Here is a 68411-nt window from a genome sequence, read left to right on the forward strand (position 1 = left end):
AAGACTTCCGGGGGGCTGTCTGAAGTGTCTGATTGTCATGTTTGACTACATGCAATATAAAACAATTAGCTTCCTCAAACAACAACTTCCTTAAATTAGTGAAAAGGCAACACATTTAGCACTCATTGTCTCCAAACAATGGATACAGCTTTAATTTATTGTCAGCCTGCCCGGTCCACCGCACGGAACCCAAAACCCATTAGACCAAAAAAACTTGACAACAAAGGAAAAAAACATTATCGATACATATATTTATATGTATAAAATTTCCCCTATATTTTTGCAAGCACTTCAATTGATCTGAAATGTGAAGAAAAGGTTATTGTCACAGCAATAATCTATATATATTTAAAAGAAGTTTCAAAATGTAAATGTGCTATACTACCATGCTTTTATGCTATCCTGCCTGCAATGACAAGGATCCAGAACTCATTGTTTGTGCTCAGTTTTATACTTACAGACCCGCTCATATATAATTTGGCAGAGTGGGTCATTACCTGAGAAAACAGAAGCGAACTCATTGAGGAAACCGCTTTAGCTGGGTGTGTCCCATTAGATTGTCCCGCTTAAAAGGCCGCATGCAGTTTTACAGGGATCAAATGACCATCCGTCCTGCCGCCAAAAGGCCTTGTGGTGTTGCCCGCAGCCTTTCGACATCAAAAGGCAAAGTTGTTTCAGGTCAGTCGTGGATGTGCGCGTGTGTGTGTGTGTGTGTGTTGGTGGGGAGGGGGGTTGTGGAAGCAACCATTTAGAAACAACACACACTACACAGCTGGAAAAAAAAGAAAAAAGAGGTGAAAATGCATCTTTAAGGTGTTCCGACAACAAACGTGAAAAAACATCTGCTTCCAGTTGTTCCTTTTGTGCGTCGTGCAGACGGAGGATGGTGGGGGGCCCGGGACATAATACGTCCAAATGGACTTTTTGGGGTGTTTATTTGAGACCTTAGCTTCAAAGTCCTATAATTAGTGCTTTGACCTTTAGCGTATGTTAGTGTTAAATTGAAAGCACATGCAGGGGCGTGCTAACGGGCTGGTGGTGGGGGGCAACGGCCAAGGGGACATCTGACTGATCTATGAATGACCGAAACGACCGATGGATGGATGGATTCTCAGTTCAATTAGCTGTATTCATTTTGACAGACACCTGAGCCATGACTAATGATTATTTTAATAATCTATTATTTAGTCGATTGATTCATCAATCGACAAAATAATTGAAAAAAAATAATCGAAAAAAAACCTGTTTTGATTTCCATTCCTTTACTCCAAAATGGGACATTATTTCAAGTTGACATTATCGGAAATGCACAAAGATAAATGAATTAGGATTCAGCAAATGGTTCGGTCCATAACATGTCAGGAAATAGGCAAAAACGATGACCATTGTTTTCCAAAGTAAAAGCAAATGATTAGTTTTGATTCAAAACAAAAACTCAGAGGATTCAGACAATTTTAAATTAAAAAAACGATCCAAACGATTGTATCAAATTGTATCAATATTCTTCCATAAAGTCTCACCAAATCGCTGTTTCTGTGCCATGCCAAAGCAATGAAATATTGCTATACCTTTTGGCATCTCAGTGTCATGAAAGGGAAGCTTAATGCATTGTTGTTTTTTTTTAAAATAAAAATTAAAATAATTAACTTTCAGTAACCAGTATATGTTATTCTAAAGTAATTCATATATATTTAATGTGTTAGCATGTAATGTGTTAATTAGCAGTTGTGCTACATTCCATTTTAGTCGATAAATGATTAAAGGAGAACATGAAAAATCTGGTGTCATAAAGTTTTCTTGTTTTCATTAGGCAGTCCCCATCCGAAGCATTTTTTTAAAAGTAGTTTTCATTCAATGAGCTGGAAGAAGTGCAATTTTGTTTTGTTGCTCCACTTGGCCACTAGGCGTCGCCATGGCAGCACACATGAGTCTACTGTCGTACCATCTCTTTTGCGTTGCGGTGTGGCAACCATAACCATCTGCTTAAATTACCTTGATTTTGATTCTTGTCAACGTAAAGAAAATTGAATAAATGAGAGGAGAGGGTTTTTTTTTGCCGTTGTTGATTCCAATCACAGTCAATCCATTGTGTAATAATGAAAATCCATCCTTATCTAGTTTGGATTGTTTCAGTACACCATGAATGTCTTTATTTAGAATAGCATCACCTACACGAGTTCAATTCTGAGACAATAACCTGTTAGCACACCAAATGCAAAATATGCCATTTTAGCAAATTACACGCGATATTGCATTAAATACACACGAGCGATACGTCCACCAAAGTTGTTTCTTAAGTTGTTTTCCTGAAGTTGCACTTATTTATTCACCTCTGGGTGGCGCTGTGTGTCCATCATCCAAAAGGAAGGCGTTGGCCGTCACTTTTCCTTTTTTTTTTTCCCTTCTTAGCACGAAAGCACCTGAAGTCAGCACAGTGAAGAATCTGCATCTATCAAATGAAATGCGTGTTTACGAAAACTTGGTTTGGACTCAGTTGAAGATGCATAAACTTGTGTTTTCATTCTATTAAATCCCACCCATGCATATCTGTGTGGGACTTGAGTCTGTTCCCACAAACATGCGGTACATATTTGGTGTGTTTACAACGCAACTCTACTACTGGATTGCGAGGTCGTTTTTTTTTTTTTTCCTTTCTGTCTTTCTTTAAGTAGCTGCAATAAATCACTTTAAAGCAGGTAGAAGGTGTGACGAGAAGCCTCATTACAGTACAGCTATATGTAGGTGCAACTTCAGCCTGTTGTTTTTACGTGAATGTTGCGTGTGCGTAAGGAAGAAAAAAAAAATGAAAAGAGGTCTGACGTTGCAGGAGTGGAGTGAAGCCTGGAGGCTGTGCAGTGTTGTTCTGGTGTGGGGAAATGCTTAGTCATTAAAAAAATGACACTTTAAAAAAAACAAATCAATTCGGATTATTCATCAGCTGATACAATAAGAATCTCTCGAGTAAATAATGAGGTTGGAGCACTCTGCTGACAGTGGTGGGAAGTAAAGAAGTACGAATACTTTGTTACTGTGCCGGTACTTAAATACATTTTTCTGGTAACTGCACTTTACTTGAGTATTGTTTTTTTCTGATGACTTTTTACTTTTATGGTATAGTACAATCAGTTTTTGTTTTTTTTGGTAAATCTGTGAAATCTGCTCCCCGCATTTACTTGATTGATTGATCAATCGATTGATTGAGCTCTGGGAGTCATATAGGGTGGAAAAACAGGGAGAGCAACGAGATGGAGGAACGAGCGAAAGATAACTACAACAGATTTGGAGAAACAAGATATTCCCCATTTATGGCCTTATTTAAGAGAATTGTTTGATGTTTTCAGCTCCAAAAACGATTTGTGGCGAATGCATTGTGTCTTGTGCCAGCCTAAAAACTACAAGCTTTCTGTTTTCAAGAATTATCTGTCTAATTTGAAAAGCTGGCAAGGTGTATTTTCTTTTGTCACGCACCAGAGCTGAAACAAATTGTTGTAGTTTTACCCCTCTTTTCTTTTATTACTTTCAAATAAAAAAAAAGCCTCTTCTCTCAAGCTTCTCTTTGCATTTTTGTGAAACCTATCAGGAAATCATTTTCATATTCAATGAAATCTGGTTATTTTAGTTGGGAATTATGCTCAAATATGTTGTCACGAGTGATATTTATATTCCCTCCAGTTTTGAAAATTCCTTGTTTATTGCTGTTAATTCCCATGGAAAATTTCCAAGCGGCAAATTCCCGGAATTTTACAACCCTATAAAATATATTTGGTCATCTATTAATATCGGCAACGGAGAGTGGCCAGCAAAACAATGAAATGCTTTTCCAACATGATGGCAATTTGCCTGTCTGCTTTTTGGAGACATCTTTGTTCGGTTGCGTGCAGTGAAATCAATGTCTTTTTAATGTCTTTAAATGTGCGCCTCGGCTCGGTGAAGATTGGGAAACACTGCGCGTAAACAGCGCGTAAAGACGCGGGCAGCTCAAGAGTGGGGGTTGCGTTTACGTGTGCGCGTGCATGTGCGAGTAGCGTACGTGTGTGTTTTGGAGGCAAGAGGGGGTTGGACTTGAAGCAGCCAATCACGACGTCGTCCGAGGTGTCTGCTCTGACTGACGGCTTGACTCGAGGTTATATGCGCTGACTTTTACTAGCACGGTACATTTAAAACACAAGTGCGCGGCGTGGAACACACACACACACACACACGCACACACGCGAGGAATCCGCGTTGGGAATCTTGTTCTCACTTTGTTGTTGTTTTTCCAAATCGGTTGTGTTTTTGTGCCTTATGGGGGACATGTCTCACGCCCAGTTATCGAGCATTGCCATGGAGAGGCTGGTGGCCCGGAGGACCTTCCCCTTCCACAAGCGCACCGGCGTGTGTCGGAACCTCTTCGGACCGGTGGACCACGACGAGCTGAGCCGGGAGATGAGCGTGAAACTGAGGGAGATTTCCGAGCGCGACCGGCAGCGGTGGAACTTTAATTTTGAGGCTAACACCCCGCTGGATGGAGACTACGAGTGGGTGGAGGTCTCCTCGGACAGCACCCCGGCGTTCTACCAGGGCTCGTCCCAGCTCAGCGTGCCCGCGACGCCCGTCAAGCTGCACCCGGACGCGCTGGAACGTCTGTCCGCGCCCGAGGGGAGCGACGGCGCGCCGGCGGAGCTCAACCAGGAGAACCGCGCGGACAAGCTCAACTCCCGGAGGCTGCTGGCCCACAGGAGGGCCCCTTGTGGCGGTCGGAAGAGGCCGGCGGCCCCCGCGGACGACAACACGCACATCACAGGTAAGTCGAGCCAGCATCCAGGCTGAATGGGACGAGGCGAGATTTCGTGTCTCGTGAGACTTGCGTGCCAACTCCAATTGCGTTGTGCTTTGTTGCGTTTAGATTTCTTCGCCAAGCGAAAGAGGGCCGCGGAGAGAAAGTGTGTGGAGCTGAGCCATCACTCCAAGTCTCCCATTCCCATGGAGCAAACCCCCAGGAAGAGGATCCGTTGAAGGTACACTTATAAATCATTTCAATGCCGATTGTTTACTGGTTTAGTACTTGTATTGAATGAAATATGGTGGACTACATTGATGTATTATCATAAGCTACGTAAAGGCTGTTCGATCTGGTCTTTTCCCTTTAACTTACCAGCCTGGAATCTTGTGATTATTTTGAACGGTCATTTTGGTTGTTAAAAAATCATGTTCGGGCTTTTTAATTTGAGTCCTTTACGTTTTATTTTGGAGATCATCGCTGATTGCCCAGAAATAAAAGTTTTAAATGATATTTACTATGTTATTATTAGTCGTCTTAAGGCTGTTTAATGGACCTTTGTCTGTTTTGTCTTGAAAATCATCTAGAATTACACATTTGGGAACATGTTAGCGATTTCAGTTGGTAACCATTCTGTTGTACTTTATAAATAATTGCTATTTATACCAGCTGTCTTATCAAAATATGCTTTATTTTGAAAATCATTATCACATAATCGGTTTTATTGGGGTGATTCTATCCGGCTATTTCAACGGGTTTGTTCCAAAACTTGCTATGTACTATTATGGGTAGTGTTATGGTTATCTGTTGAAGCTTTTAATGGCCTAATTTTCTATTTTATGATTGTGTGTAGTTTTGTGTGTGTTTATTTGTTTTCTTCGCCGTATTTTGAAAGGATTTAACGCGTCAAAAAAAAAGTGAAGTGTGTGGGGGAGGGGTGTGCGTGAAAGGGAGGGGAGGAGGGTGGAGTGATAGTAAGACGAGGTGGGGGAGGGGAAAGACGTCACGCGCTGTGGCGGGAAAAAAAGGTGCCGCCCCCTTTGGTGATGTTGCATCCCGGCGAGGAAGACGCTCGGCTCGCTTGTTTATCTCCATTTTGTTCTTGGAGGATAACTCACATTTTCTCAATTTTTCTCCTCCTCCTTAGGTGGATTTTTGCACTACTGCTTGCGTTGGCATGTTTGACGGAGGAAGTAAAGAAAAGGATGGAGGAAGGTAGTGAATGGACTATCGCCGGCTGACCCCCGGGTCCGGTGGAACAGCGCTGGCCGGACACCGGACACCCACCGCCGGCCTCTCAGGATTGAACCGGCCGCGCTCTCGGGATGGGGACGGTGGGGCGTGATTTTTATTTTTATTTTATTTTTTATTGTCTATCCAGTACAAATGTAGCATTCATTGTTGCTGCCACTCGACAGTGTTAACAGTGTTTTAACATCTGTGCAATCCGTAAGGAAAAAAAAAAAAAAAAGACTTTAAATTGTCTACACTGGCCAAAAGTGTACAGCTTTATAGAGACATCATCCTATAAATGAATAATGTGTCGTTGGGTTTAATCTTCTCCTGTAAATGTATATTTTTAAGACTATTTTAACTTATAATTTATTTATGTTTCTTTTGTACGTTTTAAGTGAATTCTCGATTCAGCCTTATGGTGTATGTTTATGTTATTTTATTTACATATTTTTCTATTGGTGGTGTATTTGCAATCATGTAGCTTGTAGCGTACACTAGTTGTCTTTATGTCTCTGAGCCATTTTGTTGTTTGTTTTTTTTTTTGGTTAAAAAATGTTTGTTCTCCATGCAAAGGCTCTCACGGGCAAAAAAGATGAGAATAAAATGGTTTTTTTTTAAGTCAACTTTTGCATTTGTTGTCACTGTTCTTTCTTATCACACTCCATTTACTGAGTGGCTCAGGTGCAGCCTTGATATACCTTGCGAGAGTGGGGGTGGGTGCATGTTTTCTTCTTTTTTTTTTTGTTGTTGTAATGGGGGGCTGTATTGAGACTTGAGCAGCATGGCAGCTGTGGGATATAGGCTGGGATTTAAAGGCCCTTTGGCCCTCTATAGAAGCAGCAGCTGCCTTTGGATCCCCGCATTGTCCGCAAACCGAGACACCCCCACACGCAGCCGCACTCAACGAGCCCCCCAAAAGACACGCTCACACACTTAACGCGCACGCACAGACACAATGTTTACTCCACTGTGGATACACCGGGCGTGGAGGCCACCTGCCAGAGCTGGAGAGAGAAAAACTTCACGTCTTTGTAATTGGGCCCTTCTATTGACACATAGCATTCAGCAGGTCATACTTGTAAGTTTACACTAACATGAAAGAAGCCAAATGCACAGTGATGAACAATCAGCACTAAGCGTGGTGTCGCAGCTTCAATTTGGCAGTTTATACATAATGTCGGAGGCCACTTTTCAACCTACTGGTTAGCATGTCGATTCTGTATCCAAACTGTATGATATATACTGTATACAGCCTACATAGCATTGTGTCAAATAGTAAATAAATCACAATTAGTCACCAGCATCCGCTTAAGGCAAAAATAAATGCCTCTCTGTTTCGCAGAGAAAGAAAGATATTAAACTTCCAAGCCCATTTGAACTCAGCTGCTAACCAAAACAGCAGCACTCATACATACGCGCCGGCACTTTTTCCTACTGCATTATTCCCAGCGCCGTATTACGAATGGGCTTTTATTTCGCAAAGCTGGCATTTTTAATGGACTGCACCTAATCACTGAACTCCGAAAGTATGTCTATGTCTCATTAAAGAATGAGTAGTTCAATTTTATTTCATGTTGTCTTACCACACAGAGATGAACATCTCGTTACACTTGTAGAGAGAACCAACGTTTTTATTATGTGAACATCATCAACGGTGGTTAACATCGATTTTTTTTGGCATGTTCAAGAAAGTTAAGAATGTTAAAAAGTAACTGAAATCATTGCCCGGAAATTAAAGAATGGGCGACGGTTTGCTGGAAGGCATTATTTTCATTCTTTAAGGGATTTAAAAAACAATTTTTTTTTTTGTAAAATATGACCCATCTCAGGAAGGATTGCGCTGGCTCTTAAGAGTTGACACGCCATTTCCTCTTACGTGGCGTTTATTGACATTTTTCCGTCCACGCATGCCCGGTCACATTATGGTAATTCTCCATCGCACGGTGCGATTGCTCGAATGGCTTTGACTGTGTGACATGATAAAAATGGAGACTTTTGATGGCAAGAGTGACTTTGTCGGCTCTATGCAGCCATAAGCCGCCAGGGCTTGTTCTGATTTCCAACACAAAGCGCTCTCGGGCTCCTTTCTTTGCTTTTTGTTGCCATATGGCAAATCCATGTAGACATAGCCAAGACCCATTCAGTCAGCCACAGAATGTCCTGCATCACAGAACAAAAGACACTTTGTCTGGCTGCTCCATTGATACCAATGGCCGAAAAAAATATTATAATTAATCTATGGGCTATATCCAGCTAATTAACGCCCATATGCCCGCGGGGAGCCGCGGGGGTCATTGAGTGGACTTTTAAAAACTCAATAGTTTACATGTTAAAGACAACAGCTGTTCATGTGTTACTTTAATGAAGTCCCCTCCGCGCCGGAGACGGCACACATTCGGGGGGCTCGGGTACCTCCCCTTTGGCGTTAAAAGGGGGTCACCTTGCAGTTTTTCCCTCTCTTCGGCTGTGCGGCCGCATCAAATATAACAAGCGCAATGTGATCGCTCCGGCTAAAGGTGTGGTTTGTCTGTCTGTCCATCCATCCAATTTTTTTTCGTGCGTCTTAATAGGAGCCGTGTACAGGAAGTGGCGGTTATGACTCAATTTGGGCTACTTTGATGGCCACAAAGGGAGAAGATGGCAGTTGTTGTGCGGGCCTCACTAACAAGCCTTCAATGGAATATAATGACAAAAGCAGCTGCCGACGACGTGGGGTTTGGGGGGGGTGGGGGGTCGCTCTCGTGAGGCCCTCGCGCACCGTGTCCCGTACCACCTTTGAACGCGACGCCGAAGTCTCGTGTTGACGTGTTTGGATTGGATATGTTAGCTCGTCGCGACATTCCTGCGATGGGAGCGTTTAAGTCGCACAAGCAAAAACTCATCCGTCCATCCATCCATCCATCCATTTTAGTGCCTCTGATTAACTCCAAATAAAGTTTAGAGGTTCTAGTATACCTTTTCTGACATTTTTCTAGCTTCTTAAAGAGGAAATCAACCAAAACACTTTTTTTTTTCCAAGAATATGTTTCCAGCAGGCCCACTAGTTGAAACACGGCATTCTGAGTCATATTGCGTTTGTGGAATATGAGTTAAGCAGCAAAATCCACCCATTTTAAGCCATCTCAGGGGGCGGCCATTTTGTCACTTCTGTCGACTGAAAATGACATCGCAACTGCTCAGGTAACGACCAATCATGGCTTCAGAAAGCAGGTCAGCCGTGATTGGTCGTTGAGCCCTGAGCCCTGAGCAACTGCGATGTCATTTTCAGTCCTAAATAACTGTCAGTGTTCGCACCTCTGCTAGAAAGCAAAGAAAAAAAAAAGGCAGAAAAGCCTACTAGAACCGCTGAAATGTATTTCGGGTTAATCAGATGCACTTTAAATGGTGGTAGGTGTGTGTGAATGTGATGGATGAATTCTGAAGACAACCATATCACAGTTAAGAGATTGTGCTCACTTGTGCACCCACCACATCTGTCATTTATTTTGTCATTTGTTCTTGTTTTTTTTTTCAGCTAAGTTGTACAAGTTATAGGTCACATTCACGTTGGAGCCGGGTTTTTTTTGCATTAATTTATGTTGCTCTTTTTTTCTTTAAATCACCCAAAACTGGCATTTCAACAGGGGTGTGTAGACCTTTTATATTTACTATCCAAAAACGTACATATATTTTACATACATCCCCCACATAAATGTACATATACACACTAATTCACCCTTTCATGCACAGTTATTGAAAAGTTGCTTTCACCTATATTAATTAATATAAATGATTAAACACATTTTAACCCTTTCATGCATTAATTATGATTTGACGTAATTATTTAAAATATAAATATATTTATTAGATGAATTAATATAGGCGAAAAAGCAACTATCAAATGATACCCATGTTATGGGTATTCAAGCATTCTGCACGTTTTACTGTCAGAAAAAAAATATCATACTAAAAAAACAATTAAGAGAGCATAAATGGACACACAATGCACTCCCTCTAATTGGTTCGCATTCTAGCAGGATTCTGAGGCCTGCGTCATTAAAAAGTCAGAAGCAACCTGCTCTATTCCCTCCATGAAGAAGGTTTGCAAGTCATTTCAACCCAACACCAAAAATAACAACAACAACAACAACAACAACAACAACAAAAAAACCCAACTGTCATTTTAGAGCAGAAAAACCCTTTCAAATCACATCCTCCTCCACCCGACGGCAGCGCACAATTAGCGAGGCCGTGTGCAATTAAATGCAAAAAGGAGGCAAATCGGGCCGGGAATTAGCATTTTCCATGACCATCTGGCATGGGCGCAGTCGGGCGGGAACAAAGGCGAGCTGCACGGAGACGAGAGGCGAGTGTGCCATCGCATTGACCTGCAAATGAGGCTTTGTCACAGAGTTAAAGCTCCCTGACCCCCCTTTTACACCCACACCTTTTTTTTTTTCTTTTTTTTTTTTGTTAAACCCTACAGCGTGATGAATGGGATGCTAAATTTAGCCTGGTGTTTGTTTTGAAAGCGCAGACTAGACACCATTGGACACTTTAAGTCGATCCAAGATGAATCTGTCGTTTTGCATCCGTCTAGTTAGCCACACCCTTTTTTTTTTTTTGGTTTGTTTTTTTTTTTTGTCTGTGATCTTCTTTCAAAAATAAATACACTTTGATGACATTCGAATTTAATCCAAAGTAAAACAGCGATGTTCAAAACTGCATTTACAAGAGTCATAAAGTTGAAATGTTTCATTTAATTTGGGAGCTGTTTCAGCCTATTTTGGTTCCCTTTTACTGCAACGCGAGATGGAAAAAAATATTAGAAATATACTTATATAATATAACATTACTTGATCTCATCGAAACACACACACGCACACACACACAATATCTGCCGGTCTCTCATTTACACATGCACACACTCCCACACCTCATTCTCGCTCTCTCTCGCTCTCTCTCTCACACACTCTCTCTCTCTTGTTCTCTTTCTATCTCATACTCACAGAGACACAAAGAAACACACGCACACCCATGACCACCCCAACACATGCAAACACACACACCACGTGATTGAACGATCGAACAAAGGAGAGAAGTGTGTCTTTCCTGGATAAATAAACAGTCAAAGTTTTGAGAAAGGCCCCGGGAAAAAAAAAAAAAAAAAAAAAAAAAGCTTCAGTAAGACTTGGGCCGTTTATTTTGTATCCAATTGAATTCAACAGTCGTATTCTTCTTATGAAGAATAAATGATGAAATAAAGTTAATAGAAAAATGCTTTAATATCATTTGGTGTACTGTATTTTCAATTGCATACAATATACGTATTCTTTTTAAGGAAAATTGAAGTTGTGAGTGTGAGGGTGTAGTGATTTTGGGGGGGGGGGGTTAATGTTACGAGGACTGTGCATTGCCAAAATGTGTATGTCTCCTGTATGTTCCGAACAATGTATTGGATTTGGTTCATATTTTTATAGGAGACCCTCTTTGTTTCGTTTATTGATTTGGGTATGTGTGCATATGTGCTTACATTTATGTAGATATTGTTTTTTTTTTCTTTTTGTAAAATAAAAACAGGGAGAAAAAAAGAGTGGAAGTTCAGTTCTATATATGTGTAAGTTTACATTTTGAAGTATTTTTTCATTTGGGATACACTACATGAGTGACCTGTTATTGTACCAATTTGTTGAAATAAGTCAACGTATACAAAGAACAAGTGGTAGGGACGGGATGTTTTTTTTTTTTTTTACTTCTTCCAACTACTTTTTGAATCTTTTTTTTTTTTTTTTTACGTTCTGTTATTTGTTCAATAAACAGCACACTACGTGTATTGTAATCAATCATACAGTATGTTAAATGCAGTCATTTTATTACTATACTTTGTTTTCCCGTCAAATATTCTGAAAAATAATAATAAAAGGTTACCTAAGAATAAAATAAACCAAAAGCCCCCCACACACACACGCACGCACACAATTTTCCTTCTCTCCCCATTTACAGAGCGGCCACAACAATGCCGATTTTCCCTTTTCTCCCCCTTACAACCACTTTGTATTCATGCCAGCGTGGGACAAAAGGGGCCTGCAGGCGGCTTCTTCCACGCAGGAGGCGGCATGACAGGGAACTTGTGGCTGCTTTACAAAATATCTCTTTTCTGTCTCCTTTATTTTTTGCATCTCTACTTTGGTGTGTGTGCGCGCGCGCATGTGTGTGTTTGTGGTGGAGGAGGGAGGAGAAAGGGAGGTGGTTGTTAATCAGCCTCCCACCTTCTCCTACTTCTCATCTAATTCAAGAATGGCCCTTTGTCTTTTTTTTTTTTTAAATTACTGGATGTTAAAAACTATTTCGGGTAAAACAAAAAAAAAAGGGGAATTTTTATATTTAGTGGTCGGATTTAGGTGGCGTGTGCACTGAGATTACGCACTTATAATAGCAAGGTTGTTGACGAACCGACCACAATATTAGGTACACCTGGCCATAATAAAAGACTATAGAAATCGTGATGATGCTCGCTTTTGATTGACACTCTTTGTCATTCTGGGTGCAGTTTGTCATGTTTTGCATTCCCAGAGATCATACGGCGCAAATGTTTGATTTAACCACATGCTTACTAGTGTAGTTGTCGTTTGCAGTTGTTTGGAATGCACTCCTTCGTACCAAGAGCTGTTTCCAATTTTGGTGGGCTTTTTGAGCTCCGTCAGAAATGTCACTCCAAACTTCAACCCCCGGCATTTGTGAACTGAACGAAGACGTTCATGTGCTTGTTCAACCGCAAACTCTAATGAGAGCAAATACAAATAAGATAACAAGGCGCAGTTTGACATTGTCACATTTAACCAAATGTTTATCTTTATGGCGCAATTTCTCATAGGGTGGTTATTAACGCCCAAGATTTTGCCCCCCCCCAAAAAAAATAATTAGGAACAGCCCTCAGTGGAAAAACAACCCGTATAAATAATGAACATAATAAACACCAAACTCATTTTAAGGCAGAATCTCCACGCGCTAAAATGTCACATCCAGGTGTACCTAATGAAGTGTCCAGCGAGTGAAGCCGAACTTGATTTAATTGGAATTTTTGCAAGTTCAACAAAGCTAACCCGAACAGAAGGTTTGCGAGGCGCTTCAAGTAAGTTAGTAGCTCAAGTAAGATGAACATTTTGTGCCAATTAGCCGCGCGTGAAGCGAGGGGCGTCCCCTCAATGGAACGCTTTGTCTCTCCCCTTGAGAAGGTTTAAAGGTCACGTTGGTGATTTGGTGGCCAAAGTTAAGGCACATGATATTCCTGAAGGAATCTCAGAGACAGCAAAGAAGGTGCAGTTCTACCGTGACTTAAACGCCTAAAAAAAGATTTTAAAAAAGCGCTTTTAATTTTGAATTTTGTTACTGTATGAACACATAATAAAATAAATAAAATAAAATATAATGAGTCTAATTACTCTTGTATTTGTCTTGGATGTGGTCTAGTGAGTCGGTTGACCCGTTAGTCTGCATGTGAGCTTCTGGGTGTGAGTTGTGACCTACAGCAGCTCCTCTGCATTTTGTATTTGGTGTGTTTGACTGTTGTGTTCAATAAACGGCTCAAAGCGGAACGGCCATGACGGCTCATTTCAGTGAAAAGTGACATGAGATCTGTCGTAAGATCTGCCCCTAAATTTGGCAAAAAGCTGCTTTCGCCACTTCAACAACATGCCAGCTGTCTCAGATTCCTCTTTTGTTTTCCTTTGCAGCTGAACACCCCCCCCCCCCCCCCCCAAAACCTCACTCATGCACAAAATGGCCGCCAATATGCCAGCGTCAACATATGGCGTGCCGGAGACACAATGAGGATTTGAATTCCCACAGATGAGACAGGGATGCCGTGAGATGGTCGAACGCCTTCACAGCATCCGAAGTCAGGGGAGGGGGGGGGGTTGGAATGGGGCGGGGGGGCACAACAACTTACTCGGACACACATCAAAATCAATATATGGAATCTGGGAATAACCAATCATGGCTCGGTTTCGGAAAACAGGTGAGCCGTGATTGCCGAGAAACTGTGATGTCATCTTCAGTTGACAGGGAGCGACAAAATGGCCGCCCCCTGAGCTGGATTCAAAACATGCATTTTGCTTCTTAACTCAAATTGTAATCAGAATGCCGTGTTTAGACTGGTGGGGGCGCATACAACATATTGTTGCAAAGAAAATGTTTGGGTTGACTTGCTCTTGAATAAAAACATTGATCGTAAAAATCAGAAATATCCCCAAATATACGCTTATCTACTTTTTGAGAGTAGGATAAATCGTACTCGCGTATGATGAGTTTCGTTCGTCTCTGTTGTCTGATTTCGCGGCGCACTTTTGACCATTGACTCGCTGTCCTTCGCTTCTCCCAGTTCGGAAAGTAAGCAGCGCAAAACACCAACCGCATCGCGGTTGATTTGAGTTTTTAGGCCGCAAACGGCCCCCAGGCAGAAATGCGACCGACGTGGTCGCCCTCAAGCTGCGACATTCGTCAGCCCGACAAACGAGCTCCTGGGGCCCCTTTGAGCCAGGCGCGTACCATCGAAATCTCATCGTCCGACTGGACCGAGAGCGTTGCAAGCGGACCGGCATATGCGGCCCGGCGGGAAAGTGGGGGCCTGTCTCATTGTGGCGGTAATTGGGGCGAGAGGAGAGAGGAGGAGACAGATAGTGCGATGACACTTGAGAAATGAGATCTAACTCCGGCCCAGTGCCAGTCCTGACCGCCTCCATTCTTCCCCTGGCGCCTTTTGTCCGGAGCCCTTTCAGCCCCTCGGAGGCAAACCTGTTCCCCTTCACTTCCCGCCTTGCGCGGCGATGCGATGCTTCTGTCGGGCGTCTGCTGCCTGCGTTTTTATCTTGTCCGTCCATCCGTCGTGACGCGCCTCCTTCCTCGCCTCCCACCGTCCCTTCCTCTATTGGCAGGCCGGGTTTCTTCTTCCCTCAATCATTTCGCCGTATAAAAGTTGGGGCGGAGGCCTCGCAGGCGGCGTTTCAGGCCCGGCCACACAGCTATGGGTGCACTGACTTGCACTAATGCTATTCACGCCTCACTTTTGCCGGCCGGGTCTTATGAAAAGGGGCGGCACGGCAGCCTTTATGAGGTACGCAACAAAGGGTCATCATTCATCGGACTGCACAAAACCCAACAGCTTCGTCCTGCTGCCGGAGTACACCGGCGGCTTCTTTTTAACCTTGTTGAGGAAAGCTATGGAAGTCCAACGACCCTTTTAAAGGGGGAAATCAACCCAAACATATTTTTTTTCAACAATATCTTCCTAGCAGGCTCACTATGCTGAAACATTCGGATAAATATCGTGTTTGTGGGGTAAGAGTTAATTCACCCGTTTTTAGCCATCTCCAGAGGCGGCCATTTTGTCACTTCCGTCGATTGAAAATGACATCACAACTGCTCAGGGCCCAGGTAACGACCAATCGCGGCTCAGCTTCGGAAAACAGGTCAGCCGTGATTGTTCCTCACCTGAGCCCTGAGTAGTTGTGATGTCATTTTCAGTCGACGGAAGTGACAAAATGGCCGTCCCCCTGAGATGGCCTGGATTAACTCTCATACCACAAACGCAATATTTATCCTAATTCCTTGTTTCAACTAGTGGGCCTGCATAGAACATATTCAGAAAAAAACATGTTATGGTTGACTTCCACTTTAAATATTTCATAAATACATGAAAAGGACTAATACAGAACAAACACTGTTTTAGCTCTTGATTCAAATATCTCGGAATAGAATGAGCCATGGTTCTGTAAGTGGACTTACTATCCATGAAAATGTGGACAGTTATGTCTCGATAAAAAGTTAACATTGTCATAAAGTGCATGTGGACAATTCTGTTTGACCGAAACACACTCAAGGGACTTTATGTTAAATTTGTCTTTAGATAGTCATCACTTGGCTTTGGGACGTGTAGTCAAGGTTGAGGAAGGGCCTAGTGCTTCAAGAATAGCCTTTGGGCCCTATTTTCATGTCCAGCGCAAAGTGCAGTCTGACTGTGAGCATGAGTGGAGTTTTCTTTTGGTATTTTGGTGGACGGACGCAGGTAGAAAGGGGCGTTTGCGCCGTTGTGGGAGAGAGAACAGCCGACTTGTTAGCCGCCCAACGGACGCGGCTCCCCTCGTTCCCTTTCAATTCAGCGCACAGGAGGGCGAGAGGAGCTCCGTTTGCCGATGATGTAAAATTGGTCACTATGGGGTGGGGCAATTGGAGACAACTTTCTATCACCAATCGTGCGTCCGGCAACCTCAACTGATTTCTACAATGATTGTTCGATGCACGCTGAAGTCAATACTGATGTGCGTGAAGTCACGCATCGGCGGAGCGCGGAATCTCCACCTGCGCCGCAACTTAGACCTGCTTTTATCTGGTGTAAAATCTAGTTGACTTTGTGCTTTCCGTTACCAAATCGTCCGCTGTGCCGGCGCACGTCAAAGAAAACGCCTTCTGTCCGCCGGAACGCCCGTCATGGCGCAGCGCGTTCTGCCAAATTCCTAAACTAACCTAGCCCCGGCACGAAAATGAAGACGCGCCAGCTTTTACGCCTGTTTACGAAAATAGCTCCCTTAGCGGTTAGCGTCCTAGCGCTGGTACAAATTTATCAGGGAGCTCGCAGCTTCACTGGGCTGCCATCAATCTCCTCTTCTCCCCCGGCTGCTCCTCCTGACGGGGGCCACGGCTCTTTTGAGAGCGGTTGGCAGCTCACAACAATACCCAGAATGCTGCGGGGTCTCGTCGGCCTGTCCTAATTTGTGGCTGCCGTCCCGGAGTTGAATTCAACCGCCGCTGGCTGCTTGACCCGCGGCTTTATGCCGGGGGATTAGCAACATCTTTTAGTCGCCACGCAGCGCAGAGCCAATGGGCTGATGGGCAGCCCGCAATTACACAGCGGGAAAGGGCCCATTTAGACACATGTGCGCACACACACGCGCCCCCCCTCCCCCCCCCCCCCCCCCCACACACAAAATTGTACATAGATGGATAGGATAGGGAGAAAGAGGCGCTAAAGGCAGCTTTGATGAGGACTTAAAGCGTAAAGGGAAAGCGTCCGTGTGTGTTTTGGGGAGGCTTTTGTGCGTCCACACCGCGCATTCAGCCGCATTGTGCACGGGGCCGTCAACGCAGCGGCTTTCGGTCCCAGAAATGCCACTGTACCCCAAGCGGCGCGACGCACTGTGTACACAACGCCGGCAGACATGAAACGGCCACATGTCTACCAGGCAAATGGCATCGCGGGGAGGGGGTCATTCAAAGTGACCGGCGTCCCACCGTGTGTGTGGGCTTTGCGGGGATCAAAACACTCTTTGGCAACACTGGGGAGTGGCAACACTCAGACTGTCCACGATTCATCATCTTTTCATTGTTTTTCAAAGGGGTATGAAAGACGACTCTGATATTAAGTCATACAAAATGTATTTATAAAGACCTTAATCACAAAAGAGTCTTAAAGGGGGGAAGTCTACGCCAAGATTTTTTTTTTTTTCAAGAATATGTTCTCTGCTAGCCCAATAGTTGAAAACACGGCATTCTGATAAATATTGCGTTTGTGGAATATAAGTTAAGCAGCAAAATGCACTCGCTTTTAGCCATCTCTGGGGGCGGCCATTTTGTCTTCTGTCGACTGAAAATGACATCACAAGCTGCTCACAAAGACCAATCACGGCTCAGATTCAGAAAACAGGTTAGCCGTGATTGGTCGTTGAGCGCAGTTGTAAATGTCATTTTCAGTCGACAGAAGACAAAATGGCTAAATAACAGTGCATTTAACTGCTTAAAAAAACGCAAAATTAATCAGAATGCCGTGTTTCAACTAGTGGGCCTACTGGGAGCATATTCTTGAAAAAAATATGTTCCATGCAGGCCCATTAGTCTAAACACGGCATTCTGATTAATATTGCGTTTGTGGTATATGAGAAATTCACCAATTTTTAGCTAGCTCATGGGGCGGCCATTTTGTCACTTCTGTCGACTGAAAATGACATCACAACTACTCAGGTCTCAGACAACGACCAATCATGGCTCAGCTTCAGAAAACAGGTGAGCCATGATTGGTCATTATCTGAGCCCTGAGCAAACTTCGATGTCATCTTCAGGCGATAGAAGTGACAAAATGGCCGCCCCATGAGCTAGCTAAAAATTGGTGGATTTCTCACATACCGCAAACGCAATATCAATCAGAATGCCGTATTTGAACTAGTGAGCCTGCTTGGAACATATTCTGGGAAAAAATGTTTGGGTTGACTTCCTCTTTTTAATGGGCTTCACATGCCCAGATTTTACGAATATTAACGACATCCCATGATCGAAACCCCTCAGGTGGAAAAAAAAAACAAAAAGTGGGGAAAAATCTAAAAATCAATCTATTCCGATTACGAGATTACGATATGAGTGCTTTGTCTTACAAGCCTGTTCACGGAACGAATTAAACTCGTAAGTCAAGGCGCCGATGCATTACGAAATAATGACGAGCTTATCCCATTTTAATGACAAATCGACTTACTTTGTGTGAAAGGTTGGCCTGTTTCGTTAAACGCAAAGCTGATGAATAATAATTTTCAGCTCACCGATGTGAAATTGGATCATTTCCCACAAGCACACCCGTTGTTCTTTCACAGCACACTTTGTTGGGAATCAAGTTCCTAATGGCATTGGGAATGCCGCGCACCGTGCGCACACCGCGCGCCACTGCAACAATTACACTCGGGCAGATGTACGGCTGCGCCTGCGTGAATGGGATGCGGGGCTCTCTAAAACTGTACACACACGTGTGGCACAATGGCTGAATGGCCGCGCGTAAAGCTGGATAACAACAAGCAGATATGCGGCAAGTCAAGCGCGGATCAGAATTGGCAGGGTCAATGGACGGCGCACAAAGCCCCCCAGCGATGGGAAAAGGGGAAATTGGCAACGGGAACATGGTCCCCTGCCATCATCCTTTGCTGCCTCCCCATTGTTTCACAACAGATGCTATGTTCCATTAAGACGCCGTCAGCTGCGCAAGAATGGCACCAAATTTGTCCACAATGGGAGCCAAAAAAAAAAAAAAAAAAAAAAAAAAAAGATGCTCTCAAAAGTCAGCACCAGACCTCGCTACGGGACTAGTTGCATTTTAAAATTGCAGCAGTGCCCTGAGATGCGAGTGTCATTCGTTCCGTCAAAATTCATTTCGTGAATGGAAATAATGCCATTAACACGTTCCAAGAAAAATGACTTTAATAAATAAACTAGCACTCTAAAAAAATGTGCTTTCAAATATAGCAATGACATAATTTAATATAATGCAAAGTATTATGATTAATTGGCTGAGACCATTTGTGGTGTGGAGGCAGAATAATATCGTCATGAAGCCAAAAACGAAGAAGACTTTCACAACTACAGTAAGTGAAACTACAGCAATATAAGTTTTTTGGGGTTTTTTTACAGAGAAAATAAGACTTTTAATAAGTAAACCAGCACTCTAAAAATGTACTTTCGAATATAGCAATAACAAAATTAAATATAATGTAAAGTGTTATGATTAATTGGTTGAGACGAATTGTGGTGTGGAATGTGGCCACGCGGAGGCAGAATAAAATCGTCATGAAGCCAAAAACGAAGAAGACTTTCACAACTACTGTAAGGGAAACTACAGCAATATTAGTTTTTTATTATTAGTTTTTTTCTTTTTACAGAGAAAATAAGACTGAGTTTTGTTGTCTGTCTACATGTGTTGATGCAGTATTTGTGTTCACATACCGTCTGGTTGATTTAGATACCACGTGGAATATGTATTTCCAACATATAATTCTCTATATGTTATGTATGTGAGTTACGTCTTATATTAAGTTTGACAGTTAACTTCAGCCCGTTTTTTTTTTTTTTTTTTTTTTTTCCAGAGTTGTTTACTCTCTGTCAAACTGCTGCTTGTTGTGCAAACAAGAACTATTCGCCCTAAAACAAACATATTCAACAGCCTAGTCGGCCGTGAGTCAAGTCAAATGTGAGGAGACATCCGGTACAATTCCCTAACAATGTAGAGAAATGAATCTATGATTTATGTATACATTTTCCATCCCTCTATCACTCTGGAAACACCTCCCTGCAACACTATGACAACAGTCAGCTGCAGGCCAGGCCCAGATGGCGGCCAACTGCATAACTCACTTATCTGCCCGTGGCCTCTATAGGAATGCTTAAAGGCCGCTCCAATTCCCAGTGGATGTCACCAAAAAGAGATGAGAGGCAGAAGCACGCCATCTGCTTCCAAACAGCCAGTCCGTATCCCACCAAATATTTTGCGAGCCCCTCGGGACGCGATGGCCGGTGAAGGCGGGCGAGGGTCGCTGAGGTGAGAGTTTGAATGGAAAGTACAGCCGCGGCACCGCAAGAGACAAAAGGATGCTTTGGAGAACCAGCACGCATTGATTTGTGAAGGATGGAGGAATCTGCGTTTCATTTGTTATTTGCATTTTTAACTTGCGAGCAAAAATGGGAAAAAGTGACAGCTTTTGGAATTGTGAACATGGAAAATGGGCCACAGGGCTGAGTTTGATTTTAACATTTCACTGGTCATGTTTTTATAGCCCGAAGTTTTATGACGGGCAATAATAAAGATATGTTGACTTCTCGTTGCCAAAATGGGTCAACCACGATATACAGTGCAGACAAAAAGTCTACACACCCTTTGTTCAAAAAAAAAAAAAAAAAAAAGAGAACAAAACTTTTTCTGACCACCTGTCAAGTCAAATGAAGTTTTACAATATCTTTTAGAGAAAGGAAGTTAAATAAACAAGAAATAATGTGGTTGCACGTGTGCACCTTGCAACAGAGAAGTGTCTGCATTCACAACTGAACAAAGGACACATTTTCAAAAGAATCCCACCGACACACTCTTGTACGAAGTCTTCCCGGCAGAGCTTCGAATCAATATTTTCTTCCATTTCACTTCATTATGACCTGGTGTCCTAATACTTTTGTCTGTATGTAATGCGGCAGCGCATACGGCCAGGGTGGCCCTTTTTGGAAGCGTGTCTGAGCAAGTGTCGCATCGTGAACGTGTGTGTGTGTGTGTGTTCAAGCAGATTTGTATGTTTTGCAGAGTGAAAGGCAGTGGTGGATTTTCAAAAGGAGGGGCTGCTGGTGGCCCTTGGTGAGAAGAAGCGTGCGAAAGTGCATTTATGTCAGCGTGTGCGCGTCTATCTTGGCGTGTCGCAAGAGGCCAGCATGAGCGAGGAACACTCTGACTGCCGGTTCAAGTATGCCCCCATGTGACCATTGTGAGAAATCGTCGCCAGGGACAACGCACTTGTTTCACACATGAACTACACTTAAAGCGGAAGTCAACGCAAAAATGTTCTTCACACGGATCTAAAATTGGCATTCTATATAATATTGTGTTAGTGGAATATGAGTTAAGCTGCAAAATCCAACTGGTTTTCGCCATCTCAGGGGGTGGCCAAAGTCTCACTTTCTGTTGACAAAAAATGACATCACAGATGCTCAGGCCTGAGGAAAAAACTTCTCAAGGTTGGCATGGCTTCACTTTACTAGCCAGGAAATGAACACATTACCACTCCTCCTAGTAGCCTTCGATAGCTCAGTTGGTAGAGCGGAGGACTGTAGTGGCACATACAGAAATCCTTAGGTCGCTGGTTCAAATCCGGCTCGAAGGATTCACTTTTGACACTGTGAGGGCTTCAAAAGTCGCAGTGGACACAATTCCAGCTATGCATTGCTTGGCTTCACTTTACCAGCCGTTTCAACGACATCAACACATTACCATTTGGTTTTGTAGCCTTCGATAGCTCAGTTGGCAGAGCGGAGGACTGTAGTGGCACATACAGAGATCCTTAGGTCGTTGGTTCAAATCCGGCTCGAAGGATCCACTTTTGACACTGTGAGGGCTTCAAAAGTCGCAGTGGACACAATTCCAGCTATGCTTTGCTTGGCTTCACTTTACCAGCCGTTTCAACGACATCAACACATTACCATTTGGTTTTGTAGCCTTCGATAGCTCAGTTGGCAGAGCGGAGGACTGTAGTGGCACATACAGAGATCCTTAGGTCGTTGGTTCAAATCCGGCTCGAAGGATCCACTTTTGACACTGTGAGGGCTTCAAAAGTCGCAGTGGACACAATTCCAGCTATGCTTTGCTTGGCTTCACTTTACCAGCCGTTTCAACGACATCAACACATTACCATTTGGTTTTGTAGCCTTCGATAGCTCAGTTGGTAGAGCGGAGGACTGTAGTGGCACATACAGAGATCCTTAGGTCGTTGGTTCAAATCCGGCTCGAAGGATTCACTTTTGACACTGTGAGGGCTTCACGCTCCAAAAGTTGCTGTGAACATGATTCCGGTTAGCTTCAAAAGTCACTGTGGACACGGTTCCAGTTATGCTTTGCTAGGCTTCACTTTACCAGCCGTTTCAACGACATCAACACATTACCAGTCGTAGTTGTATCCTTCGATAGCTCAGTTGGCAGAGCGGAGGACTGTAGTGGCACATACAGAGATCCTTAGGTCGCTGGTTCAAATCCGGCTCGAAGGATTGAAATTTAACACTGTGAATGCTTCAAAAGTTGCTGTGAACTTGATTCCGGTTAGCTTCAAAAGTCGCTGGGGACAAGGTTCCAGTTATGCTTTTCTCTGCTTCACTTTACCAGCCGTTTCAACGACATCAACACATTACCAGTCACAATTGTATCCTTCGATAGCTCAGTTGGCAGAGCGGAGGACTGTAGTTGCATATACAGAGATCCTTAGGTTGCTGGTTCAAATCCGGCTCGAAGGATTGAAATTTGACACTGTGAATGCTTCAAACGTCGCTAACTTGATTCCAGTTAGCTTCAGAAGTCGCTGTGGACACGGTTCCAGTTATGCTTTTCTTGGCTTCACTTTACCAGCCGTTTCAACGACATCAACACATTACCAGTCGTACTTGTAGCCTTCGATAGCTCAGTTGGCAGAGCGGAGGACTGTAGTGGCACATGCAGAGATCCTTAGGTCGTTGGTTCAAATCCGGCTCGAAGGATACACTGTGAGGGCTTCACGCTTCAAAAGTCGCTGTGAACATGATTCCAGTTAGCTTCAAAAGTCGCTGTGGACATGGTTCCTGTTATGCTTTCCTTGGCTTCACTTTACCTTTCCTTGGCTTCACTTTACCAGCCGTTTCAACGACATCAACACATTACCAGACATAGTTGTAGCCTTCGATAGCTCAGTTGGCAGAGCGGAGGACTGTAGTGGCACATGCAGAGATCCTTAGGTCGTTGGTTCAAATCCGACTCGAAGGATACACTGTGAGGGCTTCACTCTTCAAAAGTCGCTGTGAACATGATTCCAGTTAGCTTCAAAAGTCACTGTGGACACGGTTCCAGTTGTGCTTTGCTAGGCTTCACTTTACCAGCCGTTTCAACGACATCAACACATTACCATTTGGTTTTGTAGCCTTCGATAGCTCAGTTGGTAGAGCGGAGGACTGTAGTGGCACATACAGAGATCCTTAGGTCGTTGGTTCAAATCCGGCTCGAAGGATTCACTTTTGACACTGTGAGGGCTTCACGCTCCAAAAGTTGCTGTGAACATGATTCCGGTTAGCTTCAAAAGTCACTGTGGACACGGTTCCAGTTATGCTTTGCTAGGCTTCACTTTACCAGCCGTTTCAACGACATCAACACATTACCATTTATATTTGTAGCCTTCGATAGCTCAGTTGGCAGAGCGGAGGACTGTAGTGGCACATACAGAGATCCTTAGGTCGCTGGTTCAAATCCGGCTCGAAGGATTGAAATTTAACACTGTGAATGCTTCAAAAGTTGCTGTGAACTTGATTCCGGTTAGCTTCAAAAGTCGCTGGGGACAAGGTTCCAGTTATGCTTTTCTCTGCTTCACTTTACCAGCCGTTTCAACGACATCAACACATTACCAGTCACAATTGTATCCTTCGATAGCTCAGTTGGCAGAGCGGAGGACTGTAGTTGCATATACAGAGATCCTTAGGTTGCTGGTTCAAATCCGGCTCGAAGGATTGAAATTTGACACTGTGAATGCTTCAAACGTCGCTAACTTGATTCCAGTTAGCTTCAGAAGTCGCTGTGGACACGGTTCCAGTTATGCTTTGCTAGGCTTCACTTTACCAGCCGTTTCAACGACATCAACACATTACCAGCCGTAGTTATAGCTCAGTTGGCAGAGCGGAGGACTGTAGTGGCACATGCAGAGATCCTTAGGTCGTTGGTTCAAATCCGGCTCGAAGGATACACTGTGAGGGCTTCATGCTTCAAAAGTCGCTGTGAACATGATTCCAGTTAGCTTCAAAAGTCGCTGTGGACACGGTTCCTGTTATGCTTTTCTTGGCTTCACTTTACCAGCCGTTTCAACGACATCAACACATTACCAGTCGTACTTGTAGCCTTCGATAGCTCAGTTGGCAGAGCGGAGGACTGTAGTGGCACATGCAGAGATCCTTAGGTCGTTGGTTCAAATCCGGCTCGAAGGATACACTGTGAGGGCTTCACGCTTCAAAAGTCGCTGTGGACACGGTTCCTGTTATGCTTTCCTTGGCTTCACTTTACCTTTCCTTGGCTTCACTTTACCAGCCGTTTCAACGACATCAACACATTACCAGACATAGTTGTAGCCTTCGATAGCTCAGTTGGCAGAGCGGAGGACTGTAGTGGCACATGCAGAGATCCTTAGGTCGTTGGTTCAAATCCGACTCGAAGGATACACTGTGAGGGCTTCACTCTTCAAAAGTCACTGTGAACATGATTCCAGTTAGCTTCAAAAGTCACTGTGGACACGGTGCCAGTTATGCTTTGCTAGGCTTCACTTTACCAGCCGTTTCAACGACATCAACACATTACCAGTCGCAATTGTAGCCTTCGATAGCTCAGTTGGCAGAGCGGAGGACTGTAGTGGCACATGCAGAGATCCTTTGGTCGTTGGTTCAAATCCGACTCGAAGGATACACTGTGAGGGCTTCAAGCTTCAAAAGTCGCTGTGAACATGATTCCAGTTAGCTTCAAAAGTCACTGTGGACACGGTGCCAGTTATGCTTTGCTAGGCTTCACTTTACCAGCCGTTTCAACGACATCAACACATTACCAGTCGTAGTTGTAGCCTTCGATAGCTCAGTTGGCAGAGCGGAGGACTGTAGTGGCACATACAGAGATCCTTAGGTCGCTGGTTCAAATCGGGCTCGAAGGATTGAAATTTAACACTGTGAATGCTTCAAACGTCGCTGTGAACATGATTCCAGTTAGCTTCAGAAGTCGCTGTGGACACGGTTCCAGTTATGCTTTCCTTGGCTTCACTTTACCAGCCGTTTCAACGACATCAACACATTACCAGTCATAGTTGTAGCCTTCGATAGCTCAGTTGGCAGAGCGGAGGACTGTAGTGGCACATACAGAGATCCTTAGGTCGTTGGTTCAAATCCGGCTCGAAGGATACACTGTGAGGGCTTCACGCTTCAAAAGTGGCTGTGAACATGATTCCAGTTAGCTTCAAAAGTCGCTGTGGACACGGTTCCAGTTATGCTTTCCTTGGCTTCACTTTACCTTTCCTTGGCTTCACGTTACCAGCCGTTTCAACGACGTCAACACATTACCAGAAATAGTCGTAGCCTTCGATAGCTCAGTTGGTAGAGCGGAGGACTGTAGTGGCACATACAGAGATCCTTAGGTCGTTGGTTCAAATCCGGCTCGAAGGATACACTGTGAGGGCTTCACGCTTCAAAAGTCGCTGTGAACATGATTCCAGTTAGCTTCAAAAGTCGCTGTGGACACGGTTCCAGTTATGCTTTCCTTGGCTTCACTTTACCAGCCGTTTCAACGACATCAACACATTACCAGTCGTAGTTGTAGCCTTCGATAGCTCAGTTGGCAGAGCGGAGGACTGTAGTGGCACATACAGAGATCCTTAGGTCGTTGGTTCAAATCCGGCTCGAAGGATACACTGTGAGGGCTTCATGCTTCAAAAGTGGCTGTGAACATGATTCCAGTTAGCTTCAAAAGTGGCTGTGGACACAGTTCCAGTTATGCTTTCCTTGGATTCACGTTACCAGCCGTTTCAACGACGTCAACACATTACCAGAAATAGTCGTAGCCTTCGATAGCTCAGTTGGTAGAGCGGAGGACTGTAGTGGCACATACAGAGATCCTTAGGTCGTTGGTTCAAATCCGGCTCGAAGGATACACTGTGAGGGCTTCACGCTTCAAAAGTGGCTGTGAACATGATTCCAGTTAGCTTCAAAAGTCGCTGTGGACACGGTTCCAGTTATGCTTTCCTTGGCTTCACTTTACCAGCCGTTTCAACGACATCAACACATTACCAGTCGTAGTTGTAGCCTTCGATAGCTCAGTTGGCAGAGCGGAGGACTGTAGTGGCACATACAGAGATCCTTAGGTCGTTGGTTCAAATCCGGCTCGAAGGATACACTGTGAGGGCTTCATGCTTCAAAAGTGGCTGTGAACATGATTCCAGTTAGCTTCAAAAGTGGCTGTGGACACAGTTCCAGTTATGCTTTCCTTGGATTCACGTTACCAGCCGTTTCAACGACGTCAACACATTACCAGAAATAGTCGTAGCCTTCGATAGCTCAGTTGGTAGAGCGGAGGACTGTAGTGGCACATACAGAGATCCTTAGGTCGTTGGTTCAAATCCGGCTCGAAGGATACACTGTGAGGGCTTCACGCTTCAAAAGTGGCTGTGAACATGATTCCAGTTAGCTTCAAAAGTCGCTGTGGACACGGTTCCAGTTATGCTTTCCTTGGCTTCACTTTACCAGCCGTTTCAACGACATCAACACATTACCAGTCGTAGTTGTAGCCTTCGATAGCTCAGTTGGCAGAGCGGAGGACTGTAGTGGCACATACAGAGATCCTTAGGTCGTTGGTTCAAATCCGGCTCGAAGGATACACTGTGAGGGCTTCATGCTTCAAAAGTGGCTGTGAACATGATTCCAGTTAGCTTCAAAAGTGGCTGTGGACACAGTTCCAGTTATGCTTTCCTTGGATTCACGTTACCAGCCGTTTCAACGACGTCAACACATTACCAGAAATAGTCGTAGCCTTCGATAGCTCAGTTGGTAGAGCGGAGGACTGTAGTGGCACATACAGAGATCCTTAGGTCGTTGGTTCAAATCCGGCTCGAAGGATACACTGTGAGGGCTTCACGCTTCAAAAGTGGCTGTGAACATGATTCCAGTTAGCTTCAAAAGTCGCTGTGGACACGGTTCCAGTTATGCTTTCCTTGGCTTCACTTTACCAGCCGTTTCAACGACATCAACACATTACCAGTCGTAGTTGTAGCCTTCGATAGCTCAGTTGGCAGAGTGGAGGACTGTAGTGGCACATACAGAGATCCTTAGGTCGTTGGTTCAAATCCGGCTCGAAGGATACACTGTGAGGGCTTCACGCTTCAAAAGTGGCTGTGAACATGATTCCAGTTAGCTTCAAAAGTGGCTGTGGACACAGTTCCAGTTATGGTTTCCTTGGCTTCACGTTACCAGCCGTTTCAACGACGTCAACACATTACCAGAAATAGTCGTAGCCTTCGATAGCTCAGTTGGTAGCGCGGAGGACTGTAGTGGCACATACAGAGATCCTTAGGTCGTTGGTTCAAATCCGGCTCGAAGGATACACTGTGAGGGCTTCACGCTTCAAAAGTCGCTGTGAACATGATTCCAGTTAGCTTCAAAAGTCGCTGTGGACACGGTTCCAGTTATGCTTTCCTTGGCTTCACTTTACCAGCCGTTTCAACGACATCAACACATTACCAGTCGTAGTTGTAGCCTTCGATAGCTCAGTTGGCAGAGCGGAGGACTGTAGTGGCACATACAGAGATCCTTAGGTCGCTGGTTCAAATCGGGCTCGAAGGATTGAAATTTAACACTGTGAATGCTTCAAAAGTCGCTGTGAACTTGATTCCAGTTAGCTTCAAAAGTCGCTGTGGACACTGTTCCAGTTATGCTTTCCTTGGCTTCACGTTACCAGCCGTTTTAACGACATCAACACATTACCAGTCATACTTATAGCTCAGTTGGCAGAGCGGAGGACTGTAGTGGCACATACAGAGGTCGTTGGTTCAAATCCGGCTCAAAGGATACACTGTGAGGGCTTCACGCTTCAAAAGTCGCTGTGAACATGATTCCACTTAGCTTCAAAAGTCGCTGTGGACACGGTTCCTGTTATGCTTTTCTTGGCTTCACTTTACCAGCCGTTTCAACGACATCAACACATTACCAGTCGTAGTTGTAGCCTTCGATAGCTCAGTTGGCAGAGCGGAGGACTGTAGTGGCACATACAGAGATCCTTAGGTCGTTGGTTCAAATCCGGCTCGAAGGATACACTGTGAGGGCTTCACGCTTCAAAAGTCGCTGTGAACATGATTCCAGTTAGCGTCAAAAGTCGCTGTGGACACGGTTCCAGTTATGCTTTCCTAGGCTTCACTTTACCAGCCGTTTCAACGACATCAACACATTACCAGTTGCAGGTGTAGCCTTCGATAGCTCAGTTGGCAGAGCGGAGGACTGTAGTGGCGCATACAGAGATCCTTAGGTCGCTGGTTCAAATCCGGCTCGAAGGATTCACTTTTGATACGTGGATACGTTTTCAGATCTTATGCATTGCTTGGCTTTACTTCACTACCAGCCGTTTCAACATCGACACATTACCTTCATACTGCTCAAATGGAGCATGTAAAAGATTTGGCATCCACCCGCATCTACATCAGCCATGTTGTGTCATCTAGTGTAGCAGTCAAAATGATTAGGCTTATACTTTGCTATATAAATAACTATTAAAAATGTGGAGGATGTTGGTTATAAACATTGACTGACAGAATAAAAAATATATATAAATAATAGCGTTCCTGTTTTGCCATAGCATCTGACCACTTCTAATCATGTGCCTGATATAATTCAAACGGTATTTAAAAAAAAAAAACACACCAAAGTATCATAAACAAACAATTATAGTTCATGTGATACTAACTCCTAAAGGGCATTAGCTACGGTTCATGGAGTGACTTTTCAAAGCAGAGGGATTTGATCCCTCTAAGTGGACTTTCGACACTAGCACTAACAGATTAAATCCCCGTCATTATTTCGCATCCAAGTGGATTTTCACCTCACCCTACAAAGAAAAGCGCTAAGATTTTAAGACACTGTCGGCCTGTAGAGACACTTGCCGGATTGCGGGGAAGGGGAGGGTGAGCAAAGTAAGCAAACAAAAGCCACTGGGACGGAGATGCTGTGTGTTTTTCCTTTGTCAAGAAATACAAATGTGCTGCTTTGTTTTGCTCTTTTAGTCAGATCTGCATAATGAGCTGCCCCCCTGAGCGCTTACACTACTCAAGAGCGATAAGACGCAGTGATCAGAGGGCCATCCTTATCGTCAAGCACAAGACTTCAAAACTACCCACAAATGTTTACAACGTAGCCCCGGAAGTACGTCTTGTATCTGCTTCCTTCCCGCCTCGTTTAATCTCCCAAATCGCCTTCCTGTTGCCAAACTTGCACCGACGAGGCCTGAGCCACCTCACCGCAAAAACACAAAAAAATGACTTACAAAGAGGAGGTTCATGAGAACAAACCAAAATGACAACAGGAAACATTTGTAAGCGTGTTTAGTGTAAATTAAAAAATCCTTTTCAGGCCCAGGTGGTCGATTTTCAAAATAGTACAGTGGCAAACTGCCCAAAAAATTGAACACATTAATTGGAAGGGCTAACAAGCAACAACAGTGGAGAAGAACAAGCGTTTAAGGTATTAACATTCAGTAAGGAGAGGAGACAGAGCAGTAAGAAAATAGAAGGATAACATGAAGTTTGAAGTGATGGCATTGGAAGTGTTAGTGGAAGAGTGGAAGAGGACAGAACAGAAACTCCAATAGTTTTGGGGAGGCGAAACAAAAAACAAACAGAAAAGCTTTTTTTTTTTTTTTTTTTTTTTTTTTGAGTCAACACGGGGAAATTGGACGTATCTGCGCATCCTCCGCAACATTGCGCACATCCAAAAAGCTGCTCTGGGAAAGTCCAAGCAGCGATTGTAACAGTATGCTGAAATGATCCAGACACAAGGAAATGCAGATTTGAAAAAGAGTTTTGTCATAGAGGAGCTGGCATGACTCCTTCTTGTGACTGGTCAGCCCTAAGATCATTCCGAAGGCCAAAAATAGCATTTCAGAGGAGACAATGTGTTATGGCATTTAAGAAATGTTTACACGAGATCCCCGTTGCCTCTCATTTCGCATACGCCTCTTTCTCGCCACAATATCTGCAGTCATTGTTACGCACAGCGGTACCAGTTTGCATTTTTAGTATTTTCAGTTTGTCCCATCACGGTGAGTCACTCACATGATTTGTTTTTTACTCCAGATGCCCTCCCTGACACAACCCAACCATGTATTTTTTAAATCTGAATTTTGGACCAGTTTGTGGCAGGGTATAAGGTACTACACTACCATTGCTTTGAGATACAGTATTTAAAAAATGCAAAATCCATCATTGCTATTTGTCTCAGGGTCACAAAAACACATTACGCATGCTCAACTACATATTTGCATCTCGGAATTCCCTAGCGCCCATTTTTGCATGCACAACCTTGAGTAAATCAAAGCCTTAGTGTGAAGCATCTTGTGCCCTCAGGTTGTTGTGTAAACCTCCGTGGCATTATCAAAGTCACTTTGATCCGGCTGCGGCGTCACATCTGGGCCGGGCTGCGATGTCCCTGCACAGACGTGGGACACATGTGGCTCCCCGCTAGCAGCCCTCAACAAGGACAGACATAAAAAGAACAGAGGGAGACTGTGAAGTCGCTACACAGCGTAGGGTAAATGCCGCCTTGGATAGATTTGTCGCGATCAAACGGTTTTTGTGCTTGAACCTGCGGCTTTGCGTGTCAGTGAACATTTGCGGGTTTGGGTAGTCGTACGTCTTTCTGTCTCCAGCCCATTCCAGCGTGATGGGGGACATGACGCTAACTTACAGTGGTGGCGGTGACATAATACCGGAGGCGGGCATCCCATCAGACTGACGGACTGGCCGTCACTGACGGACACCCGTTTTGCTGACGATTGACGGGACACCGTTTAAAAACGACGGACTGTCGAATGACGGAAGTGGGCTTTCATCTGTCTGCGTAATCGTCATCCGTCACTGATGGAGCGCTAGTCTGTAACTAGCGGGCGCCCGTTTTTGCGATGTTTTTTGCGGGACAGACTGACGGACCAACGGACTTCTGACGGACTTATCTGACGGACTGACTGACGGATTGATGGACTGACAATTACAATTCGGTTTGTCACGAAAAATGATGGCCTGACGAATGACGGACCAGCAAAATTTAGTAAAATGCCTACCTCTGGTAACAACCATGATGGAAGTTGTTTTCACCCGTCTGTGTAATCGTCACAACCGCATCCGTCATTGACGGTCCATCAGTCTGTCACCGGCGGACGCCCGTTTTCTAACGTTTTTTTGGGGGGACGGACCAATGGACTTCTGACGGACTTAACTGACGGACCAACTGACGGATTGACGATTACAATTCAGTTCATCATGAAAAATGACTGACTGATAGATGACGGACGGGTGCCCTGGCCGCTGACAGATGACATCTGACGGACCAGCAAATGTTTTTGTAAAATGCCCACCTCTGCATATTACTAGGTAACGCGATACTCAGTAATGGCTGACGTTTGCATTTTCAAGCTGGAAATACAGTCCCTATGTTGAATTTGCGTCAGCTGAAAATATCAAGGTTGGTTTTACACTCTGTACTGTCGACAAAGTGTTATATAGCTCCAAAAAATAACAAATATCACATTTGAAGAAACATTTGGAGTTGCAGCACGGTACGTTCAAGCTGTTCAGTGAAATACAGAAACACTACCTTTATTTCATGTTTTTTTTCTGTTAAATCAGAAAGCCTTGTCCTTATTTTATTTTGTGTTGATAAAAACTTTAACCTGAAACGTTACTGTTAAAAATGCCCTTCCAATAAAGTATTGGCGAAACCTGTTGTCATTTTTTTTTACGTTAAGCGGGGTTGTTACCGACTGCTGGAAGTAACTGGAAGTATCTTCTAATATAACTCATTTACATTTAAAATCAAGTGTTTGTGCAAACTACTAGTATTACTACAAACTATTACACAAATGTTTGACATTTTTCTCTCTATCACAGCTTTTCATCTATCACACAGTATCCCCCATTTATTCTATCGTTTGACATTTGCAGTTATCTAGAGCCTGGTTGGAGAGTGACATAGATACTGTACAAATACGAACTGTCCCGGCCTCCACCCCCGCCTGCTGTGCATTTGCACGTGGTACAGCCCATATATTGCTCAACAGCACAGGGCATTCAAGGTCACTTGGAAATGAGATCACCACGGAGCCAATGCAGGACTGATTAGAAAGCCAAATGTGGCAATGAACTGCAGCTATTTTCTATGGGGGGGCTGGGGGGGTGGTGAACGTCATTTAGATTTATTTCTTGACCCACCTGCTTTAGTTGAAAATCCGCAATGGAGAGAAAAATCAATTTCGGAAAATTTCAACCTTTTGTGATATAGGGTAAGGACTTTTTATGAAGAGGTACACAAGATGTGCTGTACACTAATGCAATCTTTTTTTTTTGTGTGGGGGGGGGGGGACTGAATCAATTACAATATTCCCTATTTTCATTCCACTGTTCACTCTTCTTTTTCTCTTCTGCTTCCCACTTACTGGCCTCCTCCTTCTCATGTTACTCCCAACTCCTCCTCATCCTGATTGTGGCACTCGCCAGTCAAGGACGGTCAGGCCGTTATTTCAGGCCGCCGGCGTATTTCTGCTCGCCCTCCCCGCACCACATATTCCCCTGCTCTACCGTCTCTTTTGGGTCACTTTCACCCTTTCGCTCCTCTCCGTTTCTTATTATAGCCAGCTGAGAGAAGCCGAGGGGTCCTTTGGAAGCGGGCCAGAGTAAACACAGATATCCAAAATCCCCCCCCCCCCCCAAATAAAAGGCCTCCTCCTCCTCCTCCTCCTCCTCCTCCTCTCTGCGTACCTCCCTCTTCTAGCATTTATCCACATCCAAATACACACACACACACATGCAAGTGCACCCCCTCCGAGAGCCGTACTAAATTTATAAAAAAATGATGACGCAACAATCCATCAAATGTTTCTTATCATATACCATAAGCATTTGCGGGTCAAATCTTTTGAGCTTTTCTGAGGTTTTATTCGGGCCCATGCAAGGAGGTGCGATTAAATCTCCCGATTGTGGGCTTTAGCCAATGTTGCCAAAAGTATTCGCAATCTGTACTTCAGTAGAAAAAGTACAGATACTTGTGCCAAAAAGACTCTGGTCAAAGTAGACGAACTGGCTCAACTCATTTACTTAAGTTGAAGAAAAAAAGTACACACTCTGAAATGTACTGAAGGCATGGGTGTGCCCACCCAGATTGACAGATTGCCCAACCAGTGAGATTCATGAAAAAATATACTATTTCATCATTTTTAGTCAATTATTAATAAATTGTTTATGAATTTGTGTTTGTTTTTTTATTTGATTGAATATTAAGAATGGCATAATTGTCTAAGGAAGATCTGAACTTCATACTATTCCGTTTGTCGTTTTATTTGGATATACGATGTGGATCGTGCTCAGTGAGAGAAAAATTCAGGCCCACCCATAAGCCACGTTTTGGCTCCGCCCCTGCTTGCAACATTTCTTTAAAAAAAAATGATCGCTGAATCATGTAGGCTTGAATGCTTGGCATCATAGCCAAAGCTTTCAGCCAAGTGACAATCACGTCTTTTACATCTCTTTTCATATTTATCCCCCACTAAGTGCTCAAACATGATGATTGTGCAATTACTTTACTCTATGTTTTTTTTTTTTTTTTTTACATTTTCCCATAAGAGATCATGGAAATAGAACCACCTGAAGCTACAGCGTGTGCTGCATGTGTATATCATTTTCTGTTTAGTCTTTGCAAAATTGCAAATGCGCTAAAGAAAAAAAAAAACAAACATTGCGCAATATCGCCATACCAAGCATATATGTTTACTCTTACAAATAAAATAACATATAAACAGCCACAACGCATTCCAAGGAGCAACCTTAGTGTTAAGTCATTTTCACCGCTCACACTTTTGGCAAAATATTCATTCACGGAACAACGATGATGAAATGACTACTTTGGAAAGTAGTCAGTGTGCAGCCTGTATAACAGCAACAGGATCTTTTTCTTTACTCCCGCCTTCAAATAACCGAACACACATCCACATGCGACAAAAGTGAGTGCACCCCAAACGCAAATGTCCATTCAAATCCATTTTGTAGTCATCACATACAATTCCGCTGCCTCTTCTTTCTGTTTTCATTCGCCTTCTTTATGATTATTATTTTCTGCCGTTCACATTCATCCATTTATGCATTTTCTATCATTGGGACATGTATTAACATTGAGCTATCAGTACTTTTGTGAAGTGGATGTCACGCAACTTTAATGGCGCCATCGGCGACATTGATGACTAAATATGAACAAAACAAAATGTTTTTCATCGGTCGCAACCTGGCGCGCATGTCGCCGGATTGGACCTTTCATTGTTTCCGCGCACGCACATGCTGACAGCTCGTTAATGAGCGGTAATAAAGGTGCAGTGTAAACACATCTGTTGGCGTTGAGTTAGCAGACAGTAAAAAAGGCGGCCTCGTCTGCTTGTAAAAAAAAAAAAAAAAAAAAAAAAAAAAGTGCGGCCCGTCAGGCCGAGGCACAGAGTGGCCTTTATCGGCGCGCTCGTCCTTGGTCTTTTCTGCACAGCTGCCCGCCAGCGTCGTGTTTGCTCGTTTGCCGTCTTTTGTGGAAGCCTTGTTTGAGTGATGCGGCGAGGAGGTTCCGCTCACAACGCCGCCCCACCTCACTTGTGTGTTTTATTACCGCGGCTTTATCTTTTTACTGCATCGAATCGGGCTTTAAAGCGCCTGCAATAATGCGGACGCACAAAGCGGCCATTATTTTCAAACCCATGTCTGTATTCCTCCTGGGGAAATGAACATTACGACAAAGTCCAAGGTGAAATTTCACGATGGACTTCAAATATATACTGTAAGCTTCTCCAAAGTTGGCACCCGAGTTGATCTATAAAACACTCAATGGCAAGAGGACGTCCCATCTTCTGCTCACCATGCATACCACCACCCGCATCCTCCGTTACGGCAGTTTTATCAACCTCCTTGTTTTGAAAGTCCGCGCTACTTTTGGTCGACGCGCTTTTCGATACTCTGCCCCAAGCAACTGGAACACTCTGCAACAAATAACGCAACTCACCTAATTTGTCCAAATATCATCGTTTGAAACGTTATTGACTTATTTTATTTTCAAATATGTGCTACGATATAATCTAATCTATTACGTATCGATATCACACTGTACCGTTTGCATATTTATTGGTATTTGTTTTTATTTTGCTTACCCTAAATAGGGTAATAGGGGCAGATGTAGAAAATAAACAAATATACTGTTCAATGTAGCAGTACCTTTTGGCACTGAACCACCATTAAATATCTTTTCTATGGCGTTTCACACTATATGTTAGCGTTAAGCTAGCAGACTTTCATTAGATGAAATTATTTAAATATACAATGTTTAATTCGGTTTTGCTCTAGGCGTCCGTTTCAACTGGTAGCGGCAACAAACAGCTTGAAGCAGGCACGCACCGCCTCTTATTTGAAGAACTGCGCAAGCGAGAGAGTACAAAGAGAAAAATGATGCAGAGGAATAAGCATTAACACCGGCAGTGTGAGTTTAGCCAAAGCGCCCCGTTGGGAAGGCAGCAATCATCCACAGGGAATGGCTTCTGCGTGGCCTAATAAGGGCAACGGCATCTGCATGACGCAGCGAACAGATGGCAGGGCGGGCGAGTGTATCGTTAGCACCGCGCAAGTGGGCACCAGATGAGATGACACCAATAGCCGCGATTAAAACAATCAATAAGCGCTGATTAAATGAGACCCGACACAAAGGGCAGGACGCGGCGACAGAAGTTCCAAACACGTCCCCCGAGCGCTTTCTTAAGAGCTCCGGGAGCTTTGGTGACTCCTGATGTGCTAATGAGAACAGCTTGACTTTACACTTGATTTGACTAAAGCGGGGTAAAGTGAAACCCCGTTCATAGCGGGCGAATATATATTAAACACACTTAAACTTCCCTAAATACACTTTTTTATTGAAAGTATTCCTTAGCGACTGTTCCCACTCTCTCGCTCGCACAATTCTCCAAGAGCAAAGCTTGCTTCGAGCTGTTTATTTCGCACTCCCAATTTTAGTTTATTGTAAAACAAAAGAGAATCAAGCATTACATTTGTAAAGAGCAAAATGTACAACCAAACCGTAGCCTTTCATCTACAGTGACAAAAGTATGTTAGCTTAATGCTAAGATAGAATGCAAAACACCTTGGAGAGGCTAACGGAAATTAGCGTAGATGTTGCAATGATTATAAACTTTTTAAATCAAACAACTGCTAATTTAACAGACATGGAGCAGCTACACATTTAAATGGAACATAAAACAATCATTGAAACAACAACGCTCACTTTCTCTTCCTTTTTCTATTTCATTCCAGGTTCCATTCAGACAGCCTCCATATATGACTACACAAAGATAGATGCTAAGTTTTAATGTTTTTGTTTGTTTGTTTTTTGAAGAAAAAAAAAAACACTTTGTAGATTTAAGTAACCAATATCTGATAAAAACAAAAGATACGCAAATTTACTTGGGATTAAAAAAAAAAAACAAATTACATCTTGGATTTAGTTCCTCTAACTTTTTTTTTTTGCTCTTTTACTTTTTGGCTTGTTCAGAAAAGATGGTAGAAAGTCAAGAAGAATATTCACGGGAAGTTACGGTAGCACTGTCAGCTGGTATTGAACAACTTCTTGAAAACGGAAAAGGACTCGCGCTACTGACTGAATGTTTTCTATTTATAGACAATCTGTCTCGTCATGGACTGTGGAACATCGAGGCTTTTCCACTTTCATGGTTTAATTGTATGTTTTCCGAGAGCTCTTCTGCGAGGCATGCTTCACCGGAGCTGGCCATTTTATAAAAAATTCCCAGTCCGTTTATCGCCTTCCGTCGTCCGTCCATCGGCCTTTTTGTCCGGCCGGACCAAATAAGAAATCGCCGATAGGCCGGTCCGCCTATCATTTGAAACGGGCTTCCGTTAGAACCGTTAATGTGTTCCGTTAAAACACATTATATTCATTCCTTTTTTTATTATTCATTATAATGTCACGGAATAAAGGTTTTCCCCTCGCTCCAAAAGTGTGCTTAGTGCTTCGTCTCGGAGTTTCGCCTTGTTTACCTCTGCTTGTGTATTTTTGGCGAGTTGCACGGCAGACCTTAGGACTTATACACCCGTATATGTGTGTCTACCAACAAACCATGTCATTCTCACCGTAGAGGGAGAAAATAACGTGAAAACGCCACGGAGGAATCAATGTATTCCGATTTGGCTCGATACGGCGAGCAAGCGGGATGCTACGCATACAAGTATTTCCTGGACTCAATGCCCCGTTCAAAGGCGCTAACCCGATCGCGTTTGTACGAACAAATATTCGGGTTAGAAAAAGGGTAACCAGGGGTCTTATTCTAGTTTTTAAAAAACGGAATCAGAGCATATTTGGCCTTTCAAAACCCAAATATGCCCAACAGTCAGGTTTCGAAAGGGTTATCGACTGCAAGTAAACGGAGTCGTATTGGACTCCAGGTCGGCTAATTCCTGATGCTGATTAGATCTTGCGGAAGTCATTAGCTTAAGGGCTCACATATTTTCTTTCCCCACCATGCACCATGAATGGTTTCATGTTGTGTCCAATAAAACATGAAAACATGTCATTGTTCATGTGTTAAGCAGACCGTGTTGGCTTATTGTTGTGACTTAACTGAAGGTCAGATCACATTTTATGACCAATACATGCAGGAATCCAGATGATTCCTAAGAGTTCACATAATTTTCCTTGTAACTGTACATCTATATATAGTCGCATTTGTTTTGTGTTGTCCTCAATCCTTCCTCCTTTTGAGAGATTTAGGGCATTCGATGGAGCAATAACCAGAACGTAAGCAGCGGGACAAGTCCAGGCGTGGATTGTTTATGTCAAATCAGCACACCGCGGGCCACTGCTCGATGAGGTGCGTGTGTATGTGTTAACCACAACACACGCCTGTTTGGCAACACACAGTGTCATTTACGATGAAACTAGTAGTGAGCAGCAATGCTGACACTATCTTCCCCTGAAATCGCGACTGCAATTAGTGTTTTTGTTGTTTGGATGTGTGCAGCGAGAGCAAAGAAAGTACTTGACCTGAACACCTGTGCTAGTTTTTTTTTTTTTTTTTTTATAACAAGAGGGAAGGGGCAGGGCGGGAGGGGGGGGGGGGTCCAGCTGGACTGCACATTGCTCGTAAAAAGCATGATGCAAATCTCAGACCACAGGGTCGGCTGACAGACCTGTTTTTTTTTTCTTTTCGTATACTTTCATCAAGAAGACCGTCGATTCAAATGTGAGCCAGCTTGAAAAGGGCGTGCCGAATTGGTTTTGAAGTTTGGAAAGATGTACGATAGGTTTATTGATGAAAAATCATTTTCTTCTTAAAAATGTCTAAGTTAAAATTGCTTAGGACTAAACTAGTCTTTGATGTTCATGAAAACACATGGTACAGTTTTTGAATACTTTGTTGACTTTGATGTTAACAAAGAAAGTTGAAGTTTACCAAAGAGTTTTTGGGGTCATGAAAAATGTCTGTCAGGTTCACGCAAGACTCGGAATTCTCTCTGATGTCGATAAAAGCTGAAATAAATTGTCTGATGTTTGTTTTGGGTGTTTATGGAAACGCGTGTTACAATTTTCAAAAACGTATCTGGATTTGATATCAACAATAAATATTTAGGTTTAGTCAAGCGTCTTTGATTTGACGAATGGAATGTTTTGCAAACACTAAATTGTCTGATGATTATGGAAACACACGTTCCAGTTATTGAAGACTTTGGCTTTGAAGTTTATCAAAACAGGTACCGTATTTTCCGGACTATAGGTCGCTCCGGAGAACAAGTCGCACCAGCCATAAAATGCATAATAAAGAAGAAAAAAACATATATAAGTCGCACTGGAGTATAAGTTGCATTTTTGGTGGAAATGAATTGTGCTCTTAGTACACATCATTTCCACCGAGCTACGATGGCAACATTTAGCTAACATTCACACATGTAGCATACAAGAAAGTTACGGTAAGATAACTTTAAAACTCACCAAATCGGTTGTAGATCGATTAAATAAGTCTTATTCATCCCCAATCGTGTAGAATGTTTCCAAGGAAAACACGTATGCTATGTTTTTTGCTGTTTACGGAACAACGCACGTTAAGTTTGACATAGAGTAAAATCGCCTGATGTTTAGAAAAAAATTGCAATTTTGATTTAGTGAAGACCTAAAATTCTCTTTGCCCTTTACGAAAAGCGGACGTTAAATTTGTCAAAAAACAAATTGTTGCTGATGTTTACGAAAAATTGAATTTACGATTCAATAAAGACCTCAAACTTATTTTTGCTGTTTACAAAAGTACATTAAGTTTGCCCAAGACTAATATGTCATGGATGTTTATGACAATTTTTTTTGTGTCAAATTTGTCATTGACATTTCAAAAAAAATTAATTTGCTCCTAAAATGTAGAACAGATCATTTCTTTTGAGTACTTTTAAAACCCTTACAGAGAAACTATGCTACGATACAAAACTGCAACAAATAGTACTGTTTGGTGAGAACACGGGTCACAAGTCTCAGTTCCAGCAGCCACCTGAAATGAATTGCGTTTGAAATTCGAGTGTTCCTTGCTTTTTGCCCGCCAAAAAGTTGATTTGTTCAATCCCTTTCAGCATTTCTTTAAAAAGGCCGCAAAGGTGAACTCTTTGCACCTGTGAATGAATGTTCCTTCCCCCTGTGACAAAAAGGCAGGATATTTTTACTCTTAATATTGGACCACAACTGACAAAGTTACAGCTGCACTCTGTTATGTCATAACCACTTGCTGCCCGCTTTGGATTATCACCCTCCTAAACAGCTGCAAAGGCTAATTAGACGGGCATGGAGAAAAAAAACCCCAAAAAACGCACAGCCACGTGGACCAAATGTGAATCCCTAAGACATACATGCACGCTCCAATGCACACATACACACGCACGCACACACATATACAAATATCCACACTCTTCAGGAGTCAGCACATGGCAAGGACCACCCAAGAAGGCTGAGTCGCTTTGAAAATAATGAAAATTCCTCCCCCGGCTGGTTGTGCGCAGCGGGTGGAGGCGACTACACTGGGGCATGTATGCAGGCTCGCATCCCACCTGGTTGCGATGTTTGCTGGGGCAGCCATAATGATAAACATGAGCATTTTTTTTTAACATCTGTAAGAAACACTTCAGGTTAACTTGATGAATGGGAAGTTGTGCTAGTCGTAAACGTTTTCATTCGTGACATTATAAACCAGAGCTGGGCATTCCATCCCAGGGACGGAAACGTCCGTCTGTCCATCCCGTCCTTTTTGTGGACGGAGGACGAGAAGTCTTTTACAAAGGACGGACCAAGCGAGGACGGCAGTGGGTTTTCATCCATCCCTCTATTTGTCCCTAACCGGGTCAAGTACCGACTAAGCGTGCTGTGTTGGCCTCCTTTAAAAAGCAAAACCAGTGCATGTTCTCAGCGGTGGGCGGATTGACGGAATATAAGGACGAAAGCGCTTTAAAAGGACGAGGACGGACAGGGTCAGATGATGATTATTTTTATGAATAAGGACGGAGGGATGAGGGCTGAAGGGTACCCAGGTCGCGGATGGAGGACCGACCGGCAAAATTGTCAAGTGCCCAGCTCTGTTAACATTTAAAAAAATATATAAAAACACATTTATAATTACAATACTACACCACTGAAATCAATGATTATTATTCCATATGAAAATGCTCAGTATATGGCAAAACTCTACACTGTTCAAACATTCTCCATCTTGCTCCGACCCCAAACGTCTTCACACCAACCCCCCCCCCCCAAAAAAAAGAACAAAAAAAAAAAATAACGCTTTTTAAACTATTGACTTCGGTGTGATATGTGCCATTCCGACCGCAGGACTCTCGACCAACACCCAAGCCTAAATGCAGACCCTCCAAACAAGGCCGCATTCACACGGCTCCACTGCTCACGCTGTCAATCAAAAGGTCATAAAATGATCCCCTCCAGGTTCGAAATGAGTCATTATCAAGCGTTCACAGGCCCTCCGGTGTTCCCGGTCTCTGACAATCTCTCAGTGCGACGCCGCTGCAGGCTCACGGTCAACCCAAGGTTGCCAAAGCAAACCGTCAATTCGCCTTGGATTGCACGCGCTCACGTCTTAGATGTCCACGTTGGCTAATTCGGGCATGTAGACGAGTCAGAATATCGAGATTTGCTAGAAAAAAACATTAGAAAGCATTCTTCTGGGATGTTACCTTGTGCAATTGGCGTACGGCTGCATTTGACTCGACAAGAAAAATCTAGAGGACGAACGCAATAAAGACCCGTATAATGGAGCCTCATTCATTTTCAGTCAATTTGACATTTGATTTCAAGGAAAATACCTTCCAAAACTTGAATTTTCAATCCTGTTCCTCGAGGGCCGCTGTTGTCCATCTTTCCCTGCCGCAACACATCCGATTAGAAATGCTCATATCGTCAGCAAGGCCTGCAGAAGCTGGACAACGATACCGACCGCTTGGATCAGGTGTGTCGCAGCGCGGAGCGATGGGAAACAGCGGCTCTCCGCGAACAGGATTGAAGAACGGCTCGCTTTTAGAACGCACCAGTTGTTTGGCTGCTCATTGTCAGTGGAAACGTCGCGCGATCTGAGCAGGTAGACTTGTGCGTACTTTGTGTGTGTGTGTGTTATGTTCGTCTTGACGGTAACTTAGCGATCGGGAGAAGCGGTGAAAGTGAGATGCTTCCAAGTCCAGAGGCTTGGCTTAAGGCCAACTGCTCTGACACAGAACATTTTGTACAACAGGGAAGGCACACAGGCAGCAGCCATTGTTCCCCTGCAGTGTATTATTTCTTAAAGGGGGTTATGATAATTACGTTATTTAAAAAAGAAGTTGTATATGGGTCAGTTTCATGGTAAAGAATGCATTTCCTTACTTGTAATTCATCTCAGCGATTTTTTTTTTTTTTTTTTTTTTAATCATTGGCAGTTGTTCTCATTGACGAAGAAAAGAAAATGATGAGGTCATATTTTTCAAACTTCACGTGCCCCACATGAATCGTCATGATCTGCAACATGTTTTTGCAACTTGAACTGGATCTCATTTTGACGATGAGGGCGATCGGCAAGCAGGACGCATCATCAGTCTTGAATTGCCTTGGATCAACCACACCGTTGCCGTTGCGGCACAATCCAACAATAACAACTGAGTCCCTCGACATCGGCGGCTAATGAGAGCGCAGGACCAGCTTGACATCGGATATTATCTTGTCGCCGGCATACTAAGCAGCCTGCATACTTTCTTCCCTTTTCGCTAAGCTTGAAGAGAAAATCAACCCAAACATATTTTTTTCAAGAATACCTTCCATGCAGGCCCACTAGTTGAAACAAGGCATTCTGATTGATATTGCTTTTGTCGAATATAAGTTAAGCAGCGAAATCCACCCCCTTTTTAAGCCATCTGAGGGAGCGGCCATTTTGTCTCTTCTGTCGACTGAAAATGACATCACAACTGCTCAGGGCTCAGTTAACGACCAATCGCGGCTCAGTTTCAGAAAACAGGTGAGCCGCGATTGGTCGTTACCCGAGCAACTGTGATATCATTTTCAGTGGACAGAAGTCACAAAATGGCCGTCTCCTGAGATGGCTAAAAACGAGTGGATCAGTGGATCCTATTCCACAAACGCAATATTTAGCAGAATGCCTTGTTTCAACTAATTGGCTTGCATAGAACACATTTTTGAAAAACAACAATACTAGTAACGCCTCCCCGAATCCACAAACTCATCACTGATCGTTGGAAAGTAATCACGGCGGATACAAGGGAACCTCTAACAAAATACCACAACATCAAAAGCCCTTTGTCCGAGTTCATCCATGGATGAAATGTTTTGCTTCTTCTTTGGCATTCGTTCATTCGGGGCAGTGTCTTGCAAGAGCACGAGCGAGCAAAATCCTGTTCAAGGTCTCGCCAGGTTCGCGGTTCTGTGCTGTTTGTAATGCGTTTTTGTATGGTAGTGGATGATTGTTTATAATTGTGACATGAGAGTGGTAGGGGGAAAAAAATCAACTAAATCCCAGCTGAAGGCGTGCCACTGCTAAAAAAAAGTTGACCTCATTATAATACCAAGCAACACACTAAGGTTATTATAGTTACATCCCTGCAAACCACATAAAAACACACAAAAAAAACTGATGACGAACAATCATAAAAATAAGTGTGAGTAATATCATCGCAGCCTTGAAGGTTGAAAAATGACCATTTTTGCTCACGTTAATCAACTCACAGTTTTATTTGCCGCCTGCATTCATTGCCAAACAGTGTCACGTTGTCCCGTTTGAAAAGGGTGTTAGTGCTGCTCCCTGGCAGCACGTAAATATTGACCCAGGAATAAAAGTAGTATCATGACGCTCTCACACGCACATAAACAGTCAGTCAGCATTTTAGAGGCCATTATCATCATTTAAATGGATTTCCCGGACCCCTAAACACATACTCGACTCCCTCACACCGCACCTCAAGCCAAACACCCCAAAGCCCCCCCCACCCCGCCTTAAAATTCACACACAATGAACACATATCTCGCACAAGTCCATGATGGGCCCGGGTATACAAACAACTCAATTTGGCTGTGGCTAGCCAAAAAGCCCCCCCCCCCCCCCCCCCCCCCCCCACCCCTAGAGAATTAATAGGTAGGGGGCGTACACAGGCATCCCCTTGTCTCCGTCTGCCAGACTTTACAACACACACACACACACACGTTAAGACACACTCCTCCACACTGGCAACGTTATACTAAGAATAGACTAACCACACTTTGAGCTTGTGATTTGACTGGGAGGCAGCCCACCCTCCACTTTTAGAAGCGGCTGTCACGTATAAACACGGCACGCAAATGCCAAAGCTATTTCCGGAAGGCCCGGTAGTCTGGAAAAGGCCGCCAGTGACAAACGTACGCAAAGTTATATTGACAAACACGCTAAAGGCTATTTATTAGGACAGCACAATAGGGGGGTTCACTTTTGAACAGAAACGAGCCTTTCTGTGATATTTAGTAACTGAATCATCTTTATTATTTGTTATTCCCAACCAGGGTGGAGTGATAAATCATCAACGATGCCTCGGGGAGTTATCCAAATTTCTGCCTGAAAATCACAAATATAGTATCGCGACGGGCCGAGCACGCGGACCGAACTTTATGCCCGACGATCAAAGCAGGAAGCCCCGTCAACGTACCTTCATCTACGATTGGCGACGGGCATGCTCGATACATTCTGGTCGCCATGCGGGTGCTGTGGACGCGCCCCCTCAGGTGGATGCTCACCCTCTTGGCCCCACCCTCTGCACGCCCCTGGTTTGAAACCCTAATTTGAAACCCCCGAACCCAAGTTTGACACCCTACCTTGAAACCCTAACCAAAGTTAAAAATTGTATTTTGAAATCGTCGACCTACTTTGAAACCCTGATTTGAATCATGACCCCTGTTTAATACGCTAACCCTAGTTTAAAACCCTACTTCAAAACCATGACTCTAGTTTAACTCATTCACTGCCATTGACAAATGTACTTGTCATTTCACAGTCCAGCCATTCAAGGAATTTATTTATATATTTTATATATATATATATATATATATATATATATATATATATATACATATTTTTTTTTCGAAGTTAGGGTAAAAGAGGGTCTGAAAATGTCTGGCAGTGAATGAGTTCAAAGCCTAATTTCAATTTTCAACAATTTTAATGGTTTTTCTTGTCGCAAAAATGTTTTTAACATGTTCAATATTTGTTGTCGACAATAAAAACACTTTGCAAACATTAATACTTTACTGTATGGCGAACGTCTTTGCAACTGTTTGCAAAGTTGAACGAACCCCGAGAAAAAAAAAAAAAAAAAAAAAAACATTCCCTACGTGCGCACACACTTGCAAACCTTGGCCCCTCAGTGAGCTACGGCCTTGAGCTAGCTATACTCACGTCTGTCCGACTGATGCCTGAAACAAAAGAATTATTGTGGCACCCTATATAGTATGTCTTTATTGATGTACAGTTTTCTCAAATAAATATACATATTGTGAATATTCGGGACTTTTCTTTGATAGAATTAAATCCATGAACAGTGGATGAATTTGCAGTTCGTGACTGGTTGACCCTTTTTAGCAAAATGTTGTCAGGATTAAACAGTGACTAAGAATTTCTTCCCCTTACACACACACACAAGCTTTTTTTTTTTTTTTTTTTGCTTTTCAGCCCATAACACGAGGTCGACTCACTTAAAAGTTTTCAAGCATCGTTAACAATGTCACGACCCCAGACGACAATGAGAACAAGTGACGCAGTGTGTCGTCGGACAGCTGTAGGACTCGGCGGAGTAAGAGTAACCCCGACTAGCAAATGAACACGATCACGGCTCAACTTGACCCGAGACAACAAAAAAAAAAAAAACAACAACTACAATTAACGCTGCAATCTGGATAGCAGCACTGCTAGTTTAGGAATTCAATTATGCTACGTTGGTCCCAGTCCCGTATACTTCCACAGTTAATAACCCCTTGGATCAGACGCATTTGGACAGCGGCGGGGGTGGGCTGCCGACGCCCTAGAGTCTGAAGATTATTGGACCTCATTTAGGTCCAGTGGTTAGCTTTCAATTAAACAGTGGCTCCCCTTGGGTCTTGGGCAACCAAAGTTCAAGTCGTTCATTGGTTGTCTGTCACAGATTTTATTTGACTACTCAGAACATAGGTCACAGTTTTATTACATTTGTATTTTCTGTTTATACTAGTGCTTACGATGGGCCAACGTTCATGGCTTTTTTTTTGATTCACCATCTTGCCTAGTCAAACAGTGCTTTCATTCACTCGCCTTTTGCCGGTGGGACACATTGTGGTCGTTCTTGCACTGGATCTCAAAAGACTCGACAGAGCTGGGCATTCCGCCGATGTGACGGACCGGTCCGTCTATCCGCCAATGGGAGGTTTGGTTGGAAGTTGGTGGAGGTTAGTAGATGTAAACGCTAACGGAAGGGCCATTTAAAATGAAGGCGGATCGGCCTATAGGTGGATAGGCAAAATGGCGGCGGAAGGGTACCCACGCTGCGGATCGGGAATTTTTAGTCAAATGCCCAGTTCTGGAGGTCGAGCGAAAAATGTGTTGTGTTGTAAAATACGCTCAAGTTCTAGATTATTGTGCCACTCCAGAGGTGGATTTTTTTTGTGGGAGGGAGTTGGGGGGCAATTTCTTAATTATCACTTCAGGAGATCACACATTCCACTCTAAACCATCAAATGTTCATTAGAGGAAAAGCAGCAAATCCTTTATTGTACTAAATTAATTCATTTCTATATCAGGCCCGTAGGCCAATAGGGGTTGAGCAGACTGGTCAACTAGTCGACTAGTTGACATCCCAACAGCGCAATGACGGTTATAGCTTGTTGTTAATCTCCAATCACATACTTTGGCAACAACGCGGATGCCTCGCTGAATTTAACAGGCAGCGGGTTCGTGCGGCAAACTAGCAGCGGCGGCTCAAGCGTGTGGAAATATGTTACGAAAAATGAGATTAGTAGCGCCAGTTGTGTTGTATGAATTGGTGCTAAATTTGAGTGGACAAAGATATCGGAACGTTTATGAGCGAGTGTCTGAATGCGATTGGGTGAATGAGTCGGATGGGTGGGGCTTGTGCAAGCGTGGGCGCGGTGTAGTGAGCCAGAAAAAAAAAAAAAAAAAATAGCAATGACGTCATCGACCGGTCAAAATCAACTATCTTCACCTTAGCACCGATTACAGAAAAAAATCTGGTTGTACAATCCCTAAATCCCGAAAACTCCTTGACTCTTTTCTTGACCGCCTATCTGTTTATAAATGGATAAATGAAAAAGCAAACAATAAACGATTATTTCACATATCTTCACCTACGCTAATGCATTGATTTTATTTTTTAAGGACAATCAAAGGTGAAAAATGTCAACGCGACCCTTGCACCTTTTCAGTTTTCTGTACGCGCCCCTCGGAAGAAAAAGTCTGAACACCCCTGCTCAAGCAAATTGAATACCTGTACCCCAAATGTTTACAACATGACAATGTCGTTAGCCGTACTTCCCTCAACCGCAAAGCAATGACCTTTCTGTCCAAATCAAATGCTCCGTGTGCGTTCTCCCGCTTTGAACTCAGTAACTTGACATTTCAAAGAGCTTACGCGACGCAAACAACAAACAAAAAAAAATGCCCGACAGACGTTAAATTGGATGATTTTGAGGACAAACGTGACGTTTATTGACTCGGGACCCGTGACCGATGCGATGCGTTTGGGTGCAGCTGGACAACACGTTTTTACGATGAAACAAAAGCCTCCCCGTCGAAGCGGCGAGCACAATCACCTCAGTGTTTCCTCCCGCTGTGAATCACGCCGGATCCATACATGGAGGCCAGCTTCTGTCAGCCTCCATCCCCACAGGCTCCGAGGGCAAAGGCCAGCCTGCTGATGACTGGGTGGGGCTTGCGGTTGCGATAGTGCTGTGTGTGTGCGTGCGCGCGTGTGTGTGGAGATGGGGGTGCAGTCTGCAGGTGTGCGAGTGGGAGGAATTACATCAACCAGTGGCTTCAACGGATGTGTGAAATCGCTTTGTCTTTCCTCTTAAGCGAAGACGACGTTGGAATCTTGAAGCCGAAAGTGGATACGCAAGGCAATCTAAACACGGCAGGATTTCCCGCATGGCACATTTTTGGTGGAACTTCTTGAATTAAAGCAGAGAATTTAGACTTCATTCAGTCACGTCGATTGATTTATTGAAATACATTTTGGTGCAAAATAGTATTATGACCACACTGAAAAGAAAAATCCATAATGTTAACGAGAATAAACTCATCTTTCCTTTATTTAGAATTTTTTTTTTTGACTATCACAAAAATAAAGTCATTTATTCTTGACAGGGAAAAGCAGAAAGTCACTTCTTCTACTTCTAGTAGAAAAAAAAACATAACAATACAAGAATAATGTCCTATTTTTTCCTAATTTTGTCTATGAAAATATATATATATATTTTTTTAGAAAAACTGTCAAAATCCAATTGATTTTTCACAGAATATAAATACTTTCTGTATTCATTGTAATAATTCCTTTTCAGGTATTCTTGCTAACCAGCATCTTCCATAACAAAAATACAAATATCGACTAGAAACCCACTGAGTCAAAAATAGCTCACGGGACGCTCGGTCATACACAATGACTTGATATAATCCAAAAAGTAGGGGAAAAAAACAGGCCATGGCACCGATCAGCCAACTTTCAGAAGGACCTGCAACTCACGCTTCTGCTGCACCGTCATAGTGATGACATCATCGCTTAATCAACTTTGACTAGCTCTTCATCGCATTATGACTCACTACAAAAAAAAAAAACAAAAAAAAAAACTTTAGCCATTCAAGCTCTATGGCACTCTCAACCACGCATGTGAACACGGACACCGCAAAGCCCTAAGTTATGAATGAAAACGGCCACCGCACAAAAGAAATAAAAGACAAAACGGAAATCACGCACAAATACGCAAAAATACGTGCGGACATAAAACACTTGGTATTTGTCTTCTATTTGAATGCTGAACATTTTTTCCTCTCCCCATTCTGACCTCATTTTTGTCTTGCCCCCTTTGAGTCACCTGACGGCTCTACTCTCACTGCAGGGACGTCAGCCGGTCAGCTCATCCAATTGGCTTTGAGTACACACACAAACACACACCCACACACACACACATACTGTACACATGGACACTTGTTTTAAGAGAAGCTGGCGTGTTGTAATCGCACTCTTGTGCAGGTTTAGGACACAAAGTAAATACAAGCATCAGTCTTGGCTGTCACTACCGCACCACTTAGGCTGAAAAGGCTTAGATAACATCTATGTGTGTGTGTAAAGAGGAGGATGGGGGGGGGGGGGGGGGGGATGGGTAGACTGTACGGCAGAGTTATCTCAAACACTGAAAGAGAGCCAAGGCCAGATACGTGTGCGGGGGAGTTAGGAATTCTTATTTTGGCAAGCGTTGGCGCCATAAGAGCCATTCCGCCCCCCCCCCTATTCTGGAGAGAAAAAAAAAAGGAGAGTTTTTTAACCTGCACATGTGGGAGGAAGTCACAAGTCTTAACCTCTCCGTTTTTGGCAAGGGCCAAGTGAGTGTGGTGAGCGAGTCGCAGCATGTGAGTCTTCTAAAAGAAGATTGAGGTTTTGCACGCTTTTTTTTTTTTTCCTTCGGTGAAATAGAACTCAATACTAGCAGTAGATGGGTCAATAATCTCGCCAAGCGTCAATGTGATACAAATGTAGCGGGTCAAAATAATATAAGAGGACCAAGGGAGCTTGCTTTAGAAGTGCCTGAAAACAGAATGTTTGGAGGGAGATGATTGGTTGACACGGGGGGGGCAGGGGTGATGAGAACAGATGGGAAACCGGGAAAACATGAAACAAAATGAAATCTAATTAAAAAGTCCACAAAAACGGAGATCAAAGAAGTAAAACAAGCCTTCAAATTCTGACGCGTTTTTAAATTTTGGTTGTTTCACTATTCACGGCCTCAAGAGTCTTTGTGTGCTACTGCTAGTAAAAAAAAAAAAAAATTCTAAAAATCACAACATGGCAAAACAAATGTATTGCATTTTTCTCATTTACACGGTGGCTGAAATATGACAAACGTTGTGGGACCAATGCTAACATGTGGCCACCTAGCATTACAGTGTCAAGATTAAGGGTGGACCCACTGAATTAGGGAACAGCGGCTGGCTACTAGTGCTTTACTTCTCTAACTTGTTGGTTGGATTAGCCCCAAATGGATATGACGAACCCTTGATCCAGTTGGCAAGATCTGGCAATCAGATAACGCTCATGCAAACAACAAAAACGACACTAAATGGACACAGGTTTTGGGAAGATTGGCCATTCTGTTTGCTTGTCCATAGGTGAGGTCAGAGGACACTGATGTCGGGCCTATAAGAAGGAAGGCCTGCTTGCCATTTCTATTCGACTTGAGCGGATCATAGTTTGTCACCAAAGTCATCAATGCAAGACTTTATTGACCTGCTTTGGTACGCCAAGAAAAGTGCTTGCACCAAACCGTCCATATAAAGTTGGAAGCACTCGGTTGACCAAAACGAGATGAAGAATTAAGAATCGGGGTCTTGCCCTGTTTGGTTTCTTTTCATTTCTAATCCCAAAATAGTGCTAATTCGAAGGTGGAGTTCCCTTGAGAGTCCTGCTTCACAGTCAGCAGCCACCATCTGGCTCACTGTCCAGAGCTTTTTCATTACATAACTAACTACTGTTAAATGGCACCCAGACTTCCGGCACTCATCTGAAGGATTGGATGCTGGGGGTCGTAGGGGGGAGGGGTCATTTTAGGTTTCACGTCCAAAACTCCTTCTGATGCCGAACGAAGGCCCTTCCCTTGTAATCAAAGGAAGGGGCATGAAAGAGAAGTTGTTCGCGATGCTTCCCTTTGGCGTGAAGCCTTAGTTCAAAGTCGCAGACGGGGGAAATCCATCGCTTGGAACGTCGCAAATCAACTCTTGAAGACAGTCTGTGACTTGTCAGTGTACTTTTGTGTGGTTACTTGTCTACTGAGGTCTTCGGGTTTTGATCTGCAGCGAAAATCGCAGCAGAAATCAACCCATGGAAGAGGAAGAAGACGGGGGCGGAGAAGTCAGCCAGGCGGGACGCCGTCGTGCTTCCTCCAGAAATGTGGCATCAGCCGGCGTGTTCACCACCAAACGATGACGAAACCAAAATTATAGTGGCTCTAATCACATGCAGATCGCCGCATATGTCTGCAGACTAACTGTTAGACCACTGGAGCCAGATTGGAAGCCTCCCCAGACTGATTTGCCCGGAGGCTTAAATGTGCCCTTCATGTTCCTCCAGACCGCCCCTCCCCCAAAACAGCAATTTGGTTGCTTTGAGGTTGTTTTGGCTTTCATGAGGGATGCTTGCCATGAATGTACATAAGAACTGCGCTTCAAATCCCGTCCCAGTTTTTTCATCACATGACGGCGAATAGCCGGTAAGGTCATCATCAGTCTAAGCGGAGTTAAAGAAAATCCTTTGCCATACATGCAGGCCCGAGACACGGAGAGAAGTAAATAACTGTCCGGATGGAGCAGACAACAATAACTACTTGACGTCGAGTCATATGAAGCACGAGTTGATAAGCAGGGTTCTATAAAGCATGACTTTGGATTGCGATAACTCTGCTCCCCAGGATAAGAATACACAGTCTACTGTTAGCCTAAGCTCATATTTAAATGTATTTGGAAAACAAGAAAAAAAAAAAAAAACATGATCAATTCAACAAACAGCCCGGCTGCCTGGATTCGACCTACATGCCCTGGATGACTGAGAATCGACATAGACATTTTTATCAAGCGTATTGGCATTTTTCTTCATATCGTCAAAATGGCTAAGGCCATTTATGCTAATGGTATAACAATTTGTTGCTGTCCATTCGGCGTGAAGCATACCTTCTTCAACTGAAAAATGGGGGCACGAACGGATTTAGGTAAACTCCTGAGACCACAGCATGTCAAAGCGTCTTAAATAGCCTGCGAGTACAAACATTTGTTTTGAATTAAGTGGCCAATAAAACAGTAGCTTTAAAACTGCTGGTGCAGCGAGGCCTCTGTCCCCCTCTCATTAAAATAATTTGCTGAATTTGGGTTATAAAAACAAATGCAGCAATTGCTGACATGAGGATTCAATTACAAGTACAACTCGAAGGGGGGAGGGCGTATGAGCGTTTTCCAGTGTGCGTGCCAGTGACTTGCTGTTTTTTGTTTTTTTTTTCGTCTTTTTTTTTTTTTTGCTATTGTTTGACAAATTACTTGTCAACCCTGCATACGCTAAGATTGTGTCTATCAAATTATTATCACTCTGATTTGAACTTTTCACGCCCTAAATAGGTCGAATGTATTTGCTGATTACGAAGGACTTAATCTAGAAGCAGGCAAGCCACAGCAGCAGCTTGGCTCGGCTCAGCTCTTGCTTGGCTCGACTGGACTCGGTTTTGGGGCGGTCAGTTTTCCACTTCAAAATAGTATCGTTGGAACCTGACAAAGCCACGGCGCATTGAACACATCCATCAAAACAACAAGACACATTCAAAGACAAACACGTATGTCATTTTGTCATAAAATAAAGGGCTCTCGGTTTGACTCAAATGTGTGTGACACGATTTGGTCCAAATAACGCAAAGATCAAGAATTACACATAAGATCGCCTGAAGAAATCCCCGTTTGTGCATCCAACAATCGGTAATGGTTTTTTTTTGTGTATTCCAGAGCAGAGGTGGCAAAAGCAGCTGTGGCTAAAGCCAAACTGTGATAAGGTTTTCACTTTCTGGACCTAGATTTGCCACCTCTGCTCCAGACGTCACTCACGAGAAAGGAAAATGTCAGGGCGGCATTCATTAAATTAGCCCGACTGTGACATGAAATTAGTGCCATAAACTGAACAGACAAATACAAATAAAAAATACTTTGTTGTTTAATTTCACACTTGATGGGTGGTAAGGCACTCCAGAGAACCAACCACAGTAATTTCACCCCCACCCCCAACTGTGAAAAGACAATGAAAACTGTGAAATAGAAATATCCGATTTAAATACTCATTAGGCATGTATTTATAGCATTCACACCATAAGCCCTCTATGTATTCAGAGTAAACAAATACCATTTTCCCCAAACTAACAAAGTTATCATCTCACAATATAAATCGATAATCACGCCCAAAGATGTACCTTCGAAAATGAAACTGCAGCCCTCGCTTTCTGTAGGCGTAAAAATTAGGATTACATAGAATCATTTTCAACAAAAACTTGGCTGTGCTGAAATGGATCCTGTATCGTTTTTCTTCTTTCAATTTTACACCACCTCAAACAAGTGTGCCGCCATCTGGTGGTTGATAGTGGAATTACATCCAATTAAAAACAAGATTTAGACCTAAATAGCATTCTTAAATTTATCATTTTTTAAAACTTATTTACTGAATTTGTAAACAAGCCATTAAAAAGTCACTTATCCATAACACAGTGGTACTTTGACTTACAAGTGCCCAAACGTAGGAGTTTTTCGAGTTACGAGCCGTTGCTTGGTCGATTTTTCAAGCAAGCTTTGAGTAAATAAATTCAGAAGTTATGGTCCCATTGTATGTTCTAAAAAAAAAAAAAAAATAGCTCAGCACCCATACATTTACGTGATCTTCCTTTCTGAGAAAGTTTGGAGGAAACGGGTGGAGCGTTTCTTACAAAATGCTTTCAACATTCATAAGAAGCGTACTTGAGTAAAAATAAACAATCCAAGCAAACACATGAAATCCAGAAGAAGCGACACGGCCGAAACGGGTGAACATCTCCAGACCCGAGCATCCGGTGGCTCACAGCCCAGAAATCTCCATTTTAGATATTACATTTCTGATGTGATGCACAGCGAAAAATATCTCAGGATTAATATCAAGAGCAGCTGTATGGCCTGAGGCTTGGCAAGAATAAACACATCCCGCTCTCCTGTGGGCCGCACGGAATTGAATCCCATCCAACGTGCAGGAGGGGGGGGGTATCGGGATGGGGCACATGCACGGAAAGAAAGTGGCAGCAGGAACGAGTGATGAGAGGAACGAGAGAGATCAAGATAACACATTTTATTTCAAGTTTATTTGGATTATGAGCACATTTATTTAAAGATGAGGTTCGTCATATAAACAAAGACAAAATATTCCTCCTGTAATGGACTTTTATTCATAAATCAGACACGCCAAATATTTATAGTGCAATATATTTTCAGGGAGGGAAGGTTTAGCCTTAAGTAGTTTATATTTTAAGATGTCCAAATTGTGAGTGGGCGTATGGGAAAGAATTTCACTCGGCCGAGCTGCTGTGCATTATTGTAGGCCTTGCTGTTTAATTCGTGCATGATTGAGAGTAAAAAGCATTAACAATCCCAGTCAAGTTTACTTAAACAACTTTTAAAGAAATACAATGCCGTTTGATTTTATGAGTGGATCAACTTACGGGTTTTTAGAGTTACGGGCTGTCACTTGGTCATTTTTTTTAATTTGTGTTGCCAGCAAACATTTTACGTAAGAGTGAGTTTTTTTGTTTTTTTTCAAACCATGACGTATAAACTGCTTGTGTGCATTTTGGCAGTTAGCGAAGAGTTTGTAGCCACTCCCGCTGCCAAAACTGACCAATATTACTGCCGCTTTGTTGTGTTTTTATTCGGGTTTCATGATCAAATGTACGCATATTATATGCATGTGCCTACAAACGATTAACGGGGTATAGGTATCGGGTCGGCTCATAAATACTGAAATTCTGCGTATAACTGTTGCCCAATGAAATGTATTGTGGAGAAAAAAAAACCCACTGGTGGCCAATGCAAGCACACCAGAAGGAGGTAAGGTAAAAAGAAAAGAAAATGTTGTTGAAGCATTATCTCACGTATCGTCGCATATTTATTTGTTATGAAACAGAGGTGCCTTCACACAAGCGTCTCACTCTTTCGTCCGTGTTCTTTATCTATGCAGTAATGTGGCCGACGCAATGACTTTCACTACGGGGACAAAGGTGAAGTTGTTGGGCTTGTTTGCTCAACACAAGAGCGTAGGGGGAGACGATTCAGGTGGAGTCAGCCTGCCAACCCAAAACGCTGCTGTTCAACGCCATTCAAACGCTAATCGATGCTAATGACGGCTAAAATGACGTGTTAGAATTTGCCGGGTCTTAACGGCATTAACGCCAGTGCTAATGGTCAGAAGTTAAGTCAATGAATGTGGGCGGGGGGAGACGCTAAAACATCTCCTAGCTTATAGTTGACGTTAGGTAGCTAGTGAGCAGTTAGCTTCGCCTTGATGCATTTCGAGGTGAGGTAACTTCATTTGAAGACATGCTGGCAAGCTAGGTTTTTGACAGAAGCGTGTAAAATGCCAATGTATGAACATTAGGACGGTTGCTAATGCTAAAGCAACATGACGTCTGTCCTGGCTGGTCCACCATGATTAGAAATCACAAAATTAGGTGATCTAAGCTAACCATTGCGATGACAAAGGTAATTTGCCTCATTTCACATTTGCTAACGATGCCACCTGCCTCACCAATAGGCAGTACAATACGTTTCTCCCGGGCATTAATACACTAATAATGATATTAAGTCTAACGTACTCAAATCATTTTGCGCGGCTGACATTGTGATTTTTGTGGATTTAAGCATAGTACGGTCTCAACAGATACATGACAGGTTGAAGTGAATCCTCAGAATACACATGAGCCCCCACAGCCTCCTGCTGTGAACCCCCCTAAAGCTGACAAACAACTCTCTGGATTTGCATGCAACACACCTGATCTTCACCAGATGCACATGATCACTTTGGCGGGAGCTGCTAAATGAAAGTGTCAATGATAAAGATTGGCCTCCTCTCAGGCGCAAGCGACATACAACTACTGATAGAGAGTAGATGCAATCTCAACTTTCAGACGTGGCTTGCTCCTCCTTGTGTTGACAACATACAATTGAAGAGTGCCGAAAACAATGGAAACCACAACAAACACACGCAAGGAATGGAATAAGTAAAGTCAATAAACATGAGTGCGTTTCTTTTTTTTTTTTTTTGTAGATGTGCAGTTGTATTGCATTAGTAAGCGTGTCAACTTGCCTTCTTATGACAACATTACACAAGAACTAATTTGGATAGCAAAATAAACACGAATCTTCTTCTGTACCTAGATTTGCTCACTCAAGTTAAAACGAGTCCTCGTCCGTCCATACCAAGGCTGCTGACTATCCTGCTGAATAATAATAGTAAAATATAAAATCAAAGTAATCCGCCCCACGGCTGCTCCAGGAAAGTCCGCTACGTTAAGCACTACTCTTCTGACGGACTTAACGGACGGATTGATGATTACATTTCAGTTCGTCACGAAAAGTGACAGACTAACGAATGACGGACGGGTGTCCTGGCCACTGATGGATGACGACTGACGGACCAGCAACATTTTGTAAAATGGCCATCCCTGGTGCCCGCAAGTGCATGGGAAACGATTGTGGCTTCTTGAAAAGGACATCAGAGGTAAAAGACAGGGCCAGAGAGGGCTAATATTTTTTTCGCCCCTGATCATTTTACTCATGTGCCACTGTCAGGTCAAACCTGACGGTTTTGACAAATTTGATCAAAAAAATTTGCTACACGTCACCATTTTAAAATATGACTTTAAATTACGAATACTATGACGGCAAATGTCCCTAAACCTCGACCGTATGGCATGGTTAGGCCAATTATTTATTTATTTTTTTACATTATATCAGGGCAAACATTTCTTTTGGGTAAAAGTCAACAAAATCGAAAGCGCAACATTTTGCTGGAATGTGTTGATCGACTGATTCTATTACATACAAAACACGCTTACACATCTAGACGATGAAGGCAACCCTAGAACAACCAATTAAGGCATTTATGTAATTGGGGTGAAGAATCTCCGCGCTGGCAAATGTGAAACTTCCACCGGCCAATGATGTCACCTGCAGGTGAAAGTGACAATGTTGTCCTTGGTGTTCCCCCTCCCCCCCCCCCCCCTTTACCCCGCTCGTTGAGTCACCGTGACACAATGCCACGTGAAGAAAGAACAGCAGATACTTAGCTGTCTATTCAGCGTACGTGATAGCGTCGTATCCCTTACCTGCGCTGAATAGCGCTTAGTGGAGCGGGTTCTATTGTACCCGCCGATATCGAGACGACGGCCCGGCCGGTGATCCGGTGTCCTGCGCTCTTAGGTTTCCTTCAGGGAAGCCTTGGTATCTTTCCATTTGGCACACATGATGTGTGGTTTCCTGTCCAGGACAAGAAGGACGTGACTGCTGGACATCTCCTGAGACAAGGTGACAATCGGCCTCATCTTTCGTTTCCCCTTCTTGTTTTGTTGTGGTACAGGTGGGGACTTGCAGAGTGAATCGTGAGATGACATGGTGACGATATTATGCAATAACATCACACGTAACGAGTACGGAAGGTTTCACCACAAAGTGTGAAAAGTTCAGTTATAGAACGTGCGCACTCATACAGGAGATGAAGGACGTCGCCTTTCTATTTCAAACTGAAATCATCGTACTCATTTTCAGATAAAACTACCAACCAGCGGATTTTCAGAATACCAAGATTCACAATTACATTAAGTCAAATAAATGACTGCACCGCTAAACCTTAAACACAAACCTGAAATACCGACTTGAACTCAACTCAAACCTAACACCAAAACCTAACCCAACCATCACTTAGTAGAAGGCGGTCATTTGACTGCCTATGCTTTACATTTGACGATGTCACCCCGCCACATCAACTGCTATTTTGGCAGGGAAAGGCCAATTTACAAATTAAAGTCATCTACTTGTAGACAGGAGAGCTGTTTGTCAAATATCGCCCGGATTTGTCGTTCAATAGTTGTCGCAAAAAAGTTGGAAAAACCCCTGGGCGTTCCAAAGTTCCAATGTGTAGAATTCAGTGCCGCCTAGTGGTGAACTAACAGAATGCATTGACCTCAACTCGAAGTGCCTGCATTTTGAAGCACGCCCACTACGGTGCCAATTTCTTCAGCCGTTACATATTTGTGATGCTGCTTGTGATGTTTTGCTTAACCTGAGAAAAGCGACAGCATCCTCGAGGGATGCCGGTAAAAGGCGAAACTCAAGACGGGGCGCTGCTTGGCGTGGCGCTGGTTAAAGCGCCTTCCTTTCACCAGCGCGGCCAAGGGAGACAAACGGCTTCCCGGAGGCAGAGAGGGGTCAGCACTCCTGGGAAGCCGCTCCGCCCATAACATCACAATCGACACAAACGCACACGCTGCATTAACCTGCTGATGCATTAACCCGCTCGGCCGTCATATTTGTTTCCCGGAGTGTGTCAATGTCCTCAGCAAAGGTAACTTCCCTCATACGTAGCAAAGCAAATATATGGAAGATGTGTGTTTATTTTTCATGTTCTGGGAGGACTACATGCACATCCATTCGTTCAGTATGTGTTACATGATTTATCGAACCTGAGAGGAATTGTGAGCTACTTTGTGTCTTGAAATATGGCGCCCAAAAAGCAGGCGCAAAGCGGGACACACAGTGGTGCCGCAAAGCGCAGGCAAAAAAAAAAAAAAAAAAGAGTCGTGTAAACATTTTAGAAATGCCAGAAACAAAAATTATTGTGACCGCAATGCAATTTTGGAGCTTTTGAGTGATTTTAAAGAGGAAGTCAAGCTAAACAATGTTTTTTTTTTTTCAGAGAATATGTTCTATGCAGGCCCACTAGTTGAAACAAGGAAATATGATTAATGTGAAATATGAGTTAAAGGGGAATTCGACCCAAATGTAGTGTCGTAACCCGTCTGTAAGCGTCTTGGGGGCGTTTACGCATGTTGAATCGGCGTCGCCAGTCGTGACGATTGGTCACTCTGATCGGCTGTTAGCTAGCAAATCAGCGCGCGGTGCACCAACGGGAAGTGACAAAAGCGTAAAAAAAAAAACAGCGAGCGCGCCTCCGCTGCCTTAATCTTCTTACAAGTACAAGAGCGAGGGTTGACAACGTAAGTATTTCGCAATACCGTGTCAAGAACGTGATGGTTTACTTCGCGTGGGAGTCAATCGTGAGCGAAGAATAGAGCTGGATGCGTTGTTTACGTTTTTATAATCCGCCCCCGGCCAACAGCTTTCCGGTTGGAGTTTTCTAACCATGAGAAATGGTGACTATCGCCGCCGATGGTATGGAATGGTATTACATCTTCCGCGTGCGCAGAAGGTACTTTAACGGTCAGCGTCGCTGTCCGTCGTCGCGCTGTGCCGACAGCCGGCCGGACGCCACAGGTGGGTAAGCGTCTGTCACTGTTGGCCAGCGTCTTTTTGGTCTATCGGGGCCTTTAGTTCACCAAGGCCCAAAGTGAGTTTAAATGTGGTAAATATGCAAATGAAACGGCGCTAACTTTGGTGCATGTCACCATCTGGAATGCTCAGTTCAGCGAACACGAACGGGGTGAGCACATTTTCACCCCTCCTGCATCAAAGGCAAATAACGCTTTTTCCCCAAGATCCATTCAGGACGATCCATCCGGTCTCCCCATTGATGGCAGCCGCTCGCCGCGCCTGACCTTTCATCTCGAACCGATAATCCGGCTGTCCGCGGACACGTGTGATGTTTGCGAGTGTGACGAGCCGCCTTGATGAGGGATTTTGTGACACGCGCTAGCTCGCACCGCCGCTTGAGCCTGGGCTGGCGCTTCAAAAGGGCCGAGGGCAGTTTCACATTCAAGCGTCTTGTTTGGGAGCTCGTTTAGACTGTATGCATGTATTTGAACAGCCATCATTGTGTGCGCGTGTGTCCGTGTGTGTGTCATCATGTGCCGCCTCCAGTGAAAGCAAATAACAGAAGCCTTTATGCCAAAGGTCACATGTTTAACCCCTACATTTGCAAATCCATTTCGTCGGCCCTCTGTTTGGATTCTCCCGAGTCGGGCGCCAAACACTGGGCTGCTTGTTCGCTGCACAAATACGTCAAGTAGGCACGTAAATGCATAAAGGTCGACTACATACACACGACTTCAAGGGGGCGTATATGTTAAAGTGGCTTAACTTTAAAAAAAAAAAAAAAAAAAAATGTTGTTTTTGGGTATTTACGTGTTGGCATAAGAGTATTTGGGTATGCTGAAAGTCATTCCGGAATTAGAGGCCATTTTTTGTTCCGCACCCTTTTCCAGACAATCCATGCGCAGAATCACGCACTTGTTTAAATGATAGTTGTCCTGTGACAAAATGTAACGTGATTCCTAAACTCAATTCAACTCACTTCACAATAAGCAGCAGTTTGGCAAATAGTTAAAAAAAAAAAAAAATCATCAAGAAAGAGGTTTAAAACAACTACCTAAAGAAAGGCCCCACTCGTTTAAGGTCAAAAATGTTCTGTCCAATATGTTCTATAAAAACCCACTAGTCTAAACGTGGCATTCAGATAAATATTGTGTTTGTGGAATATGAAGTAAGCCGAAAAATCCAACATCCGAAATCCACACAATATTACAGAACAGCATTTTCATCTATAACGCAAGCACAAAAATGTTTCTTGGGCTGCTTGGACCGGATTTGCATTTCCAATTATACCACTGGGGAAAGAGGATTTGTGGTGAGAGTGTTTTGAGTTATGAGTGTGGTCATGGAACAAATTAAACTGGTATCTCAAGGCAGCACTGATTATTTGAAAGCCCAAATAGTTTTCATGTTCTTATATCGCTTCCTCACTCAGTTTGATACTGTCGGTCCATTGACGGTTGGTATTTGTCTTTGTTTGGGGTTTTAAAGCTTGTCAATGTCATTTTGTGTCATTTTGTACAATTTCTAACATTTGTATTTATTTATTCATTTGTACAATTGTTTTTTTTGTTGTTGTTTTTTTTTAATCACATAGACTTATAGCACGTTTAAGTCACAGTGGCTACGAGGCAGGAGACGTACGCGAACGCCACATGCGGCCTTGTGTCTCGTGAGAGAGGAAATCGAAAAAAAAAAAAAAAAAAAAATGCACGTACAAGATGTTCTGGTGGCTTTGTGGCCTCGCGTGTTGCCCGCCTTGAAATTACAAGCTGTGTCTGTCATAACAGATTCGAATCAAAGATGAAACATGGAGATGCCACACTTGATCCATCTGGAAGAAGTGGAGACACATTTTCCATCTTTGAACGTTTTTTTTTTTTTTTTTTTTTTTTTTTCAACGGAGAACAGAGCCTTTTTTTTTTTTTTTAATTTCTTGACTCAGTTCTTCTGAGACAATACTTCACAGACGAGAAGACAAACAATTGCGCTTCTCACGGGAAACGCCACAGACGAGACAACCTGCCAGCCTCCTGAGCCCCGGCGTGACCCCGACGCCACTTCCTGTCTCGGCACGGCCTGTCTCGGAAGAGCTCGCACAGGAAATAGCCAAGAAGGTGACTGTGTGAATTTGTGCGTGTGCGCGGACAGGCTGCAACCCCGAAGTGTGCCAACGCGGCAACTGTCTGCGCGGGAACAATAGCACCTGTCGCCCCGGGCAACCAGACAATGGGGCCCAGATGGGGCAGAGGGCGGAAGCAAACGCAAGCCCCGAGCAGAGGCCCTCCAAGGTATGTTGAGCTGCCATGTGATACATACCTATCCAACAAACAATACTGTTCATTTTGACTGATATCGGTAAACGGCCGAGGGCGCTGGTGAAAATGACATTTTTCTCGCTTTGTTGTTGAGCCTCATTCTGATGAGCTTGCTTTGAGTCTCGCTGATTTTTTTTTTTTTTTAACTCATTCACTGCCATTGACAATTTTTATTTGACTTTTCACAGCGCAGCCATTCAATCCCAGGAATTTATTTCTATTTTTTTTCTATTTTTTTTTTCAAACGTGAGGGTAAAAGAGGGTATGAAAATGTCTGGCAGTGAACGAGTGAACGAGAGAAAAAAAAAAAAAAAAAATCTACGCACCCCTGTTCGGATTGCGATATTAATACATTCCAACTCGTGTTAAATGAGTGTCAGCACACACCTGCCACCATTTAAACTGCATCTGACTGACCCCAAATAAAGATCTAATGTCCTAGTAGGCTTGACGTTTTTTTGCGTGTGCTTACAGCGGCTGCGTTTACATGGACACATTTATTCGGATATAAATGCCTGATCGGAATGAAAACATTTCATGTACACACCTGGTTCGGAATATTCGGATCCGATCAAACCCATTCCGATCAAGATTTTATTCAGAACAAGAGAGACAGTTTATGTTCATTGTTAATCCGTCATCATTGTTACGCCGATATTTCAGAACAAACCGTCTTTAGTGCGAAGTCATTACAGGCGTTTCTGTTATTCCCGGAAGCAAGTAGAAGCAGAGCGAGTGTTATATTGTTTGTTGTTTGATTCAATAAAGTTTTTTTTAAAAAAACAAAAACAGCAGAGTGAGAGAAAATCGTGGCGGGCACAAGACTGAATTGGTACATTTGCAGCTCCATTAGGAAGTGTTAATTCGACGAAACAGTGCAAACAGGAAAAATGTGCCAAATAACGCTAACTTTTCAAGTAGAAATGGCCGGAGCAACGTTTTGTTGACACAGAAGTCACTACGGCTTCTTCTACTAATATTTCTGGAACATTTTGTCAATCTGCGCATGTCAAAATAATTTGTTTTGATCGAAATTGTGATGCATGAAAACAGTGCATCCAATCCGAATTTTAATCCGAATTTAAAAAATGTTTTTTTACAGGTACCACCACACTTCTTTTGGAATATTGCGAAAAAAATTCCGCCTTGATTTCATTAGACCAGAAGCCATTTCCTGACATGTTGGGAGAAGTGTGTTTTTTTTCAAAAAGTAAGCCAGGCTTGTTTTTTTTTTCTGTGTAAAATAAGGCTTCTTTCCTGCCACTCCACCCTATAGGCCAGAAAGAAGATGGGTAATTCTTCTCAGATGACTTGGCAGTCCTTCGGCGCTAAGAGGTGTTAAGATGGCCGACAGCCCTCCATCCGTCCGCAATCCCTCAGATCCTCCCTCCCTATTTGCAGAAAAACACACGTGTGGACCAGCTCGCCAACATGAGAAGCACGGTGTTACTTCACGCCACACGAGCTGTGCAAACACGGTTGAGTGAATTAGTTGCACCGTATTTACATTTTTAAACGACAGCAGCTCTAGGAAAAGTTCGTTTGTGGTTTAGCACAACGTGTGACATGTTTAAATAGATCAATTTGAATGCATGTTAAATGCTGTGTGTGTGTGTGTGGGGGGGGGGCTTCAATACGAGTCATGGATGGATCGCTTTTACTCGAGAGTTTATGAATTCATTTTTAGCAAGAATTTATCTATTTTTCTCTGCCATAGATTTAGCTTTAAAGTTTCTTTTTTCCTTTTTGGGATATAATTTTAAAAACGGTTTTGTGGTGTAAAGTTAGTTTTTTTTTTTTTTTCATAAATTACTATTCTGGCAATAATTATTATTTTTTTCTTTTTTTACAGATTACACTCTTAATCCGAACCTGTCGGCAGGAAATGTCCCGTGTTTTTCAAATCACCGTAGCTCCTGAACCGTTTGCGCTAGCAACGTAATTCTAACGTAATTGCCAAGTTACAACGGAGTTTCAGTGGATTATTAGCGGGTTTTTTTTTAAGTGTAAGCGGTGTTTTTCTGTGTAAATAATATTTGGGTGTTTTTAATCATTTTTGTACAGTTTTGAAATGTTTGCACCATGTTTTCGCCATCCGTTTTGCGTCGTTGCATTATCTATTGTTCGTCTTTTCCCCCCCCCCCCATCATTCCAATTTGTGGACATTTTATTGTAAATAATCGTGTAAATACCGAGAAAAGAGAATGCTGAGGAAATCCACCAGGAAGAGGAAACTCCCGGGGAATTTTTTTAGAGGATTCACCGGAGAGTCCACAGGAGGAGACGGCAGGGTGTGTGTCATCATTTCAAACGCTGCATATTTATTCATCAAATGTATGCATGTATAAACACCACTTTTCCTATTCTCATACTCTTTCATTTTAAGATTGTTTTTGAAATTATGATTCTAGGAGCAGCTGTGTGCACAACAGCTTGGTGTGGCTGGCCCCTGTAAACCCAAAGATCAAGGGTCACTTTCCTATGCCCACCAACAAATCCGGGCATGGACACTAATAGGTTTAGGCAAATACAACAATTTCAAAAGTTGTAAAATAGTTTAATTGATATTTTTGCAATCTTTGAATTTTTGTTCATGTATATTTATACCTTTTATTTTTTTTTAAATCTGTTGAGCCTTCATATCTGTTTTTTATTTTTTGTTATTATTGCACTAGTTCTAAATTATAATATTGACAAATACTTCCATAGTTCCTGAAAAAGGGGCAAAAAAATGGCAAAATTGGGCATTTTGGGACACAGTTATTGAGAGAAAAAGACAAAAACAACCAGGCGGACTGCTGGAGTTGTAATAGCCAGATGATTTGAAAATGAATTATCATCCTACTATTTGTTGCATTTAGTTGATAAAGGTGATGAACTTGACTAACTATAATCTAATTAAATCCAGTTCTGCTGTAGGCCCATTTTTTTTTTTTTTTTTTCGAATAACTGGGCTGGGCTGCCCACTTGAATCCGGACAAAAGTTTTTGTTCCTTTTTCTCGCCTTGTGACAGCGGTGCGCTCAAGAACCAAACCAACCTGTCATCCCGCCGACGCCGATGTGGAGGAGCTGAATAGAACCTGGGGCCAAGTGAATGAGTTTCTGCCCGGCTAGGGTCACCATCTGCTCTTTATCCGCCATGGCAGCGAGCCCCTCGGCCGGCTCCTTGGCACCTAAACCCAACACAAACGTACAAACGGCGTGCTTCATGTAAAGTGTATACAATAATTGCAATGAAAAGCCCAGTGCGATTCTTTGTGGCCAAGCAAACAAACGCTCATTTGAACATGAATGATGACGCTTTGAGTCTCACGGCCTTCTTCTCATAATGAGCCAGTCAATTGAAAAACAAGAGTAAGTGTTTATTTGTGGCTGTCATGCGCGGAGAAAGGACGGAGGAGTGGCGTCTAGTGTGCGTTTATACTCTCCGATAACAAAATAAAGAATGTGTTTGGCGTTTGAGTGGCAGGACAAGAGAGGGATTTTTTTTTTTTTTTTTTTTTTTTTTTAAATGTGTCAGTGTGTATACTTCAAAAGTAAATCCAGACTTTTTGTTTTTCCCAAAATAGTGTGGGTGGGGGCGGTGCGTGACGAGTGAGCGAGTGTTGTGGCCAAGCAGGGAGGTGTTGGGGTTTCATGCAAACCAAGCAGCTGTTTGCACTCTTAAACATGCCCTGTTCATGCTTGAGACAATATCTTATGTATAAAAAAAAAAAAAAAAAAATTTTACACTCTTACACAAAAAAGTGAAACTGCACATTTTAGAGCGGCCTTTCATATGTGGGCAGCCGAAGGCACATCTGTGCAATAATCATGCCGTCTAACCAGCATCTTGGTATGCCACACCTGTGAGTTGGGGATGGATGATCTTGGCAAAGGAGAGGTGCTCATGATGTAGATTTAGACAGTTTTGTGATCAATATTCGAACAGAACAATATTTGACAAAAATAGACCTTGTACATCTAAAAAAAAATACATCTTTCAATTTAGCTTGAGAAAAATGGGAGTAAAAAGTTTTTCTTTTTTTAACAGTCGACTAACATCTTGCATATTCCTGAATTTGGTCAAAAATTCCAGGGCAAAGTGTAACCGATTCTCCATTGATCCCAGCCCAGATACAGGGTGGGAGAAAATTGCTTGTAGAGTTCAATAGTATCACTTACCACTTATTTTTTTGTGTTATTAGTGAAACAGACAACGCAAACTGGGATTTCTTATTATTTCTTATTTAACAAAAGGTCCAGTCACTTGACTGTTTGTTGTTGTTGATATTACAGTGCTCACATGGCAATATGAATACAGTCTTAATGTTACTTTTCCACCATAATAAAGAATGTTTTTTTTTTCGATACATTTGCAAAAGGGATATTTCCTGTATTACTGATTTTGAATGCCTAGCGACTTCTCACCAAGCCTGTGTAATGCAAAATCCCGTTACCTAACAGAAAAACAATATAACCTCCTTGGTAAAGGGAAAGACTTGATAGTAGAGGAAAAGACAGACTGACGGCGTCAGAAAAAGGAAAAGAGGGGACAAAAATAGCAGCATTTGCATGATTTACCAAGAACTATGAGTTGCGGTGGAAACACAAACACCTGGGCCACAGGAACTTGTATTACTAGGAACTTATATTACCAGGAACTAAATGTTCCCGGGCTTGTTGGTGGAAAAAGGGGTACATTTGATAAGACCTTACATTGTTATTGTGTCCGTCTAGACGTTAACTACATTTTGTAGTCGGTGCTAGAAAAAGCTAAGGAAAAAAATAAATACATTTTCATGCTGAGCTGGATCATGAAAATGTCTTTGATTTCTTAGTGAGTAATTAATAAATATTGATGAAAGAAATGCAGGTTTTACAGTATACCGTTATCTTATGGAAGCAGGAATTGAGAAATAGAGACATTTACAGTATGTGCTGAGTAAATTAAAGCCTTTATGGTGAGACAAAAGAAAAAAACAACTTCACTGATTTATATGGATGTTAGCAATAGCATGGCAGTTCTTGGCTGTGGTCTACGCTCAACTCAGTGACGCTCCGGTTATCATCTGATGAATGTAGAATTGATAAAACCGTATAGTAGTTTAGCTGTCGGTGAATTTCCATGTTTAAATATGTTGTAGCTGGAAGCAAATCTCAAAATTTGACTGGGACAGGCGCTTGAAGCACTGTCCAGTTGAACGATTGCGATACACGCTAACCACGTAGCGGCAACCGACTCTGTCAAAACAAGAATCGAATACATTTTGATGACCTTTTCGATAAATAACAACGGTGCTTTCTGGCAGCTTTCTGCTCAATATGGCCTGACACACAAACGCACACGCTGACTCCTGGAAACCACTGAAAACGGTCATCATCTCATCAGCGCAGACGCCAAGCGAGCACATGACTGCGCGTCGCTGTTGTTAGCGGGCCTTTGTGCGCTTGTTTACGTGCGCGTATGGATGTGTGGGCGTGCATGTCTCCGGTTTGGCGGTCGATGCCTCCGAAACAGGACTGTCATTAACCCCTTGTCACGTTGGAGGGACCACCCACGTTTGGGTGTGTAGCCTTGATTGTTTGAGGTGGCTATTCCAGTGCGTGCGTGTGTGGCCCGGGGGTCCAGCGTTGTGCTGCGTGTTATCGATCCACTTCAGTCCTCCCATTTTTGCTGCGAGGATAACAATCCTGTCTGGGGATTGCAAGCGGCGCTGCTGGCGTGATGCACAACATGACAAATGGCTGGAAAATGGCAGGCTTGAGGATAACCAGATGAGCGATGTTGGCACTTAAAGTGCAAGTCAACCCAAACATATTTTTTTTCAAGAATATGTTCTATTCAAGACCACTAGTTGAAACAAGGCATTCTGGTAAATATTGCGTTTTTGGAATAAGAGTTGATCCACTTGTTTTCAGCCATCTCCGGGGGCGGCCATTTTGTCATTTCTGTCGACTGAAAATGACATCACAACTGCTCAGGGCTCATGTAACGACCAATCACGGATGACCTGTTTTTTTTTAAGCTGAGCCATGATTGGTCGTTACCTGAGCAACTGTGATGTCATTTTCAGTCGACAGAAGTGAGAAAATGGCCGCCCCCTGAGATGGCTAAAAAGGGGTGTTTTTTGCTGCTTAACCCATTATTCCACAAATGCGACATTAATCATAATGCCGTGTTTCAACTAGTGGGCCTGCTGGGAACATAGTCTTGAAAAAAATATGTTTGGGTTGATTTCATGTTTAATGCGGCCCTTCTCTCGAGCTTCATTTACACAGCGCACAGTAGATAAGAACTTTGTGAATCAGTTACTCATTAGTTTATACTACAATAAGTGCTAAACCAAATAGAAACAAAGCATTGTCTTTGTAAAGGTGGGATTTTTTAAATTTATTTTATTTTTTTTACATATATACGGACTCTCATTAGATTGTGCCTAATGTTGTGGCCTGTGAAGCTCTTGAAAATTGTATCAGTGCTGCGCCTAAATCCTTTCAACAACAGATTATCCCAGCTCAGTTTACTTGAAACCCGAGATAAGAACGTTCGTTATCAGTGAGTTTCAGCCGTGCGTGTAAAAATCTGTAAAAACAGCAACTCTGTCAAAAAGGCAAACTTGGAACGAGTTCAAGAGAAACTTGCGGCTTGACTTTGGATAAATTATCGCGACATGCTAGGCTGGTTGAAGCATTTGAAGTGCGTAAGATTATTCCACACGGCCCCCCCGGTGCACTAATGCGTTCAAAGGTGGGTTGAGACTCGGAGAGGGTGAGAGTTGGGAGTTCCAAAACAACGACTGGACCAAAAGACCTCAAATGCACCGTGAGTCACCAGCGACACGCACCTGTGCAAACCCACCCACTTCCTCTGACACACATTTACTGCGGACCTGCACCCACACAAACACAAACACACGCACACATTAGGCTCGGTCGGCTGCCGGGTAACTGGCCAGCTCTTTGTGTGTGTGTGTAAGACACAAC

At 43.2% G+C, this 68411-nt stretch overlaps 1 protein-coding gene and 28 non-coding genes across 29 annotated transcripts; all 29 read left to right on the plus strand.

Moving 5' to 3' along the window:
- Window positions 1-4137: 4137 nt before the first annotated feature.
- On the plus strand, window positions 4138-6618 carry cdkn1cb (cyclin dependent kinase inhibitor 1Cb). The gene is made up of 3 exons (XM_086029671.1): window positions 4138-4783; window positions 4886-4997; window positions 5907-6618. Exons 1-2 carry the CDS (start codon window positions 4285-4287, stop codon window positions 4993-4995), a joined length of 609 nt encoding a protein of 202 aa, XP_085885797.1. The 5' UTR covers window positions 4138-4284; the 3' UTR covers window positions 4996-4997; window positions 5907-6618.
- Window positions 6619-21555: 14937 nt separating this feature from the next.
- On the plus strand, window positions 21556-21642 carry trnay-gua (transfer RNA tyrosine (anticodon GUA)). Its single transcript is given in 2 exon segments — window positions 21556-21592; window positions 21607-21642. It is a non-coding gene; the product is annotated as a tRNA-Tyr (tRNA).
- A 122-nt stretch (window positions 21643-21764) lies between these two features.
- trnay-gua (transfer RNA tyrosine (anticodon GUA)) lies at window positions 21765-21851 on the plus strand. Its single transcript is given in 2 exon segments — window positions 21765-21801; window positions 21816-21851. It is a non-coding gene; the product is annotated as a tRNA-Tyr (tRNA).
- Window positions 21852-21973: 122 nt separating this feature from the next.
- On the plus strand, window positions 21974-22060 carry trnay-gua (transfer RNA tyrosine (anticodon GUA)). Its single transcript is given in 2 exon segments — window positions 21974-22010; window positions 22025-22060. It is a non-coding gene; the product is annotated as a tRNA-Tyr (tRNA).
- A 122-nt stretch (window positions 22061-22182) lies between these two features.
- trnay-gua (transfer RNA tyrosine (anticodon GUA)) lies at window positions 22183-22269 on the plus strand. Its single transcript is given in 2 exon segments — window positions 22183-22219; window positions 22234-22269. It is a non-coding gene; the product is annotated as a tRNA-Tyr (tRNA).
- A 163-nt stretch (window positions 22270-22432) lies between these two features.
- trnay-gua (transfer RNA tyrosine (anticodon GUA)) lies at window positions 22433-22519 on the plus strand. The gene is given in 2 exon segments: window positions 22433-22469; window positions 22484-22519. It is a non-coding gene; the product is annotated as a tRNA-Tyr (tRNA).
- Window positions 22520-22675: 156 nt separating this feature from the next.
- trnay-gua (transfer RNA tyrosine (anticodon GUA)) lies at window positions 22676-22762 on the plus strand. Its single transcript is given in 2 exon segments — window positions 22676-22712; window positions 22727-22762. It is a non-coding gene; the product is annotated as a tRNA-Tyr (tRNA).
- A 153-nt stretch (window positions 22763-22915) lies between these two features.
- On the plus strand, window positions 22916-23002 carry trnay-gua (transfer RNA tyrosine (anticodon GUA)). The gene is given in 2 exon segments: window positions 22916-22952; window positions 22967-23002. It is a non-coding gene; the product is annotated as a tRNA-Tyr (tRNA).
- A 175-nt stretch (window positions 23003-23177) lies between these two features.
- Window positions 23178-23264, plus strand: trnay-gua (transfer RNA tyrosine (anticodon GUA)). Its single transcript is given in 2 exon segments — window positions 23178-23214; window positions 23229-23264. It is a non-coding gene; the product is annotated as a tRNA-Tyr (tRNA).
- Window positions 23265-23418: 154 nt separating this feature from the next.
- Window positions 23419-23505, plus strand: trnay-gua (transfer RNA tyrosine (anticodon GUA)). The gene is given in 2 exon segments: window positions 23419-23455; window positions 23470-23505. It is a non-coding gene; the product is annotated as a tRNA-Tyr (tRNA).
- A 163-nt stretch (window positions 23506-23668) lies between these two features.
- On the plus strand, window positions 23669-23755 carry trnay-gua (transfer RNA tyrosine (anticodon GUA)). Its single transcript is given in 2 exon segments — window positions 23669-23705; window positions 23720-23755. It is a non-coding gene; the product is annotated as a tRNA-Tyr (tRNA).
- Window positions 23756-23911: 156 nt separating this feature from the next.
- Window positions 23912-23998, plus strand: trnay-gua (transfer RNA tyrosine (anticodon GUA)). The gene is given in 2 exon segments: window positions 23912-23948; window positions 23963-23998. It is a non-coding gene; the product is annotated as a tRNA-Tyr (tRNA).
- A 384-nt stretch (window positions 23999-24382) lies between these two features.
- On the plus strand, window positions 24383-24469 carry trnay-gua (transfer RNA tyrosine (anticodon GUA)). Its single transcript is given in 2 exon segments — window positions 24383-24419; window positions 24434-24469. It is a non-coding gene; the product is annotated as a tRNA-Tyr (tRNA).
- A 141-nt stretch (window positions 24470-24610) lies between these two features.
- On the plus strand, window positions 24611-24697 carry trnay-gua (transfer RNA tyrosine (anticodon GUA)). Its single transcript is given in 2 exon segments — window positions 24611-24647; window positions 24662-24697. It is a non-coding gene; the product is annotated as a tRNA-Tyr (tRNA).
- Window positions 24698-24851: 154 nt separating this feature from the next.
- On the plus strand, window positions 24852-24938 carry trnay-gua (transfer RNA tyrosine (anticodon GUA)). Its single transcript is given in 2 exon segments — window positions 24852-24888; window positions 24903-24938. It is a non-coding gene; the product is annotated as a tRNA-Tyr (tRNA).
- Window positions 24939-25092: 154 nt separating this feature from the next.
- On the plus strand, window positions 25093-25179 carry trnay-gua (transfer RNA tyrosine (anticodon GUA)). The gene is given in 2 exon segments: window positions 25093-25129; window positions 25144-25179. It is a non-coding gene; the product is annotated as a tRNA-Tyr (tRNA).
- Window positions 25180-25335: 156 nt separating this feature from the next.
- Window positions 25336-25422, plus strand: trnay-gua (transfer RNA tyrosine (anticodon GUA)). Its single transcript is given in 2 exon segments — window positions 25336-25372; window positions 25387-25422. It is a non-coding gene; the product is annotated as a tRNA-Tyr (tRNA).
- Window positions 25423-25597: 175 nt separating this feature from the next.
- On the plus strand, window positions 25598-25684 carry trnay-gua (transfer RNA tyrosine (anticodon GUA)). The gene is given in 2 exon segments: window positions 25598-25634; window positions 25649-25684. It is a non-coding gene; the product is annotated as a tRNA-Tyr (tRNA).
- A 154-nt stretch (window positions 25685-25838) lies between these two features.
- trnay-gua (transfer RNA tyrosine (anticodon GUA)) lies at window positions 25839-25925 on the plus strand. The gene is given in 2 exon segments: window positions 25839-25875; window positions 25890-25925. It is a non-coding gene; the product is annotated as a tRNA-Tyr (tRNA).
- Window positions 25926-26079: 154 nt separating this feature from the next.
- Window positions 26080-26166, plus strand: trnay-gua (transfer RNA tyrosine (anticodon GUA)). The gene is given in 2 exon segments: window positions 26080-26116; window positions 26131-26166. It is a non-coding gene; the product is annotated as a tRNA-Tyr (tRNA).
- Window positions 26167-26320: 154 nt separating this feature from the next.
- On the plus strand, window positions 26321-26407 carry trnay-gua (transfer RNA tyrosine (anticodon GUA)). Its single transcript is given in 2 exon segments — window positions 26321-26357; window positions 26372-26407. It is a non-coding gene; the product is annotated as a tRNA-Tyr (tRNA).
- Window positions 26408-26561: 154 nt separating this feature from the next.
- trnay-gua (transfer RNA tyrosine (anticodon GUA)) lies at window positions 26562-26648 on the plus strand. Its single transcript is given in 2 exon segments — window positions 26562-26598; window positions 26613-26648. It is a non-coding gene; the product is annotated as a tRNA-Tyr (tRNA).
- Window positions 26649-26802: 154 nt separating this feature from the next.
- On the plus strand, window positions 26803-26889 carry trnay-gua (transfer RNA tyrosine (anticodon GUA)). The gene is given in 2 exon segments: window positions 26803-26839; window positions 26854-26889. It is a non-coding gene; the product is annotated as a tRNA-Tyr (tRNA).
- Window positions 26890-27043: 154 nt separating this feature from the next.
- On the plus strand, window positions 27044-27130 carry trnay-gua (transfer RNA tyrosine (anticodon GUA)). Its single transcript is given in 2 exon segments — window positions 27044-27080; window positions 27095-27130. It is a non-coding gene; the product is annotated as a tRNA-Tyr (tRNA).
- A 154-nt stretch (window positions 27131-27284) lies between these two features.
- On the plus strand, window positions 27285-27371 carry trnay-gua (transfer RNA tyrosine (anticodon GUA)). Its single transcript is given in 2 exon segments — window positions 27285-27321; window positions 27336-27371. It is a non-coding gene; the product is annotated as a tRNA-Tyr (tRNA).
- A 154-nt stretch (window positions 27372-27525) lies between these two features.
- Window positions 27526-27612, plus strand: trnay-gua (transfer RNA tyrosine (anticodon GUA)). Its single transcript is given in 2 exon segments — window positions 27526-27562; window positions 27577-27612. It is a non-coding gene; the product is annotated as a tRNA-Tyr (tRNA).
- A 154-nt stretch (window positions 27613-27766) lies between these two features.
- trnay-gua (transfer RNA tyrosine (anticodon GUA)) lies at window positions 27767-27853 on the plus strand. The gene is given in 2 exon segments: window positions 27767-27803; window positions 27818-27853. It is a non-coding gene; the product is annotated as a tRNA-Tyr (tRNA).
- Window positions 27854-28232: 379 nt separating this feature from the next.
- On the plus strand, window positions 28233-28319 carry trnay-gua (transfer RNA tyrosine (anticodon GUA)). The gene is given in 2 exon segments: window positions 28233-28269; window positions 28284-28319. It is a non-coding gene; the product is annotated as a tRNA-Tyr (tRNA).
- A 154-nt stretch (window positions 28320-28473) lies between these two features.
- trnay-gua (transfer RNA tyrosine (anticodon GUA)) lies at window positions 28474-28560 on the plus strand. Its single transcript is given in 2 exon segments — window positions 28474-28510; window positions 28525-28560. It is a non-coding gene; the product is annotated as a tRNA-Tyr (tRNA).
- The last annotated feature ends 39851 nt before the right edge of the window (window positions 28561-68411 follow it).

The sequence above is a fragment of the Filicampus tigris genome, chromosome 4, assembly GCF_054856515.1.
Source record: "Filicampus tigris isolate MCC_2025a chromosome 4, RoL_Ftig_1.0, whole genome shotgun sequence".
In the NCBI taxonomy this organism is placed as follows: domain Eukaryota; kingdom Metazoa; phylum Chordata; class Actinopteri; order Syngnathiformes; family Syngnathidae; genus Filicampus; species Filicampus tigris.

Coding starts and splice junctions, on each gene's coding strand:
- cdkn1cb (XM_086029671.1), top strand. CDS start 4,285: ATGGGGGACATGTCTCACGCCCAGTTATCGAGCATTGCCATGGAGAGG. Junction 4,784..4,885: donor CGACAACACGCACATCACAG/GTAAGTCGAGCC, acceptor TGTTGCGTTTAG/ATTTCTTCGCCAAGCGAAAG.